We start from the raw sequence: 72,089 nt of genomic DNA on the forward strand, positions 1-72,089 counted from the left end.
GAGATCCATCATGGTTGGTGCTTGGAGAGATTATCCAAGCTTTGGACAAGGAAGGCTCTTGTGGAGAAGCTCCCTCTTTTGGATCGCCAAGGATCCTCCAAGTGTGGCTATTGGAGAGGCTAAGGTATGTAGAGCCTCCGGTTAATCCTTCTTCTTACTCCTTTCGTCACCTTACCATGAGGAAGAAGTTGTACCCGGATAGTTTTGCTTCCACCGAGGCCTATTGGGCCGCAAGATTGGCGGAGGAGGGTGGTCCTCATATCTGTTGGGTGGTGCCGTGGTGGCACTTGAGGTCCTTCACGGGGTTGCCCGCTTCGGGTGCTAGTCCTCGTTCTTTTATGGTGGTGGGTTTGAAGGTTGTTTCCTTCATTTATCCCGAAAGGCTCATGAGGCAAATGGGGCGTCAACAAAAGGTGCCCGCTCAAGATACTCTTGTCCAAGAGAATGTTTTTCGGAACTCCGAGCTTGTGGAATTCTTTGAAAGGTGGTGGGCCACTCGGCCGCTTTGGGAGGTGTCAAACCCCGCTGCCACGACATGGGTGACTCCCGCTTATGTCAAGTGGTCACGTGCTCCGTCCTTGGAAGAAAGATCCAAATTCCGTAAGGACGAGGTTGTCGACTTGAAGTACCGAGAGGTTGGCAAGGCCAACTGTGCCTTCTTTGAAGAGTATGTTGAGGGAGCTACTCCCGATTTGATGAGACCACCGAAGAGGAGGAACTCCGGCCCCAAGAGTATGGTGGGCCGTGCATTGGCTCGTCTTGGGTCAGACATGGGGTCTTATGCTAGACCGGAGGCCGTCGCCGTCTTAGATCCGTTTAGGATCCGTTCCGAGAAGGGAGTCCATGCTAGGCGGGCCAACAAGAAGAACAAGGGGAAGATGTACCCCGAAGGAAAAGGCAAGGGTAGAATGGAAGAGTGAAGACCTCCATTACCCGTTTTATTATTATGTTGTATTATTGTTGTGAGTTTGTATTATGTTGTACTAGCTAGTTATTGTGTGTTTTGCGCTAGTTTTACTATGTGAGGTGTGTTAGTGGACACCTTAGCTTCGACAAGTTGTAGACTTGTCGAGCTTTATTTGTTGTTGAAAATGTAATCCCTCCCATTATTAATTAAATAAGAGGATTGCCCGTGTCGAAAATTTGTGAACGCTTGTTTCTTCCATCCGTTTGGTAAAGGCAATTCGATTTGAACCATCCTAAACAATTGCACTTGGGAAAGTGGTATTTTGTGGGAAGGGAGAAAGGCTCATTTTTCGTATTTTTGTGGGGAAAAGGGAATGGTTTTCCCTTTTCTCTTTTTGATGGGGATGTTTTGCATGTGGGGATGGTTGTATCCTTCTTGTGTAAGAAAGTACTGCCTACGTATCCACCTGAAGAGGCGAAATCAAACCATGATCGTAGTTCGAAATGTTTTGTGAATTTGAATTGGGATTTGTGGTTGTATCCCCCAAGCATAAGAGGGACTGCCTACGTATTCACCTGAAGAGGTGAAATCAAACCATGCTCGTAGTTCAGGGGTTTGGTTTTTGTAGTGCAAATGGGCGTTGCCTTTGACGGATCAAAGGACATTTGAAACAGGCAAGGTGCCTCAGCTTAGACTCGATAAAACATGCAATTTCAAATCAGAACATATTGAGGAACTTGACTTGAAAAGGGTTGAGGTTGGTGCTAGTTGTAAAACTAGGCTAGTCTGTTTGTTGATAGGGTTCAAGGGTAATATTTCTTGAGTTGGTCTAGGTTGGTCGGGTTTCTAAAGTCCTCCCCATCTAGGTCACTCAGTCTCACTGCGCCCCCCGACAGTATTTTCTTGACCAGGTACGGCCCGACCCAGTTGGGTTTGAATTTTCCCCTCGGATCGACGGGTAATGGTGCCCGGACTGACTTGAGAACCAAGTCGCCCTCCCGGATGTTTCGGGGTTTGACCTTCTTGTTAAATGCCCGTTGTATACGTCGTTGGTATAGCTGGACGTTGTGCAGGGCGTTGAGTCGCCGTTCATCTAGAAGAGTGAGTTGTTCGTACCTTCGACGGGTCCATTCCGCCTCAGGGACTTGACTCTCCAATAGAATGCGTAGAGATGGGACCTCTAACTCCACCGGTTGAACCGCCTCCATACTGTATGCTAGGTAGAAGGGTGTGGCGCCTGTCGGTGTTCGAATGGAGGTTCGGTATCCCCAGAGTACAAATGGGAGTTTGCTCGGCCAATCACGGTAGTTGTCTTGCATTTTCTTGATAATGGTAACAAGAGTTTTATTCGCTGCCTCCACCGCTCCGTTGGTTTGGGGACGGTAGGGGGATGATCGATGTCGTTTGATCTTGTACTTGTCCAGCAAAGCTTGAGTTTCCGCCCGGAAGTGAGAGCCTTGATCGCTGATGATTTCATGGGGTACCCCATATCGGCAGATGATGTTGTTTCGAATGAACTTGGCCACTTGTTTGTGTTGGAATATGTGTCCTCCGACAATAATGCGATCACGACTGTTGATCATGATGATCACATGTTTAAGTCTCATTAAAATGAATACAATTGGGAAGTAATATTGTTACTGTCAACTGGTCAACATATATCGGTAATGATTGGTGACTAGAGTTTGACATTGCGTCGTGTGACGGTGGTGATCGATTGACCCCTAGGTCATACCTATAGGGCATCACTCTTAATTGATTATTTAATTAATCGTATAATGTTACGAGTTAATTAAATTACTTGAAAATTGACGGACGATTTTGGAAGTAAAATTTACGTATCATATTGAAATGTGATTAAATAAGGTACGGTCTGAGTAATTGAATTGTATCATTACTCGGATGAAATAATTGTTTAATGTAACAATTAAATTGAATGAATTGTTATAAATGCAATCAGTTGTGATTTATAATTGGTAAAATATTTTGGTACAAGTAATTATGATATTACTAAGTCGATTTTGTATGTGACGTATTTTTATTAATACGTTGATTTTTAATAAGTTAAAAATTACATAACAAATATATGTGACATGTGACATGTAACATATAGACAATTGACAAAAATAATATGGACACCATATTATGAAAAGTGCCGAAAATAAGAGGAGGAATAGACTTAATATTGTGTTTATATTTTAATAAGAAAACATAATGATTAAAAAGTAGTCTAGCCATGCAAGCCTATGAACATTGTTAAGAGCAACAATTTCATGCATTGGCTCCCCTAATTACTCCCTCCTACCCGGTTTTACCAAGGAAAGGCAAGGGTTTTTGCCTTAGATTTTTGCTTAACACTTCACTTCTAAGTGTAGAGTATTCATTCAATTATTCACTCATCCAAAAATATAGTTTTAGAGAGAATAAAATCCTCCTCTTTATCTCTCTAAAAACCGAAATATATAAGAGTTTATAAATATTTTGGTTCCATTTTTCTACCTTGATTAAAATTATAACTAGTATTTGTAATATTAATTATATTAAGAGGAGCCTTGGGTATAAAGCATAGGGAGAGATCTTACACTTAGATCTTTATTCTTCCATTGGAAAAGCTCAAGAACAAGAGAGATAGGTGATCTCTCTTGTGCCCTAATAGCCGAAATCCACAATGTAAGGACATGATTTCTCCTCTATTTATTTTATTGTTTGCATGCATAAGATCCGTTTTAATTTTATGACAAATTAGTTTAGACATATATGAGTATGTTAATATGTATATGAATCTACATTTCCTTCAATCGGTATCAAGAGCCACGGTTGTTTGCATGCAAATTGGTTAAAAGTTTTTCCGAGTTATATGAATAACAAATAAAACTTGTAAAATTTGTGTTATTATGATATATCACGAAATTATTACATGCATGTTAATATTTCTGGTCCTAAAGTGTTTTAGGATATTTTGGTTAATTTTTCGGATTTTTATTGTTCATATTTTATAATAATGACATTTAAATGTGATTTTATGAGTAAAAATGTCATTTTTGGTCTAAAAATAGCTATACTTCGAATTTTCACTTGGTTTTTGGATATGTTGTCACATATATTATTTTGAGATAACCTGTAAATTTTCATAATTTTTGGACTTGTTATGCTCGAAAAATGAATTTTTCATTATTAAATTCGGATTTAGGTGAAAAATAGGTTAATATGAGTTAAATTTCGAATCTGGTCATAGAAAATTAATATATTGTCACATGCAATTTTACAAGATGTGTGTAAAATAATTGGCTATAAAGAAGTCTTTTTGCATGATTTATGAATTTTTGAAGAAAAATAGCATAAATAGTGACATTATTAGTGGAAAATTAATAAAACATAATCTATGACTTAAGAAAAACGTCTAATGTTGCATTTTATTATCTTTTTCAGATCTAAAATTGAAAAGTTAATGAAAATTATTTTTCCATGTTTTTATGATTATTTTATTAAAAATCGATAAACCGCAACATTGTTTTTCCGGAAAAATTTCGAAATTTTTAACCTAAGATTTTGAACATTATGAGTGTCATGGAATTTTTCCAGAATGTTCATGAGTTTAAATTTCAAATTTTGAATTTAATTGAAATTTTTAGATTTATTTGAAGTTTAATAGCTTATTTTTGTAATTTTTGGTCCAATTATGAACAATTTTGTAAATAAAAGTTAATTATGGTCAAATTACTAGTGGAGACTATATTTTGAGTCCTAAGAGGTTAGGGTAATTAACTTATGCATAAATATGAGTTTATGCATTTTTGTGATTATAAAATGTTGAAATCACGCAAATCCGTAAAAATCGAGTAATATACGATATTGGCTAATTAAAAGGCGATTTAGCATAAAAATTGAGCATGTTCATACATATTATAATGCTGCATTTTTCTTTATGATTGTAATAATTTTAATTTATGTAATTTTGAATTATGTAATTTTACTTAGTATGGCCTTAGATTTTAATTGGTATTTCCCGAAATGTATGGGAATATCGATTCGGTTGTAATTTTTATTGTGATCTCGTATCACCGTTTTGTAATTTAATAGATTTATTTTATTTTAGTTACAAATGTATAATAGGAAATTATGTAATTTTATTCATTCCGGAGTTCCAAAAGACGGATTACTTCAAGAATGGCGATACATAAAGACGGTGTTACCTCGAGATGCGTGCCACAACCGAAGTTCAAGGGACCAATGGAGTTGGTTTCCGAATATGTAATAGATTAATAGTTTTTTTTTCTTTAGGAAGGCCATACTAGGATTTATTTACTTTTATGCTTGCATTTTATTTTATGTCACATGCATCGCTAAATCGCCATAACTAAACATGCATTGTTATTTTATCGAGTTTATCGACCGTGTCAATTCGAATTATCGTAGTTCACCGCTTTAGTTCACTTAAAACGTGATAGATAATAAATTGACATGACCTCTCGCTAAAACAACTAATTGAGATACAGCCTTACCAAATAGTAGAAACCATGAAAACCTATTTCGCGAGGGAGTGCACTCGGCTACCCCGGGGTACAAACCTTGTTACGTAGGGGAAGTGGGTGATAAATGTCTAATCCACCGAATTCATGTTGATGAGGGTTTCATCGGCTACCCCGTGCCTAAGTTAATGTGGGTTTGGACAATGGACACATTTATTCGAAATTTGGATTGAACTCAACAAAAGTAATTGATAAGGGTTTCATCGGCTACCCCGTGCCCTTATTGATGTGTTTTGGGCTATAGATAAATATTAGAGTAATTTTATCGACCAAGAGTTCTAAAAGTAGAATCGATTAAAAGGTTAATCCACCGAGTTATATTGATGAGGGTTTCATGCCACTACCCGTGCCTAAGTCGATATGAATTTGGGTCTTGGAATCATTTATTCTAGTTGGGTAGAGGTCACTAGAAAAATGCATAAAACTTGTTTAAATCATTCATTTTTACGAGTATAATTAAAACGACATTTGTTTTACTCCTTATATTTTGTTTTGTAGAACACTTCTTTTTCCATAACAAATGGCAACATCAACACCAACTCCTAATGCTACACCACTCGCTACTTCATCTTGGCTCCGATCCTTTATGGATCGATGTAAACTTGAAAAGAATGGGTCAAATTTCTCCGAATGGGATGCCCAACTCAAATTAGCCGCCGAAGGTGACGACAAGCTTCGTTACCTTACCGAGGCCTCTCCACCCGAACCCTCCACTAGGTCCACCGCGGCCACGAGGGAAGCCTATGAGACTTACCAAAAGGAGTCCGCCGCAATGAAAAATGTCTTAATATTTGCGATGGAGGCGGAACTCCAAAGGAGAGCCTTTAAAATGGGCAATGCTAATGAGATTTACTCCAAACTTGTGACCATGTTTTCACAAACTCCGCGGATCGTCCAATATGAGGCGGCCGCGGCATTCTTGATCTGGACTTCAAAGAGGGCCAAAAGGTTAGCCCTCATGTGCTCAAACTCATGGAGCTTGTCGAGACCTTGAAGATTCAAAAGGTTGAAATCCCCAAAGAACTCATCGTAGATAGGATTCTACACTCCTTGTCTAAGGTTAAGGCATATGTGCAATTCCGGGTGAATTTCAACATGCAAGACAAGGATGTGTCTCTTGAGGAGTTGCACAAGTTACTTGTGCAAGCCGAGAGGGACATGGGGTTAAATGTGAACCCTCCCAAGGATGTGCTTAACATAAGCACAAAGAGTAAGGGGAAGTTCAAGAAGAATGGGAGAAAGGGCAAGAAGCTAGCTCCCACATTCACCAAAGCTAAGTCTTGTGAAGCTAGCACATCCAAAGTCAAGAAGGGTCCTCTTGACAAATGCCATTATTGTAATGGCATGGGACATTGGAAAAGGAATTGTTCCAAATACCTTGGTGATATCAAAGCTGGAAAGATCACTCCAGTAGGTAAATGACTAACCTTCTTTTATGTTTCTAATTCAACTATAGTATTATGATGCAAAGTTGTGATAATGTATCTCCCTTTTTATTGTAAATAGGGCCTCCACCAAGCAAAGACAAAGGAAAAGAAAAACAAGCATGATAAACCATGGAGAAGCTAAGGATAGCTCTTGTGGAGCTTTGTTTTTCATTGTCTTATTTTAAGTTATGTTTTGAATTTTTAGAACTTTAAGTTTCCGTGTTCGACATGGAAAGGTATTTTGGATAATGGTTTGTATTTTGGATGATGGTGACTTGGTTTGCAACCCAAGTCACCCGTTTTATCATTTATCCTTTATGTTCTAAAATTTCATCTTTAAATGCTTGCGTTTTGAAACATAAGATTATTCACTTAAAGGTGATCTAATAGACAATTATAATGACGGGTTTCATTATATGTCCACATGCTTAAGGCGTGTGTATGATCATTCATAAAGTGATTTTGAGTCTATGAACTCTCTTAAAGGTATGTAAATCACCAAGAACAATTTTGAGTCTATCAATAACTATTAGTCTATCTATGAGATAGTTTTCCTTATACTTCAACATCATTAATTTGTATCTCATATGCTATCTTTGAATGTTTAGTGTATTCATTCTAAAGATAGAGTGGGAGAAAAATGAGGACACAAGGCAAAATGAAATTGTGTACTTGTGTATATGAAGATCTACGCAAGAGAGAATGATTTGAATGAAGGTATATCTATTTACATAGTATGCCGAATAGATGAGATCTATGGTCTCAAGTTAGTTCTATATGACTAAAGAGACCAAGTGTGGTAATCATAAGAGTATATTCTCAAGATAACTACACGAGGAGACCAAAAGAAATTTTGGATGAAAATGACTAATGTAAAGTCTTAACAAGTTTTGACTAAGTTCTATGTGATGAATTTTGACCAAATAGTTTCAATCATGAGTTTTACTTAAGAGCCTAAATGAATCAAAGTAACATACTAGTTATAATCAAGATTAAGTTGCAAAGATTTGATATACCGATATCCTCAATTGCTAAAAGTTAAACCATACAAATGTCATTGCTTAACCTCCCTATGAAATGGTTAAATTTCCTTCCAAAAGGGTATTTGTGAAGGACGTATTCTAGATATTGTTTATGTTTGAATAATGACATTGTTACACATCATTATGAAATGAGTGTGTTGGAGATTCAAAACCTCTTTCCGTAAGGTTAAGAAGAGACCACTTCAAAATAGGTATTTTGAAAAGATATGATGGGAACATATATGGTTTTATCCTAATAACTTGGCAGTGCAATTTATATTTCAATTCTCGACATATTCCGATTGAGAAGTCAATTTCGAAATATGTAGAATTGAGTGGGAGTTAGGAAATTCTCATGTGAAGACATGGAATTTAGTGGGAGTTATCATCTTTTGAATTTTACGACTCATCACTCATTAAAGAATGACGAGCTAATGCCTTCTTTCATAAAGAAGCCTTTGAGTTTTCAATTCTGGATGAAAATAGACAATGATGAATCCAATTACATCAGGGATGTTGGATTAGTATTAAGAGATACACATCACATCAACATACACATAGGTTATTCATATGAATGAAAATGGGATTACCATTAGCAGTCATGGTAGTTCATTGAACCTGAGAACGGTTGATCTCATGATTATTAGTAACTAATGTTTCCGCCATTAGAATAATCATGTACATGTCCAATTTTGAATCATATGCATAAGAGCATGATGATTGGTTGGTGAGCCATAATAGAAACATCATGAATTCTCGAGTAGAATCCGATGAGCGATTTCGGTGTTTGACGGAATACTCGATTATGTGACAATAGGTTGCACATATATATGAAATCCGAACACATGTAAGGATTTATGAGAATCCTAAAACTTTCGAGCTAGAAAGAGAAACAAGAAGTTGTGGGAAGACACTTAGTTGAACAAGAAGTTGCTTGAAACTAATTTTTCCCAATAAGCTAGGACTTGTTAGAAGTGCTAGGCTAATAACCTTGTCAATTGTTGTAAGATTCTACAAAACATATACCTAGTGCATTGTGTGTGGATGGAATACTTGATCGGTACAAGATTGTATCATTCATCACGAATTCATTCGTTATGTGATAGTCGATAAGAAAGTTCTTTCAAGTTAAAGAACCAAAACCAAGGTCGAGAACCTTGATGTGTACTTGGTAAGATTCATGCTATGAGTGAGAACATGAATGTGAAGGAAAATGCAAGTGTAAGAAGTTTGAACACGTGGACACATGGGATGTTAAACTTCTATTGCAATCAATAAGTGTTTACACTTATGATAAACATCACAAGGTTGTAATATGATATTGACTACCCGAGTGTGATGTCGACACTTGTCGTTTGAGTTATTATTAACTCACCTTGAACATTGTTATATCCAAACGGGTTGTAGAGACAATTGAACCCTGTTAAAGTGAACATGGATTAACATTGTTTTTGCCCATAGTTACTTATATGAGGTGACGTCTCGAAGTGACTAGAGTGTGAGGCGATTGATGGCAAGTTCAGTGCCATACGATCATGTGAGATGACTAGTCGATCACATAGGGCGACTGTTAGGAACATTTTGTCGGGCCTAATGACCGCTTATAGAGTTCTGGCAAATTTATATAGCCTGGTCGTGGCGAGAGCTACTATAGTATTCAAATGAGTCGATTCTTTTGACTAAAGACTATTCGCCTAAGATGGCACGATTTCAGATTAACTTTGATTTGTGTTACTACGACCTTCGTAAATGGGGTCAAATGGGCATATTTTGGGTTATGATGGTGTGGCTAGTCGAAGGGAATGAGTGCGATAGGAATTGTCCACCCCTAGTCAGGGTTATAACAATATCTCGTAACTCGAGGAGTAATGAAGCGGAAATGCGTGGCCACGCTCGGATGACATCCGAGTGGATAAATCCGGTCAATCGGTTATTCTCGGATCGAGGAAACCACTCTTGATATGATCACTTGCAAGTACGACTTGAAAGACACCTTGCATTGAGTGGGAGATAGTAATAGGACAAGAGAATTGGTGACGCACACTTGTCGAGGACAAGTGGGAGATTGTTGGAATATGTGTCCTCCGACAATAATGCGATCACGTCTGTTGATCATGATGATCACATGTTTAAGTCTCATTAAAATGAATACAATTGGGAAGTAATATTATTCTTGTCAATGGTCAACATATATCGGTAATGATTGGATGACTAGAGTTTGACATTCTTTGTCGTGTGACGGTGGTGATCGATTGACCCCCTAGGTCATACCTATAGGGCATCACTCTTAATTGATTATTTAATTAATCGTATAATGTTACGAGTTAATTAAATTACTTGAAAATTGACGGACGATTTTGGAAGTAAAATTTACGTATCATATTGAAATGTGATTAAATAAAGTACGGTCCGAGTAATTGAATTGTATCATTACTCGGATGAAATAATTGTTTAATGTAACAATTAAATTGAATGAATTGTTATAAATGCAATCGATTTGTGATTTATAATTGGTAAAATATTTTGGTACAAGTAATTATGATATTACTAAGTCGATTTTGTATGTGACGTATTTTTATTAATACGTTGATTTTTAATAAGTTAAAAATTACATAACAAATATATGTGACATGTGACATGTAACATATAGACAATTGACAAAAATAATATGGACACCATATTATGAAAAGTGCCGAAAATAAGAGGAGGAATAGACTTAATATTGTGTTTATATTTTAATAAGAAAACATAATGATTAAAAAGTAGTCTAGCCATGCAAGCCTATGAACATTGTTAAGAGCAACAATTTCATGCATTGGCTCCCCTAATTACTCCCTCCTACCCGGTTTTACCAAGGAAAGGCAAGGGTTTTTGCCTTAGATTTTTGCTTAACACTTCACTTCTAAGTGTAGAGTATTCATTCAATTATTCACTCATCCAAAAATATAGTTTTAGAGAGAATAAAATCCTCCTCTTTATCTCTCTAAAAACCGAAATATATAAGAGTTTATAAATATTTTGGTTCCATTTTTCTACCTTGATTAATATTATAACTAGTATTTGTAATATTAATTATATTAAGAGGAGCCTTGGGTATAAAGTATAGGGAGAGATCTTACACTTAGATCTTTATTCTTCCATTGGAAAAGCTCAAGAACAAGAGAGATAGGTGATCTCTCTTGTGCCCTAATAGCCGAAATCCACAATGTAAGGACATGATTTCTCCTCTATTTATTTTATTGTTTGCATGCATAAGATCCGTTTTAATTTTATGACAAATTAGTTTAGACATATATGAGTATGTTAATATGTATATGAATCTACATTTCCTTCAGTTTGGCAGTCAAGACTGCATATGACTGTGCTTCCACCCATTTGGTGAAGTAGTCGATGGCGACGAGGACGAAGCAATGCCCCTTGGTGCCTACCGGGTTGACTTTCCCGATGATGTCGATGCCCCAGGTTGAGAAAGGCCAGGGTGATGTCATGGTGTATAAAAGGGATGGTGGTATATGTTGTATGTTGGCGAAGATTTGGCAATTGTGGCAATGTTTGACGTAGTTACGGCAATCGACTTCCATGGTTGTCCAGTAGTAACCTAGCCGCATGATTTTCCGTGTAAGCATCATTGCACTCATGTGAGGGCCACATTCTTCATCGTGAACTTCTCCTATGACTTTCTTGGCTTTGTGATGGTCAACGCAAAGGAGGAGAATTCCTTGGGGTGTTCTTTTGTAGAGTTGATTTTGGTTTATCACGAATTGTGATGCAAGTAAACGGATGGCTCTTTGTCCTCTTTGATCAGAGTTGGGAGGGAATTCGTTTTTGGTTTTGTAATTGAGGATGGCTTGGTACCAAGGTTCATCATGGCTTTCCTCGTCGTCGATAATGGCACAAATGTGAGCTGGCTCGCTCCGTCTCTCGACATATAGGGGCATCGACGCCATGTCGTCAGGTATGTTGACGAGCGCGGCAAGTTTTGCCAAGGCATCAGCAAATTGATTTTCCTCTCGCGGCAAGTGGAAGTAGTCGATTTGGTCGAAGAACTCGGCCTCTTGACTGATCTTTGCTTGGTGGGGAGCTGAGCTGTCAGATCGGATTTTCCATGATCCGGATACCTGATTGATGATGAGTGAGGAATCGCCATGGACCCTCAGTCTCTTGATGCCAAGTGTGATGGCTGCTTGTAGGCCGATGAGACATGCTTCATATTCAGCGGCATTGTTGGTGACGGCGAAGTCTAGCTTGACCGAGATCGGTACGTGTTCTCCTTCCGGTGATATTAGAAGGATTCCTACCCCGAAACCTCTCAGATTAGATGCACCATTAAAGTATAGGTCCCATGCGTCGGAGTCGGCAAAAAGGATGTCTTCGTCAGGAAGTGACCATGTGTCGGTCGTTGGATCCTCGTTGAGCGGATTTTACGCCAGGAAATCGCGTAACGCTCTTCCCTTGATAACCTTGAGGGGTACAAACTTGAGATCAAATTCGGACAGCATGAGTGTCCACCTAGACAGCCTTCCGTTTAGTACGGGTTTTTCGAAGATGTATTTGACTGGGTCCATTTAAAGTAGATGTGGACCGAGTAGCTGAGCATGTAATGCCGCAGCTTCTTTGTTGACCATACTAGGGCAAGGCATGTCTTTTCCAGTTGGGTATACCTCGTCTCATACTCAATGAACTTTTTGTTGATGTAGTAGATGGCTCGCTCCTCGTTGCCAACTGTTTGTGCTAGCATCGCTCCCATGCATTTGTGTTGGTTACTGATCGGGTATATGGGACAGAGGAATCCCGGTTGAGGTGGCATGAGGACAGGAGGTTTGGATAGGATTTCCTTTATCCTGTCGAATGCCTTCGACGATCGTCGTCCCAATCGTTGTGATCGGAGGCGCGAAGCTTCTTGAATATCGGTTCACAAATCATAGTGAGCTTGGCGATGAACCGGGTGATGTCTCGGACCCGACCGAGAAATCCCCGAATCTCCTTCTCGTTCTTAGACCGAGGCATTTGTTGAAGGGCGTTGATTTTGGTTGGATCAATCTCAATGCCTCTCTTTGTCGACGACATGTCCCAAGAGTTTTCCGGAGGTGACCGAATGCACACTTCGAGGATTTAGTCTCATGTTATATTTCCGCATGACGAGCGAAGAATTTAGGAGGGCATTGATGTGGCCGTCCGTTCTTTTGATTTGACGATCATGTCATCGACATATACCTCTACTTCCTTGTGCATCATGTCGTGTAGGAGAGTGGTAGCGGTTCTTTGATAGGTTGCTCCGGCGTTGATGAGGCCGAAAGGCATGACCGTGTAGCAATATGTCCCCCATCGTGTAGTGAATTTGTTTTGTGCATGTCTTCCTCAGCCATTTTAATCTGGTTGTACCGGGCATACCCGTCCATGAATGATAGGAGAGCATGCTCGGCGGTGTTGTCCACCAGAATGTCAACATGCGGCAAAGGGATGTCGTCTTTTGGACTTGCCTTGTTCGGATCCACGAAGTCGACGCAAACCCGATTCGTCCGTCTTTCTTTGGTACCCGGCTCAATGTTGGCCACCCAATCGAGTATTCAGACACTTTGATGAATTGACCTTGAACGTTTGTCCACCTCTTCTTTGATTTTTAAGGCCCACTCGGGACGCATCCGACGTAGCCATTTCACGGAGTTTAGCCCCGGGTTTGATGGGTATCCGGTGCTCTGCGATTTCTCTGTCAATCCTGCATATCTCTGTAAGATCGGCGAACACGTCCTTGTATTCGTGGAGGAGGTCAATGAACTGTTGTCTTTCCGAGGGGTCCAGGGTTGTCCCTATCCTAAGTTCTTGAGGTGTATTGTCGGTTCCTACGTTAATAGGCTCGGTTTCCTCAATGATGGGGGTTCTGGTTTCCCGTTTGTCAAGTTCTTTGGCTAAGTGAGGTGGGTAGTCACTCAAGTCAAATTCCTCATAATCATTCAGAATTGCATTGCAGTTAAAATGAGACGAGTCATAAGCAAACTTAGCGTTCATTACGTTGACACGAGCGAAAAGCTCGGAAAGGACAGACATCTCGTGGTCGATCGGAGGCGACACGACAGAGGAAGTGGCCCTCGGAACGAGCTCCAGGTTGTCACCTTTCATTGGAGTGGGGGTGACCTTAGTAGACTCGGCCTACGAATCGGCCACGACTTTGTGATCAAACGGTGGGAAGGGGACCTTCGACGGGACTTCCGGAGTGTTAGGAGCTATAACGGAGACTCGACTCGACTCGGACTCGGACTCGATCCTTCAAAGACTTTCCTTCTTGAACATAGGGCCTTCTCCGTTGTGATCTTGAGAATGCGGCCTTGGCGATCGGTCCACTTGATGGTTTTCCTCCAGCCTTGGGTGGCTTTCTCCGGTCGAGATCGGAGATCAAGGCGGTTGGATCAAACCGATTGTCTTTCAGGGCGATGTTAATGATGTCCTCATAGTCGAGGCGTCTGATGTTATCTTCCCCAAAGAGTAGTGTGACAGCTTGTCCGTCGAGGCATGGTGACTGTTTAGACTCGGTTGGTGCAGCTTTGATGTTGTCGGGAATAAAGTAGCAGTCCTGGAAGACTTCCACTCCCGGGTATCTATCCTTCGCCACAGAGTCATAGATAGGCTCCGGAAAGCCGTGGTAGAGTTCAGACTCTCCCTCGGGGACAAAGTATCCGTTGAGAGTCTGGTGGTAGGGACGGAGGATGACTCCGTGCTTCTTGCGTTTTCGGATTAGGAGGTTCATCTCCTGGATGTCTTCATTGGTAGGTTCGTATCCCAGCCCAAAGGGAATTTTGGGGACCTTAGCCTGTTTCAAGGGAGGCAATGGGTCCTTTAGCGGATTGAGCGGCAAACCCGGGAAATAACCCTGGCGCATCATGATACGGTTGATCGGGAGGCTGGCAAACGGGTCACATTCAGAGGTTGTTAGCTCATCGGTTATGGCGTTCACGGCTTGGAAACCCCATATTTCATTGTCATCCTCCTCAATGGCTTGGGAGGCTACCCTCTTCTCATGACTGCTTTGATTGGGGAAGCGGGGATCGTGATCGTTTTCCCGTTGAAGGGGACCCTTATCTTTTGGTGAAGCATTGATGTGACTGCCTTGACGGTGTGAATCCAGGGACGTCCCAGGAGCATGTTGAAGAATGCGTCGATGTCGACCACTTGGAAACTGGTTTGTCTTTCTAGTGGCCCAGTTGCGACGGCTATAGTGATAAGCCCAGCGACCTTGCGACGAGTGACGTCGTAGGCGCGTACTCCTTGATTCGTTGGGATTAAATCAGATTCCTTGATACCTAGCCTGTGGGCAGTTTTGAGAGGAATGACATTCACGGCGGAACCGTCATCCACAAGGACCATTGGTATGTTCTTCTGGAGGCATTGCACAGTGATGTACAGGGCCAGGTTATGGTTGGCTCCGAACAGGGGGATATCCTCGTCGGAGAAGATGACCGGATTGCTCAGGTCAGGAGCGTCTCTTGTCATGTGTGCCACTATTTCTTCTGGGGAAGAGGTGGAGGGCACGGTTAATTTTCCCAAGGGCTGTAGCAAGGCTTGTCGATGCTCAAAAGACGTTGCGATCAGTTGCCAGATAGAGATCTCGGCTTTTGCTTTCTCTGGAGCTGTTTCAGGATTGAGTTCTCGGGAGCCTTTGGTTGAGTGTCCACCTCTGGGACGACCGCTGGGTTGCTCGGATTCTGATAGGGACGTCCGGACCGGGTGTGATGTCCGATTTCCTTCGTCCGCTTCTCCTTTCCTGGGACGACGTAGACATCCTCAATATCATCCCGCCATATGCCGTTAATTTCAGGGTCTCGAGGATACCTTGGAGGGGTATTCCTCGGTGGGTAGTTCTTGTGGGGAATATTTTTGTGAGGGCGATTTTTGTGAGGGTAATTATTTTGAGGGTAGTTATTTTGAGAGTAATTCTCATGAATGTGGTCATTTTGAAGGTGGTTTTCGTGGGGTCTATGCCAGAATGGTCGCGGGAGCAATCCATCCTGGGGTGGGTAGTTTTGAATGCTTGGGGAATTCTCCCGCGGACGTGATGCCGGGGGATTGAAGATGAGTCGACGGTAGGCGTCGTTGAGTCGGGTGATTCTCTCAGAAAGGCTGGCAATGGCCTCCTCAACTTGCCGAAACATAGTGAGCATAGTGGCAGCACTGAACACGAACACTCCGTCTGAAGGGTCCTTTTCCAGAGCATTTATCTCATCGTCAATTGGCAAGATGAGATGAGAGTAGTCTAGGGTCAGCTCATCGTCAGAGATGGCGTGAATTCCCAGAGGATTCGTCTTGTTGTTTGGCTTAGTTGGTGGGGGTATAGGCAAGTCTCCCTTCTCAATCATGTCTTGAATGAGATGCTTGAGTTTGAAGCAATTTTCTATATCATGCCCTTTCCCTCGATGATACTGGCAGTAGGCGTTGGGATTCCAAAATCGGGATTTCTTGGCGTCGGCCGGGTCCGGGGTGGGCCCGATCGGTTGTAGCTTCCCTTGGTCCATGAGCCTTTTCAAGGCACTTGCATAAGTTGACCCTATGTTGGTGAACACTCTCTGGGGCGTTCAATTTTCTAGGCAGATGGTTCGACGAGGTTGACCTCATCAATCTTGTTTGTCTGACCGTAAGGGCGAGATCCGGTTGAGGTGGATCCTTGATAACCCCTGCCTGTGGTCTTTGCTAAGACACCCTTTCGGAGGTCGTCCTCAATGCGTGTCCCCAAAATCTGCAGATCTTGAAAAGTTTTGATATTCTGATACCTCAGCAGGTTGGCATAAACCAGGCGGAGGTTGTTGACAAATTTTTCCACCTGAGTTGATTCATTCGGCTTACTAACCAACTGAGTACTCACCCTCCTCCAACGGGTTAGGACCTCAGTGAATCCTTCCTTGTCGTTTTGGGTTAACACCTCGAGAGTACGGGTGTTGGCCTGGATCTCGACATTGTCGGCATACTGTTTGGCAAACTCAACTGCGATCTCATCCCAAGTGGTAAGGTTTTTCGGGTCTAAGGAGTAGTACCATTGGTGAGGTATTGGCTCCAAAGAGAATGGGAAGATCCTGGTAAAAAGTTCCTGTTTAACCCCCTTAATGGCCATGTAGTCTTTGAAAGCACGGATGTGGTTGAGTGGGTCCTCCACTCCCTTGAACTTAGGTACATCAGTCAGGGTGAAGTTGTCGGGTAACTGGTCCCCAACAGGTTCGAACCTTCGGTTATTTTCAAGGTGGATGTTGTTACCCCGGGCTAGGAGTTGTTCTTCCAAGAGTTTTAGCCTCTTCTCAGTCTCGGTCAGAGGTGGGGTATTATGTTCCCAAATTTCCTTGTTCTCCAGGGCGTCGATACGGGTCTCGACGCGATCCAGGGTGACCTTAAGAGCGGTAAGTAAAGGGGCTAGCTAGGCGATCGGTTGTGACATCTCTGTTGTTATCATTGTTGTTGTTGGACGAAGTCGAAGACGGGGCCATGGCTCGAGGCGAAAAAACGGCTCACATTACAACTCAATCCGACACGGTTCCAAGGCGAATACGAACAACACGAGAGGGCGAGACCAAGATCGACTCAACAAGACGGGGTGACCGTGTGTGGTCCCTCGGTGCTGACTCGATTTATGACGTGACGGTGTTTGACCGAACCTTTGACACGGGTCCAACATGACGGCGTGACGCCATTGGACGGGTCTCGTGGTGAGACGATTCATAAGTAAAGAACCATAAGTCCGTTTGCTTTGACTCGATAGACACGAGGCGGAATTGGAATGGTGGACTGAAGTTTTCGAAAATAGAAATTTTCAAAAAGATTCATTTGTCGCTTTAGTGGGCGGCTTCCGAAGATAGAAATCTCCCCAAGTCGATCAGTTGAAAAGGGTTGTCTTAAGTTTATTTGCAAAAGACGGTTTGAGTTTGAGTCGGCTCGGAAAACGGTGTGTTGCTTCCCAAGACGGTTTTGAAATTCAAAATTGTATGTTTTGAAAATCGAGCTTGACATGTTTGAAGAGGTCTCGGGGACGATGCATGGTCCTCGGGATCCCGAAAGTGTCTCGAGAAAAAAGGGCGTGTGCTTTTCTCGGGTTTTGAAAGAGCCATTGTCGGCGCGAAACGGGTTAAAATCCGTGTCTAGACGCGAAGATTATAACGGCGTAAAAAGGTGATTTGAAATGGTTATATAAAACCGAGTTTGAAAATCGTCATTACGACGGCCTGGAATGGCATGTTGAAATGGTTATACAAAACCGGGTTTGAAAATCGTCATTATGACGGCCTAGAAGGGCGTGCAACGGTCGGCGAAAGACCGAGGTTTGAAACGGCCATTATAACGGCGCAAAAAGGTGTTTTGAAAGTTTGCAAAATGACATGGAAGGACTTATGATCAAGTAGCACATAAGCACTCACAAGTTCATTATATTATGCATCATGCTGACACGGGTTTTGGCTTAAAAGGGTGGGTTACACACCAAGCAATCAAACCCCGATTTGCGAGAGGGATACCAATCCAAACAAAATGTGTAAGGAAGGTGCCCTAGCCTCGTGCTCGAAAGTGATGAAAGCTCTTTGACGAAACAGAAATGTGTAACGTCAATGGTATGCTTGACTCAATCGGGATTCGAACCACGGGGATGAGAAAACTCACGCCGACGAGACGAGCCAATTGGTCGATAAAGGTTAGGTTGTGGGCCCGGACAAGGAACCCGACCGTGACCGTAATATCAATTAATGCATTCCAACCAAGACCTCGTTCGAGTCTCACCATCTAGGGATCACAAAGACGTAAGTGTCCTAGTTTTCCCAGTGAGTCGCCAATCGTGGACGTGGGCCCACCTGCGTATGCCCAGCCGATCTGTGGACAACGACAGCGGTCTTTTTGAAAGCCACGCTCGGCGGCGTAAAGGTGCTTTCGACCGGATCGTTTTAGATCGGTCGGTTTCGTCTCGGTAAGGGTCTCGAAACGATTAGAGATGTTCGGAGTCGCCACCAAGCATTTGTGGGATGCCTGGAACCCGTTCGAATTCCACTTTATACCTCGGTCAAATCGAAGCACAAAGCAGCGTTTTGACATAGGTACTAAAGATAAGGAAATCGTCCCTCTTTAGCATCATATCTCTAGAATGACTCTCGTACGCCCTGGATAAGGTCGTCCACTATCCAAAGTTTCTAAGTAAGAGGTGAAGGTACGTATTGGGAAGCCCTTTAATCAGACACCCAATCCCGCCCGCGTTTAGCGGCCTCTACTGATCGATCTTGGTTGGTTGAATGCAAAAGTTGATAAAACGGTTTAAATGCATGAATGCGCATCCAATGATTTAAACCTAACACGTGAGCTTTCTAAGTCGGTTGATTTAATCCAAGTATCAAGTATAAGATGTCGAGTTGGATTAATGATTGATTTGCATGCAAGACGGAAATTAAACATCCATTTACCGAATTAGGTTTAGGGTGCATAACATGATCCATTTGTCTTAGTAAGGCATTTGGCTAATATGGTTTGAATAATCATCTGATCCGTCCTATATCCGGGTTAACCGGAGTCGGGATCGTCCTGGACTAATGCTGGAAGGGAACAGGCCCTGTACCAGACGGCTATAAGAGGCGCGAGCCAGCCGGCGGTGTAAGGGGCCTCCCTCTGGTTTTGAAAATGAGACAGAAAAGGCCTGCTTGAGGCGCGGGTTAGCCAACGGCTGTATGCCGTGTTCTGACTGTTTAGAAAACGTTGTAAAACGTGTTGAAAGTGGGTATTTGAACCCGGTTTGATCTTGAAAGGGTCGTTTAGACCGCATTTGTTGATTTGAAGAACTAGACTCGAATAATCATCATTGTTTGATAATATTCGGTGTCGGGTTCGGTTTGACAAGCTTGACATGAATAGTTTTGAAAATGATTATGGACTAATTGTTTTAAGTCCGTTTTGAATGTAATTAGTCGTTACTCATCATCGCACCCGGGTTAAAATCCAGCATGGTATATGGAACCAAGGATGATTTCGTGTTGGTGACTAATATGCATGTTTTGCAAATGTAAAGAAATGAAATAAAAGGTTTTAAAATACCTCTTAAATGTCATTAACCAAATATTATCACCGAAACACGGATTTAACCGTCATGGTATGAAGAACCAAGGGTGAAGAATGCTTTATGGTTAAAACATGTAAAATGAGACAAAAGGGTTTCGAAAATACTTGAAATGGTAAAACCCGATTACAAATATGAAAAATGGATTAAGGGAAATGACGAGAACAAACACGGTTGATCTCTGGTCTGAGCACCCCATTTAGGCGCGAGCCTGTTGGCGACCTAAGGGGCTTCTACCTCAGACCAAAAATCAGTTTTGGCTCGTTTATTCCATGTTTTGGTTCATGTTATGCATGTTTTAGCATGTTAAAGTCATGAAACAAATGAAAACACAATAAAAGAGGATTTTTACACCCTCATACTTACATGTTTGGTTATGGCGAGTGACCGACGTAAGTGTGACAACTTGTTTGATCAGAAAAAACTCGGTTTAAAACCATTTTGGTAAGTAAAAGAGTGTTTTAAATGTATAGTAATGGTGTAGTGGTCAAAGTGGTCGGACAAGTAGTTTAATGCACGATGACGGTACCAAACAATGTGTAAGGCTTGTGTTTACGATCGGTAGGTCGTAAACACGCGTCGGGTTGTGACTTTAGAAGTCGAGTCAAGAATTTTAAGGGAGAAAAGAGGGGGCGGACACTCGCGTAAGTCTAAAATGGGTGGCATTTGAGGGGTATTTATAGGAGAATGAGTGGTTGTGTGAGTTTTGAGCGACGTGGCCACCTGGGCTGGTCAAAGAGGCGCGAGCCAAATCGCGGCACTTCGAGTTGTGTTGTCACTATCACAACAAACGCAATCATGATTTGTTCAATCCTAGATTTTGTAGTCACATGTTTGGTACTTGACCATTCATGAATCCGGGAAAACTTAGTATAGAAGGCTTGAAGATATTTTGTTTTTGTGGTTGACTCGGTTTGACTCGTTGTTGGAGTCGGGATTTTGAATTCTCGAGTCGGTTTTTTGGCTTGGTGTCGGTTTTGACTCTAGTTAGTGTCATCGCGACCCCGTCGTTGTGCATTAAACACTCCAGGTATTTTTGAAATGTTTTGAAATGTTTTGTTTTCGAAATCGTTTTAAGTTTTCCGATGTAAAGTTGTACACAAACTGTCGATCAAACGCTGCGATCCCAAAACATGTTGTAGTCCGATAATCATCGGGTGTTTGTTGGAGTCTCCGCAGATACTGGGTATCTACAACTTGATCATTCTTTGATTCGGTTTTACGAGTCAATTGCGTGACTCGTGCGTGTTTAGTGAATGTTCGTATTGCTTTGGTCTAAAATTGAGATATGATTTTCTTAATTGTGGTACTTACATGACGGCAAGATTTAGATTTTTATGAAGGCTTTGACTTTTTTATACTGATGAATTATAAAGTCCATTACATGGCTGCCATGCTCAGTCATATGGTATAAATTTATATATTTACATGTGGCCATGTGGGTATTGTGTGTTGTAATCAGGGTTGTTTAAGGTTTATGGATAATTAAGCATTGTGGTATTCTTGAATATTATGCATGTGCAGTGTCAGGTTTTGCTTGTCGCTTGAGATTGTTGGAGTTGTTTTTATAAACGAGTACTTGGTTTTATGGATTAATTGGTCAATTAAGATATTGAGTTTTTTGACATACTATATGAATCGAAATTGACTTCGATTTTGAGGCATAAAATTTGCTTTGGTAAGATAATGGTCCAAGTATATGATGTCTGCACATGACTTGCTGAAGTGAATTTGCTACATCTTTATGTAATGAGTTCATAAAGTATACTTTTTTTTTGACAATAATGAACTTTATATATATATGTAAACAACTAAACAAAGAGTTGAGATCAAGTACAACATCAGCCAGTAGCAAAGCTTACTGACCAATGGACATATCTACAAAGGAAACTACGAATTGTGCCCAACGAGTGACGCAATTCGATTGGTACTGGCGTTGTGGAGGCCAGAACAGAAGATAATTTTTTTGAAGTAACTTGGAATGAAACGGATGGTAGTGATGCAGAATGAGCTCGATACATATTGAGAAGTAGACCTTTCGTCGATGCAGCAAAAACAGAGGAAGCCCGGACATGTTGAATAACGGGGATGCTTGAGATCGAATCCGAAGAAGTTACCATAAACCGATCCCGAGGAGATGACCTACAGACCAGAGTAAAATAAGTGACTGTAAACAAAGACAAAGACGTAGTATTATCCAAAGGAAAGATAGAAATTTTGTTAGTGTTTTTCACAAAAGAAGGCCAAAGAACAGGCAACTGAGAGTGAGAGCCAAAAAGATAGTCAGCCATATGTAAAATCTGAAACGGATTAACCCTGCAGTTATCAAGAATAACTGAATTGCAACTCATCCAAATGGCCTTTATTATACAAAGAAACCGAAGAAGGCACTGATCTACTGCATCCGTGGCCCTGTGAAAATATCCAATAAAATCAGCAAGCCATCGTTGCAAGCAAACAGAAGGATTAGCTACAGAATTAATACCCAGAGCCGAAGAAAGCCAAACATGTCTGGCAACAGTACAAGTTCAAAACAAATGATTTAAAGACTCAGCATGTGAGTGACAAAAAACACATGAAGTACTTACCTGGATGCCTCTAGTAGATAGAATTTCTAAAGAGGGAAGGATATTGTGAACTATACGCCAAACAAGAAGCGAAAACTTAGGAGAGAAACGAAGACCCCAAAGAACTTTCCACGGAAAAGCAGAGTAAAAAGATGGAGAGCAGGAGAAGGATATTCGTGACAACAAGAAATCATACCCAGAGCGGACCGTGTAGACTCCATCTTCCGTGTATTTCCAATAAAGGAAATCGTCAATATCTATATGTGGAGGTTCCATGGCAAGAATAAAATTGGCACAAGGAGACTGAAACCAACAATAAACAGCTACTGGATTCCAGTCACCTGAAGGAGTGAGCAAACTAGAAAGCACAGGTGAGGCGCCACATCAAAAAGATCGCACCGAGGGAGAAGTCCCATTAACCCAAGGACTTGTAAGAAGATCTACAGAGGAACCATTACCGAGCTTCCAGGAGAAGCCAGGAGCAAAAGCAAAAGCTGTGCGACATAAGCCAGACCATAAAAAGGATGGATGAGAGACCTTAGATCTCGACGCAGGAACCGGTAGGTCCTTCCTATACTTGGGCAGCATAAATTTTGCTAATAAACTAGATGGCTGGTGATGAATACGCCAAAAATTCTTCATAAGGGAAGCCTGACTTAACATCGAGACAGATTTCAGACCAAGGCCTCCATCTTCCCGAGGACGCTGCAGAGAGTCGCTAGAGAGCCAATGAATAAATCTATGACGAACATCCTTGCGTCACCAAAAAGCCGCAATCAAAGAGTCAAGTTTCTTACAAATTCCGACCGGAAAAGGAATTGAAGACATCCAAAAACGTATCGAACCTAATATAATAGAGTTGATGATGAGGAATTTGCAAGGCTGGCTGAGGTGCAGCGAAGACCAAGCAATAATACGAGTTGTCCTCTTGTCCAACAAGGGTTGAAAAACCAAAGACTTCTTTGAAGAAAGATCAACAGGGACCCCCAAATAATTCCCAAAACTATCAGAAGTTTTCATCTTCAGAATAAATGACATATGAGACATAAAATCAGCTGGTGCATTTGGACTGAATTTAATAAAAGACTTATCTAGATTTATCATCTGTCCCGAGGCAAGCTCAAAGCACCGAAATAAGTCCCGTAGAGTCTCAAAAGAAGTTGGAGTAGCTTTACAACAAATAAACGCATCATCAGCATAAAAAAGATGTGTGATCGGAGGTGCATACCGAGAAATCTTAAGACCAGGTAAGGCGGTAGCCTTCTCCGCAGCACGCAACTCCCAAGATAAAATATCCATGCACATAATAAAAAAAATAAGGTGAAAGAGGATCACCTTGCCTCAGACCACACGATGGTCTAAAAGAACTAGAGGGCTCGCCGTTGATGATAATATTATAAGTTACAGTTGAGATGCATTCCCAGATAATATTTTGCCAGAATTGCGGGAACCCGAATTTCTTCATGATCGCAATGAGAAACGGCCAAGACACACGGTCAAACGCTTTATGCATATCTAGTTTCAGAGCCGCATAAGAAACCGTTCCTTTATTCGTTTTGTTAAGATAATGCATGATCTCATGAGTAATAAGACATCCATCTGAGATAAGCCGTGAGGGAACAAAAGCCTGCTGAGAATCCGAAACAATCGATGAAATGACAAGCTTGAGACGATTAGCAAGACATTTGGAAGCAAGGCGATAAATAACATTGCAGAGACTGATAGGACGATATTGAGAGATCAGTTCCGGCTTGTCGACCTTTGGGATAAGAATAATATGAGTATTATTCCACTCTTTCAACATCACCCCCGAATTAAGGAAATGAAGCAGAGCCATAGTAACCAAATACCCAACCTGGGGCCAGAACGTCTGGAAAAATTTCGGAGTTATGCCTGTTAGAAATCTAGATCTCTATACTCAACATATTCATATATGTTATAATTTTAATTTAGTCATAAAATTAAAAGGTGATCTTATGCATGCAAACTACAAAATAAATAAAGAAGAAATCATCATCTCACATTGATATTTCGGTTTACATGGGCACAAGAGAGTTCTCCTACTCTCTTGTTCTTGAGCTTTCCTTAGTGGATGAACAAGGATTCAAGAAGAGAATCCCTCCCAAAAGTATTATACCCAAGATAACAACTTAATAAAATTAATATTATTATTACTAGAATAATACTAATTTTGTATTAAAATTGACCCAAAAATATTATTGGACTCTCTATTATTTCGGTTTAGAGAGAAGGAAGAGAAGGAAGAATTTTATCTTTCTAAAACTCTAATTTTAGATGAATAATGAATGAGTAATCTAAAATGTTTTTGGTAGTGTATATTAGGTAAAAATGAGGAGAAAAACCCATGGTTTTCTCCTCTCAAAAACCGGGTGGAATGGGGAAGGGAAGAGGGCCAATGCATGAACAAAGTGTTCTTCACATGACCACTAGGTTTGCATGGCTAGTTTTTAGGTAAATCATTATGCTTACCACTAACATAATTAACCTAATATTTTCCTAATCCTCCCATTATTTCGGTTTACATGGATAAAATGGACTCCATTTTATCTTTGTCAATTTGTCATATGTCACATGTCATATGTCACATAAAATTGTTATGTATTTTTAACATATTAAAAATCAACGCATTAATAAAAATACGTCATATACAAAAATCGACTTAGTAATTCGTAATTACTTGTACCAAAATATTTTACCAAATATAAATCACAACATCTTGTATTTACAATAAATTATTCATTCAAATGCAATTGTTTCTTTAAACAATAATTTCATCCAAGTAATAAAACAATTCGATTACTTAGACCGTATCTTATTTAATCAAATTACAATGAGACACGTAAATATTACTTCGAAAATCGTCCGTCAATTTTAAGTAATTTAACTGACCCGTATCGTCATACGATCAATTAAATGATCAATTAAGAGTGTTACCCTTTAGGTATGACCTAAGAGGATCAACTGGTCACCACCGTCTCACGACAGTAATGTCAAACTCTAGTCAGCCAATCATTACCGATATGTGTGGACAGTTGTGAGTAAAATATTACTTCCCAATTGTATTCTTTAAAATGAGACTTAAACATGTGATCATTATGATCAACTTGATTACGATCGCATTATTGTCGGAGGACACATATTCCAACAATCTCCCACTTGTCCTCGACAAGTGTGCGTCACCAATTCTCTTGTCCTATTACTATCTCCCACTCAATGCAAGGTGTCTTTCAGGTCGTACTTGCAAGTGATCATATCGAGAGTGGTTCCTCGATCTGGAGAACAACTGATTGACCGGAGTTATCCACCATGGATACATTCCGAGCGTGGCCACGCATTTCTAGTTCATTACTCCTCGAGTGGCCCTGAGATGTTGTTATAACCCTGACTAGGGGTGGACAATTCCTATCGCACTCATTCCCTTCGACTAGCCACAGCCATCATAACCCAAAATATGCCCATTTGACCCCATTTACGAAGGTCGTAGTAACACAAATAAAAGTTAATCTGAAACTGTGCCATCTTAGGCGAATAGTCTTTAGTAAAAAGAATCGACTCATTCGAATACTATAGTAGCTCTCGCCACGATCAGGCTACATAAATTTGCCAGAACTCTATAAGCGGTCATAAGGCCCGACAAAATGTTCCTAACAGTCTGCCTATGTGATCGACTAGTCATTCTCATATGACTCTATGGCACTTGAACTTGCCATCAATCGCATCACACTCTAGTCACTTCGAGACGTCACCTCATGTAAGTAACTATGGGCTACAACCCGTTTGGATGTAACAAAGCATAAGGTGAGTTAATAATAACTCAAACGACAAATGTCGACATCACATTCCGGTAGTCAATACCATATTACAACCTTGTGATGCATATCGTAAGTGTGTAAACACTTGTTTGATTGCAATAGAAGTTTAACATACCACATGTCCATGAGTTCAAACTTCTTATAATCACATTTTCTTTACGTTCATGTTATCTTCTCATAGCATGAATCTTACCAAGTACACATCTAGGTTCCCAACCTCGGTTTTGGTTCTTTATCTTGAGAGAACTTCCTTGTCGATTATCACATAACAAACGAATTTGTGGTGAATGATATAACTTGTACTAATCAAGTACTCTACCCACACACAATGCACTAGGTATATGTTTTGTAGAATCTTGCAACAATTGTCAAGATGATTAGCCTAGCACTTCTCACAAGTCCCAGCATTATAGGAAAAACTAGTTTTGAGTAACTTCTTATTCAACTAAGTATCTTTCCAAACTTCCTATTTCTGCTTTTAGCTTAAGAGCTTAGGATTTTCATAAATCCTTACATGTGTTCGAAATGCAATATGTGCAACCTCTTGACACACAATAGAGTCTTCTTGTCAAACACTGAAATTGCTCATCAAATTCTCCTCGAGAATTCATGACGTTTCATGTATGGCTTTCCAACGATCCATCATGCTCTTATGCATATGATATATTTTGGATATGTGCATGATTATTCTAATGGCGGAAACATTAGTAACCTTTAATCATGTCATCAACTATTCTTAAGTTCAAGGAACGACCATGACTGCTAATGGCCTTTCCATTTTCATTTACATGAATAACCTACGTTACTTGTTGATTTGATGTGTATGTCTCTATACTTATCCAACATCTCATGATGTGATTGGATTCATCATAGTCCATTTTCATCCAGAATTGAAAACTCAAATACTCCTTTGTGAAGGAAGGTATTAGCTCTCATTCTTCAATGAGTGATGAGTTATAAATTTTACAAGATGATTGCTCCCACTAAATTCCATGTCTACACATGATAACTTCCAACTCCCACTTAATTCCACATAATTCGTAAATGCCTCCTCAATTGAGACATTTCAAGAATTGAAATATATATTGCTTTGTTTAAGTTATTTGAGATAAAACCATATATGTTCCCATCATATCCTTTCAAAATACTTATTTTGAAGTGGTCTCATCTTAACCTTATGGAAAGAGATTTTAATCTCTAACTCATTCATATCATAATGATGCGTAGCAATGTCATTGTTTAAATATAAATAATATCTAATACATGTCCTTCAAAATACCCTTTTCGGAAGGAGGTTTAACCATTTCATTTTCATAATGAGGTTACGTAATGACATTTGCGTGGTTAATAATTAACTTAGCTATTAAGGATATCGGTATATCAAACCTTGCAACCTCTAGTCATAAATCTCATTTATTTTCTAGGATGTAACTTTGATTCATTTAGGCTCTTAAGTAAATATCAATGTTGAAACTATTGGTCAAAATTTATCATAAACTAGTCAAAGCTCTTGTTAAGACTTTACATTAGTCATTTTCTTCCAAAACTTTCTTTTGGTCTCCTCATGTAGTTATCTTGAGAAAACATTCTCTTGATTACTTCACTTGGTCTCTTTTGTCATGTAGATCTATTCGAGACCATAGATCTCATCTATTGGGCATACTATATAAATAGATATACCTTTATTCAAATCATTCTCCCTTGCGTAGATCTCATTTACACAAGTACATAGATTTATCTTGGTGTTGTGTCCTCATTTTTCTCCCACTCTATCTTTAGAATAAATACACTAGAGATTCAAAGATAGTATATGAGACACAAATAATGATTTTTGAGGTATAAGGAGGACTATCTCATAGGTTGACTAAACTATCTCATAGGTTGACTAATTGTTTTAGATTTTGTAAGTGTACTTGGTGATTAACTTTCCTTTAAGAGAGTTCATTAACTCAATATCACTTTGTAAATGATCATACACAAGTCTTTAGCTTGTGGTTATATAATGAATCCCATCATTATAGTTGTTAATTAGATCCCTTTAAGTGAATAATCATATGTTTCTATGAGCAAGCATGTATAGACGAATTTTAGAACAAGGATAAAAATGATAAAACGGGTGACTTGGGTTGCAAACCAAGCCACCATTATCCAAAATACAACCAATTATCCAAAATACATTTCCATGTCAAACACGGAAATCAAAAGGTTCTAAAATCCAAAACATAATTAAAATAAAACAATAAAAAGCGAAGCTTCATGGAAGCTATTCCTAGCTTTTCGATGGTTTCTCAAGCTTGCTTTTCTTTTCCCTTGTCCTTGCTTGGTGGAGGCCCTATTTACAATAAAAAGGGGATACATTATCACAACTTTGTATCACAATGCCATAGTTGAATTAGAAACATAAAAGAAAGGATAGTCATTTACCTACTGGAGTGATCTTTCCAGCCTTAATATCACCAAGGTATTTGGAACAATTTCTTTTCCAATGTCCAACACCATTACAATAATGGCATTTATCAAGAGGACCCTTCTTGATCTTGGAGGTACTAGCTTCATAAGTCTTAGCTTTGGTGAAAGTGGGAGCTTGCTTCTTACCCTTCTTCCCATTCTTTTTGAACATCCCCTTGCTTTTGGTGCTTATGTTAAGCACATCTTTTGGTGGGTTCACATTTAACCCCATGTCCCTTTCGGCTTGCACAAGTAACTTGTGCAACTCTTCAAGAGACACGTCCTTGTCTTGCATGTTAAAATTCACCCGGAATTGAACATATGCCTTGACTTTGGATAAGGAGTGTAGAATCCTATCTACAATGAGTTCTTTGGGGATTTCAACCATTTGAATTTTCAAGGTCTCGACTAGCTCCATTAATTTGAGCACATGAGGGCTAACCTTTTGGCCCTCTTTGAAGTTGAGATCAAAGAATGCCGCAGCCGCCTCATATTGGACGATCCGCGGAGTTTGTGAAAATATTGTCACAAGCTTGGAGTAAATCTCATTAGCGGTGCCCATCTTAAAGGCTCTCCTTTGGAGATCCGCCTCCATCGCAAAGATCAACACGTTTTTCATTGCGGCGGACTCCTTATGGTAAGCCTCATATGCTTCCCTTGTGGCGGCGGTCGACCTAGTATTAGGTTCGGGTGGAGAGGCCTCGGTAAGGTAATGAAGCTTGTCGTCACCTTGGGCGGCTAGTTTGAGTTGGGCATCCCAATCGGAGAAATTTGACCCATTCTTTTCAAGTTTACATCGATCCATAAAGGATCGGAGCCATGAAGTATTAGTGAGAGGCGTGGCGTTGGTGTTTGGATTTGCCATTTGTTATGAGAAATAAGAGCGGTCTACAAAACAAAATAGAAGGAATAAAACATTTGTCGTTTTAATAATAATAATAATACTCGTAAAAATAAGTTTAAACAAGTTTTATTGCATTTATCTAGTGACCTCTACCCAACTTAGATAAATGATTCCAAGACCCAAATTCATATCGACTTAGGCACGGTAGGGCCGATTCATCCCTTATCAATATAACTCGGTGGATTAACGCTTAATCGATTCTACTTTTAGAACTCTTGGTCGATAAAATTACTCTAATGTTTATTTATAGCCCGGAACACATGCGACTACGGTCACGAATACTTCCGTTGAGCTCAATCCAAATTTCGAATAAATGTGTCCATGATCCAAATCCACATCAACTTGGGCACGGTAGGGCCGATTCATCCCTTATCAACATGAATTCGGTGGATAGACATTTATCACCCACTTCCCCTACGTAACAAGTTTTGTACCCGGTAGGGTCAGTGCACTCCTCGCGAAATAGGTTTTCATGGTTTCTACTATTTGGTAAGGTTATGTCTCAATTGATTGTTTTAGCGAGAGGTCATGTCAATTTATTATCTATCACATTTTAAGTGAACTAAAGCGGTGAACTACGATAATTCTAATTGATACGGTCGATAAACTCGATTAAAAGATGATGCATGTTTTAGTTATGGCGATTTAGCGATGCATGCGACATATAAATAAAATGCAAAGCATAAAAAAAATCCTAGTATGGCCTTCCTAAAAATAGAAAATCTAATTAACTATTACAAATTCGGAAACCAACTCCATTGGTCCCTTGAACTTCGGTTATGGCACGCATCTCGAGGGAACACCGTCTTTATGTATCGCCTTCTTGAATGACACCGTCTTGAAGGAAATCCGGAATAAATAAATTACATAACAAATTACATAATTTCCTATTATACATTTGTAATTAAAATAAAATAAATCTATTAAATTACAAAACGGTGATACGAGATCACAATAAATTACAACCGAATCGATATTTCCATACATTTCGGGTAATATCAATTAAAAACTAAGGCCATACTAAGTAAAATTACATAAAATAAAATTATGACAATCATAAATAAAATGCAGAATTATAATATGTATGAACATGCCCAATTTTATGCTAAATCGCCTTTAAGTAGCCAATATCGTATATTTAACGGTTTTTACGGATTTGCGTGATTCAACCTTTTAAAATCACAATAAAATACATAAATTCATATTTATGCATAAGTTAATTACCCTAACCTCTTAGGACTCAAAATTAGTCTCCACTAACTATTTGACCATAATTAACTCATATTTCTAAAATTGTTCATTAATGGACCAAAAATTATAATAAAAATGCCATAAACTTCAAATAAATCACAAAAAATCCAAATAAATTCAAAATTTGAAATTTAAACTTATGAACATTCTGTAAAAATACATGACACTCATAATGTTCAAAAACTTAGGTTAAAATTTCGTAAAATTATCGGAAAAACTATGTTGCGGTTTATTGGATTTATCAATAAAAATCATAAAAACATGAGAAAAATTATATTCATCAACTTTTCAATTTTAGATCTGAAAAAGATAATAAAATGCAACATGTGACGTTTTTCCTTAGTCATAGAGTATGTTTTAGCAATTATTCACTAATTAAGTCACTATTTATGCTATTTTTCATCAAAAATTCATAAATCATGCATGAAGACTTCAATATAGCCTATTACTTTACACACATCTTGTAAAATTGCATGTGACAACATACTAAATTTCTATGACCAGATTCGAAATTTATCTCATATTAACCTATTTTTCTTCTAAATCCGATTTTAAACATGAAAAATCCATATTTCGAGCATAAGAACTCCAAAAATTATGAACATTTACAGGTCATCTCAAAATAATATATGTGATAACATATCCAAAAATCACTGGAAAATTCGAAGTTTAGCTAATTTTAGTCCGAAAATGACATTTTAATCATAAAATCACATTTTTAATGCCATTATTTTATAAGATGAACAATAAAAATCCATAAATTAACCAAAATATCCTAAAAACATTTTAGGACCAGAAACTTTAACATGCATAATTTATTTCGTGATATATCTTAATAACACAAATTTACAAGTTTTATATGTTAATCGTATAACTCGGAAAAACTATAACCGATTTGCATGCAAACAACCTAGGCTCTTGATACCGCTTGTTAGAAATCTAGATATCTATACTCAACATATTCATATATGTTATAATTTTAATTTAGTCATAAAATTAAAAGGTGATCTTATGCATGCAAACTACAAAATAAATAAAGAAGAAATCATCATCTCGCATTGATATTTCGGTTTATATGAGCACAAGAGAGTTCTCCTACTCTCTTTTTCTTGAGCTTTCCTTAGTGGATGAACAAGGATTCAAGAAGAGAATCCCTCCCAAAAGTATTATACCCAAGATAACAACTTAATAAAATTAATATAATTATTACTAGAATAATACTAATTTTGTATTAAAATTGACCCAAAAATATTATTGGACTCTCTATTATTTCGGTTTAGAGAGTAGGAAGAGAAGGAAGAATTTTATCTTTCTAAAACTGTAATTTTAGATGAATAATGAATGAGTAATCTAAAATGTTTTTGGTAGTGTATATTAGGTAAAAATGAGGAGAAAAACCCATGGTTTTCTCCTCTCAAAAACCGGGTGGAATGGGGAAGGGAAGAGGGCCAATGCATGAACAAAGTGTTCTTCACAATGACCACTAGGTTTGCATGGCTAGTTTTTAGGTAAATCATTATGCTTACCACTAACATAATTAACCTAATATTTTCTTAATCCTCTCATTATTTCGGTTTACATGGATAAAATGGACTCCATTTTATCTTTGTCAAATTGTCAATTTGTCATATGTCACATGTCATATGTCACATAAAATTGTTATGTATTTTTAACATATTAAAAATCAACGCATTAATAAAAATACGTCATATACAAAAATCGACTTAGTAATTCGTAAATACTTGTACCAAAATATTTTACCAAATATAAATCACAACATCTTGTATTTACAATAAATTATTCATTCAAATGCAATTGTTTCTTTAAACAATAATTTCATCCAAGTAATAAAACAATTCGATTACTTAGACCGTATCTTATTTAATCAAATTACAATGAGACACGTAAATATTACTTCCAAAATCGTCCGTCAATTTTAAGTAATTTAACAGACCCGTATCGTCATACGATCAATTAAATGATCAATTAAGAGTGTTACCCTTTAGGTATGACCTAAGGGGATCAACTGGTCACCACCGTCTCACGACAGTAATGTCAAACTCTAGTCAGCCAATCATTACCAATATGTGTGGACCAGTTAACAGTAAAATATTACTTCCCAATTGTATTCTTTAAAATGAGACTTAAACATGTGATCATTATGATCAACAGTTGTGATCGCATTATTGTCGGAGGACACATATTCCAACAATGCCATCTGGCCCAGGTGATTTGGATCCATCCATACCATTGAGAGCATGTATAATATCAGTCGCAGTGAAAGGAGCTGAAAGCACCAAACAGTCTGCCGAACTTAGCTGCGGCAGATCAAGTGACTCAAGCAAAGGCTCAATAAAACCTCTCGGCGAGGCAGGATCTTGAGGAGGTGTAGAACACAAAAGTTCCTGAAAGAAAGAAGTAATCTCCAACGAAATCAGATCTGGCTCGAATAACCATTTTCCCGAGACCGAACGTAAAGCGAGGATACGTTGATGCGAAGATCGTTGTTTAACTCGGGAATATAAGAATCTCGATGGTAGACCATCCAAAATATCGCTTTTCAACTTTGCACGTTGCAGCCAGAACACATGCTGTGTCTGAAGAAGTTGAAGTTGTTCAGAATGAACTTGCTGAAAAGACGTTGCTGACTCAACATCCACAATCCGAGTACTAGAGGATTGAATTCTATGTTGAATCTCAGACCAATTAATACCATGGGATAGCCGATGATGAATCACCCATTGCATTATAGAAAAACGTACAGACGATAGACGGCGTGATAAAACATACATAGGAGAACCAGGAATAGAAAGCCGCCAGGCACAGTCAACAATGTTTGCAATTTCTGGAGAACTAAAACACCAGTTATCAAGGCGATAAGGGCGTCAGCCAGACTTTGAGATAGGGAGAAACTTGAGGATAATAGGTGCATTGTCCGAAATAAGAATAGGGAGATGCAAAATTGATGCAGCGGGGAAAAGGTGAAGCCAATCATGGTTAGCATATGCGCGGTCAAGCCGTTCCATAATCAGTTGATCATTAGAGCGATTATTGAACCAGGTAAAAGGGGGACCAAAGAAAGGAACGTCAAGCAATGAATTATCCAATCTCCAGGAGGTAAAATCCTGTTGGCCGCGTATGACATTGGAGCCACCTAATTTATCAGAATGCAGTTCAACTTGATTAAAATCACCAATAATAATAAAAGGAGACAGACCCGAAATTAAATCAGAAATTGCGTTCCATAAAGGTAGACGAAACTCAAAAGATGGTTCACCATATATAAACATCATATACATATCTTTCTTTGTACATACATGGGTAGGCCCTAAAGATACAATACACAATATAAAGTGAGGCTTAATAACTAAAGAGCTAAGTACAACAGAATCATCCCAACGCAAAACAAGACCCCCACTATGTCCAACAGAATCAACGCCGCAAAAATGAGGGAGTCCAAGGTGAGATGTCTTAGCAGCAGCAGATGATACCGATGTCTTAGTTTCTTGCAAAAACAAATTTGACGGATGATATTGATGGATACACCAAAATAGAAAAGGAATTGTAGGATCATCCGTCTCTCCTAATCCCCTACAATTCCAGGCAAAAGTTGTCATTTGAAAACGGGTGGCGAATTAAGGTCCGCCACCAGACCATCAGCTAGCAAGTCTTCAGCGCTGTAACATGGCAAAAAAGAAACAGATAAGGGATGGGAAACTAAATGAAAAAGAAAAAGCTCATCTGGACGAAGACGCTTGTTTGGTTGATGCTCAACAGTGTTATAACCAATGGAACTGAATAATCTCTTACCAGACGGCCTCAAACCATTAGCAAAAAAATTAGAAAACTTAGGAAAACAAAACGAAAAAGGAGGAATAGAAGATGAACCTAATATCAATTTAGGATCCATTGATGGTAGGATCCATTTAGGAATAGAAGACTCTGTTCGTTCGTTTAAAAGTCGCATGACTAGACGAACTAACACCGAAAGTTACCTTTCTTTTATAAACTAGGGTAAGTTCCCTAGAAACAGGTTCCACAGGCTCCATAGCAACATCAGAAGAAGAAGCGAGTGTGTCGCGAAAAAGGCATCCAATATCAATAACCTGGGTCGGGAGCGTGGGAGAACGAAGGCCCAACAACGTAGTATCATCCATAACATCTTCAGGAACATGCATACGGAAACCTGGTGATGGCGGATGAGCAGGGGCAGACTGTGGTACAAAACGAGATGATGAAGGCGGATCAAAAGTCGAGCTTCCATGCAAAACAGGGAACGATTCCAACAGAACTTCACGGGCATGATCCTCATGAACCTGGAACTTAGGTGGGGCCGAAGAAGACGGTCCTGTAATATCAGGCTCCTCTGAGTCCGAGGACGAGAAGGAAAAAACAGGGGAAGCACCCCCTGAATCCAACACAACCGTATCATTCTCATCAGTCAGATTGATATCCGAACTGAGATACCTATAACGTGGTGGGAGACCCATAATCTCCGTGGAGTAAAATGGAGAGCCAGCCGGACCATGAAGAACATCAAGACCCCGAGCAGAGAGAGCGTCCATTCGGGCTCGAATAGCACGAGATCAGACTTTTTACTTGGTAGGATGAAAGAAATCCGATGGCTAACCTGGCCGCAAGTCTTACAGAACCTGAAAACGCCTTCGTAAGAGAAAGCAATCCACTGATGTTCTCTTTCATTCAAGGCCAAGTAGCAACCTAGAATCAAGGGTTTGGAGAGGTCAATCCAAACCCTTACACGAACAAAATTTCGAGGAGGAAGAAGTGAAGGGTATGATTCCTCTTCACATATATCGCCCACATGGGACAACAAGAACGCAGCAACCGAAGTGTTCATCAAGTGAAACAGAAGATGTTTCACCCTGATCCAAATAGGAACAATTTGGAACAAGAGGTTATCAGCTGTCGATGTGGACGAAATTGGACGGAAAATAAGCAAGCCACCGTCCATGTTAACCGTCTGCCTATGTCGGAAGTAGTTGTAATCCTGATTGGACGAGAAAGAAAAGAAATAATACGGCTCAAAACGACGAACAGAGACCGTACCATTCAATTTCCACTTAGCTGTAACAATATCCAAGATACGAGCAATTGTCAGGTATCGCTGATCTTGAAACCTTGCCAAAAGAGTCCTTGACTCATCAATATCCGTGAAGTCTACGCATAGATGAGGAGGAAGTTGCAAACAGGCACTAGCTCGACAAGGAGCAGAGGAAGAAGCAGACGTAGACGCCATATATAGATATATAAACAGAAAACTATCGGTTTGATATCTTTTGTGTTTTTCTTTATACTTTTTATATCATAGAACTTAAACAGATGAAAAAAAAAGGTCCTGTAAACAGAGAAGGGAAGAAAGGAGAAAACAGGTTGGCGGAAATTTATAGGTTGGAAAAATAAACATGCGAGATGACACATGGAAGGCAAGATAACAGAAAGAAGACAGCTCAGATAGCAAGTAGGGTGTTAGGCAGGCGTTTTGGGGGAAAAATCAGGAAGTTTGGCGAGGTAGTGGGAGGGTTAGGCTGAGAAGGCGGTGGATAGGGTTAGGGAAACAGATAAGAACAAGGACTCCATAGGAGAACTCCAGAGGGAGAGATTTTTTGACCGGGGTTGGAAATTTTACAACAGATATAATATCCATAAAGTATACTTAGGATAAAGTAATTAGGACACTATTGATTTCATTACTGTTTTGAGTATCACACATCTTAGCCAACAACAACATAGATGGATTCTTTGCATTATGAATTCAGCACGACTACTAATAATTTTTAGGATTATTTCATAGGAATACTCCATCCTATGGGTGGCCTGCTTAAATTACTCCATCCTTTAAGTAATTCGAATTTAATCCGTCCTATCCCCCCTTCCTTCCCATAATACAATAGAGTGACCGGCAACCTAAACAGCAGGTTACCTTATGTTTTTAAGGGTTAATAAACACCTTAATTATTTTACAAAAATAATCCAAACTACGAGTGACCTTCATATAATACTCCCAACTATATTTAATCTCATCATAATCGGAACTCTTAACACTCCTCCTGCGGCCACTCCTCCGGCCGTCGATTCCCTCCATTCTCCTGTCCTCTTTTCTATTCCGCCATCGCCACCTCAACCGCCTAACATTTTCATCACGGTATTTGTCGTCTTCGTTCCCTAACTACTCATGGTTGGCGCGTAAAGATCACTCCATGTTTGGTGGTGTTGGTGAAGTAAGGGTGTGAGCGTGGTGGTCTTATGGTTATTTTGGTGTAGAATGTGACTGTGATTGGGAGGTAAAAAATGCATGATGGTGATAGGAGGGATTAAAGGATAGAGTAATTTAAGAAGATAACCCATATGATGGATTATTCCTATGAAATATTAGTTGCCACGTCATTTTTCACCTCTTATAGCAGGTCAAAAAAACAAGCAAGTTTGTTCTGGGAAGGAAGGGGGGATAGAAGGGATTAAATTCGGATTACTTAAAGGATAGAGTAATTTAAGCAGGTCACCCATAGGAGGGATTATTCCTATGAAATAACCCTAATTTTTATGTCTCATTCTAAGGTCAATAATTAGCTTAAGGCAGGCAGATGGGTATTAGTTTTTGTCGCCAAATTATTATGTTATCGTTTTTGGTTCTTATTCGGTATGGACATAAGGGATAAATTAGGGGCGATGATTTTTTATCATGCTAGTAAATTATAATGATCATGGTAGAATATTATAGTTATGGTTATGGTTGTGACAAATAAGGAATAACGATTTGTCAATTATGAACTTGTTTTCAGATTAACATTATTTGGCTATTAGTCTTATATAAAGTGTCTTATATTTTGAGTTATTTGATTGAAACACTAAGTCGTCAAAGTGACCTCTATTGTGTATATTAAATAATTTAAAATATCAAAATAATTGTGTGTGAGTGGATTTCCTGGGGGTAATGGTCAGCCCAAAGGAAGGCTATTACTTGGCCGAAATTCAATTACACGTGTGGTAATAAATATGTAACAGTTATTCGGTTTTTGGTGTGAGTGTCAAGTCGGCCCAAAGGAAGGCTTGATATTTGACACGATTTTACTGTTAGTATTTGATTACTACGCCAAGAGTACCACTTACAAGTCTAATTATTGTCCAAAGATGAGGTTAGATGTTGTGCTAGGTATCTTGTGATGATGGGGATTTCAATATTGAATCTGCAAATCAAGTTAAGGGAGTGTTATTATATTTATGACACTCATAAGGATTATGCCCTTAAAGGTTTTAATATGAATAAATTCAATTTTAAGGGTTAGTGTGTGTAGTTCATGCGATTAATTGTCGGTCCAAAGATAGACCATTATTTGGCCGAATTGCATATACACGTTGGGTAATAAATATGTGACGATTATTCGGATTTTCATGTGAATATTGACTCGGCCCAAAGGAAGGCTTAGTGTGTAACACCCCCATACTCCAAGTGCCTTACCAGGACCACTTAAGGCATGGAAATGCTACCATCTCGGTTACCCGAGGCAATGTATATCAAATAGACAATAAATAAACGTACTTTATTAAGTAAGTTTAAAGTGATACAAGTCCAAAACCAAAACTGTTAAACATAATACAACTGTTCCCAAAAAAGCTAAACCAAATAATGTATATAAGTGTTTAAGACACAGCGTAAGACTTCTAGACATCTCGTGGCAACTCAACCCAGCTATCCCATGCGCTTCATCTCATACCTGCTAAATAACTGCTCACCATCCCCGAATGGATCATCATATTTTTCAAAACATTTAAACGGGGTCAGTTACTGTTTACACAAAGCAATACAACAGAAACAATACAACAATCATCCAATCTCCATCATAACTCCATACACCTGACTACACACTAAAGTGTGTAGTCTTGCCAGAATACTCATCGCAACAAGTATTCCACGCCGCCAGTGGGGGACCGCAGCCGTTCCCACCTAAGTCCCGCTCATCTCATCCGAGCGATAACCCTTGTTCCTAAATGTGCACATCCCCTCTGTGGCAGGTTCAACAGAGTGCGAATCAAGGGCGTGAAGCCACTCCCGCAAGTGACTCCACTCAGCCGAGAACGCACCTCACAAACCACAGACAAGCAATTACAACCAACCATATTATACAATAACAATTACCAATTACCGATTCCAATATTATATAAATCAACAACAATGATCAACCATCAACAATACTATATAAACAATAACCGAGTAGGGAAACCCTACCTGGAATAAGCAACCACAAGAGCGTCACATCAGCTAATCAGTAATGCTCCTCTACGAAACCTCCTCCAATAACACATATACATACTATTACCACCTAATCAACATAATACACCCGAAACTCCTAATTCTACCCAATTAGGGTTTTAAACAAACTCAACGAAACATTATAAAAATTAGGGTAAATTGATAAATTATACCTTCTATAAGACACATTTTCAAATCTTATACCTAAGATAATTTTTTTTCAAAACTTATACCTAACATCTTTGTTTTTAACAAACTTAATACCTAGTCGAAATTCCGTAAAAAAAAAAAGTTAAATTGACCGTTTTGCCCTTACTCTTTAACCCATCAACTAATACCCATTTGCCCAGCAACTATTTCCCTATGACATTCACATAAACCAATCAACAACCACCACCACAAACACACCCCTTCCACCGCCAACGATATCCCTACCACGCCGTCACCGGTGCCCTCTTTCTCACGTGAAGACCGACCTCAACAACCCTAAGCGTAAGCTTACCATATCCCTTGCCCACTACAAGCAACACGCTAACCACCTAACCCTATTTTCATCCCCGAAAACATAACAACTCTAAGAACCACAAAGCACTTGATCTGCTCAAACAAACTTCTCCGGTGGCCTTAAGATACCGTTGCTTTTTCACGAAATCCAGATCTGTGCTATAGAAAGTTTGAGAAAAGGTGCGGTGCGTGCTTGGAAGAGGACGGGTTGCGCTCGAAGGCGACACAAGTAGAATGAATAGAAAAAGGTGAGAATTAGTCATAGGAGGTGGGGTCCAAGTGGCCAGAGGACGGCGGACAGTGGCGGAAGATTAGGATGAGGGAGGTTTGGGTTTGAGAGTGAATCTGTGTTGGGTGGCAGTTTGAGAAGGGAGGGTCTGGGAAAACTATTGTTGATCGAGATGGTGGCGAAGGAAGGTAGTCGGAGACGTCTGAGGTAGCCGGTGATATCGTTGATTGTGGGTGATGGTGGTGATTGTGGGGGGATTGGGATTATTGGTGGTAGCCGGTGGGTGATTACTGGGTTTATGTTAGGTAAAAAAAAGTAAGGGTAAAAATGTCAATTATGACATATTTTATTATTAAAAACTGAATTTAACCGGAATTCAGTCGTTTTTCTTGTCGGAATTGAGATTTGGTATTAAGTTTGTAAGAAACAAAGATGTTAGGTATAAGTTTTGAAAAAAAATTATCTTAGGTATAAGATTTGAAAATGTGTCTTATAGAAGGTATAAGTTATCAATTTACCCTAAAAATTATACAAGAATCTTACCCTTGATGCGAAGAACTCAACGGTGTAAAGAACACGACGATCCGACGATCCTAGCCCTTGGGATTTGCTAATAACGCGAAGAACAATGCAACGTAACTCTTTTCTTTCTTTGAAAGATTTTAGAAAAGTGAAAACTGATTAAGAAAGATGACGGAACCCTTAAATACTAATCACGCGTTATTAACTAAACCCGGCTAAAACAACCCGTAAGACCAACTTACTCGATCGAGTAAGTGACTTACTCGATCGAGTGACCCTTACTCGATCGAGTGTCACACTTTAATACTACGGTTTTATGAGTCTCTTAGTACTCTATCGAGTGGGCCTTACTCTGTCGAGTAAGGGTAGTTTGGATTTTAAAATAGTTTCTGTCTGTAGGGTACTCGATCGAGTAGCCTTGGTACTCGATCGAGTAGGGGGCACTCGATCGAGTATGTTGGGCACTTGATCGAGTGGCTCGGTTTACGGGTAATGTTTTGTCGGGTTTAGTTAATAATGCGAATTAATATATAAACCTTTTCGTCACTTTCATAATACACTTTTATCAAACCTAATCACTCCAAAAGAGATTTCAAACTACATTATTCGCATCGTTCGCATTATTGACAAATCCCGGTGCTTGAGAGGTCGGAATCTATCGTTCTTTAAATCCTTGTGATCCTTGCGTCGAGGGTAAGATCTACGTACCGATTTGATAGTATTTGATTAAAGTTGTTTAAACCCTAATTTGGGGATTTGGGGGTTTTGTTGGTTTTTGTGATTGTTAGTAATTATGTGATCATATGTTAGGAGGAGAATTCGTAAAGGAGGCTTTTTGATAACAGCTGTTGAGATCATCTGATTGTTTTGCATTCCAGGTAGGGTTTTCCTACTCAGTATTATTCACATATGTGTTGGTTGTGATCTTTGTTTGTTGAGTATTATCATACGAGTATTGTGACGGTTGTTGGAATTGTTTACTGCTGGTAGTTGTGTTTGATTGTATCTGTATGTGATCTTCGGGGTGCATCCCTGGCTGAGTGGGGTCACTTGCGGGAGTGGCTTCACGCCCATTATTTGCCTTCTGTGGAACCCGCCACAGAAGGGATGTGCACATTAATGGATTTGGGTTATTCGCTCTATGGTATGAGCGGGGCTTAGGTGGGAACGGCTGCGGTCCCCCACTGGCGGAGTGGAGTAACCTGTTGCGATGGGTGCTCTGGCAGGACTACACACTTTAGTGTGTAGTCGGTGATGAGGAGTTGATTGTGGAGTTTGGGTTATGTGACGGTTGAGATATGTTGGTTTTTGTCTGGTAGTAGTTGTATTTGTATGATTGTGTGAATAGTACTGACCCCGTTTTATTGTTTTAAAAACTGTGGTGATCTATTCGGGGATGGGGAGCAGTTGTTGAGCAAGTATGAGTCGAGACATATGGGCTAGCTGGGATGTGTCACCTTCAGATGATAGAGTCTTCCGTTGTAGCTTGAGTAGTTTACCAGAGTTTTGATTAGTTGATTAGACAGTTGGTTTATGGAGATGTAATCCGTATTTTGGCAGTTTAGTTTTCGGATTGTATTCACTTTAAACTTTATGCTATTTAAACGTTGTTTCTTTATTGTCTTTTGATTATCATTGCCTCGGGAAACCGAGATGGTAGCACTTCCATGCCTTAAGTGGTCCTGGTAAGGCACTTGGAGTATGGGGTGTTACAAAATGGTATCAGAGAGACGATCCTGAAACTGTAACTAATGAATCTAATGAAAATAGGGAGTCAAATAAAATGAACCCGGGGTAAAAGTTGTAGGAGCTAATGCAAAGGCTTGGGAGACGTCCTAAAGTCGCGAACTCGCCCTGCAATTTTGAACCGGTCACATGGGGGGGGGTATGTGTCGGAGTCGTGTGTGCTATCTTTTGGTTTGTGTGTGTACGTAATGATATATGTTGAGAATCATTGGATGTTGGAAATGGAGGATTGGGTGTGTGGTTAAAAGTTGAAGAGGTGTGTTTTATATGTGGAATCGAATGAAAGGCATGTTATCTGTTTATAATGTGGCACTTGATAACGTGAAGTAGATTAATGTTGTTGATTGTATGAGGAATTGCGTAGATTTGCATGCGTAGTTGTTGTTATAATGTCAAGATAATAATGAATGCATAGTACGTTGGGGTATGTGAGATAACATGCGGGTAGTATTCACGAGTCTGCATGACTCGATCGAGTGGGGGGCACTCGATCGAGTGGGTGAGGTACTCGACCGAGTGGGTCTGACTCGATCAAGTGGGTATTTGACGTTTCCATGATCAGAACCGTGTTTTTGGGTACTCGATCGAGTACATAGGGGCACTCGATCGAGTGGCCTGTCAGCTCGATCGAGTGGGTTAGAGATCAGAAGGTTTGTTTGGGGTCTGGAGTCGGGGTACTCGATCGAGTACGTGGGGCACTCGATCGAGTAGCCTCCACTCGATCGAGTAGGTTTGGGCACTCGATCGTGTGGGTTCTGGGTAGCCTGTTTTCGTGTTTTGAGTTATAGTACGTATGTTTATATCTACCTTTTCTTATATAGTTTCAAGATGCCGCCAAAGAAAACCGCTTTGTATGCGAGAACAGAGAGCATGAACGTGGATGACATAGTTAAGATGTTGGAGCATCAAGATGCTCTTACGGAGGCCCTTAAGAGAGTGGGGAAGGATAAGGAGGTTGATCACTCTAAGATCAGCCTGTACATAACAAGGTTTAACCCAAAAGAGTATAAGGGGACCGAGGAGCCACTTCTTCTTGACAATTGGCATAGGGAGATAGAGAACATTCTGGATTTAGTGCATTGTCCGGATGAGATGAGGGTAGAACAAGTTGCGTTCTACTTGAGGGAGGCAGCAGGAGAGTGGTGGGACAAGGTGAAAGTGAGTGCTAGAGAGATGTATGAGAAGTAGGGGTTGCCTGCTATTCCTTGGGAAGAGTTTAGGAAAGCTATGAAGAGAGAGTTCGTGCCGGAACATGTGAGGAGTAAGCCCTGAGATGTCAGTGGCTGAGTACTATAAGAAGTTTAATGAGAAGTCTAGATATGCTGAGGATATGGGTCTGAGTGAGGAGAACCTAGCTCTGAGGTTCGAGAAGTGGTTGACCCCCAAGATAATGGATAAGTTACCCGTGGGAGTCCTTACTGATGTTAAGGAAGCTTATGAGAGGGCTGGGAGAGCTGAGAGGTTGGTAGAGATGGCCCGGGAGAGAGGTGCTGAGAAAAGAAAGGCTGAGAGCGAGGGTGGTGGCCAATCTAACTACAAGAAAGGCAACCACAGTCAGGCTATAGCGTACTCTTCTGGTTCAGGGTTTAGTGCTGGGGCTTCACACGGGCGTGGCCGTGGTAGTAGTGGTGGTAGTTGGGGTATGACCTCCTTTAACTGTTGCGGTGTAGGCAACAAGAGACATGAGTGCACCAGTGCGGCGAACGGGGGTTACCAGAGGTCGGGACAGGGGAGTTTTTCTCAGGGACCGGCACAGAGTTTTGCGAGTAACAGACCAGCTGGGTCATGGGACAACCGGGGAGGTCAGAGTAACAACGGTGGAGGTAACCGCAATGGCGGTAATTATTATCAGAAACCAGTTACCAACACCAACAACAACCAAGGGTCGGGTGCTAAGCCGACTACTTCAGCCAGTACTGTCCAGGGAGGTGGGCAGAAGACCAGTGGAAAGCTGTTCATGATGGACAAACAAGCAGCTGAGGACGACGCACATGTTATCACTGGTACCTTTCTTGTTAATGGTGTTCACACCTTTGTTTTGTTTGATTTAGGGGCGTCTCAGTCGTTTGTATCTTTGAGTCATGTTAAACAGTTGGGCTTGAGAGAGTATGAGTCTGTAAGTGAGAAAGTTTTTATACCTTCGGGAGAGTCTGTAACATGTGGGAGGTTGTTTAGGGATGTATCTTTGATAGTTGGGCAAGTTGATCTACTTGTAGATTTGCTTGAGTTTACTTTAAACGGTTTTGAGATGATAGTCGGGATGGATTGGTTAGGAAAGTATAAAGCAAAGATAGACTGTCATCAAAAGAAAGTATCTTTGAGAGGTCCTAAGGGCATTAGTGTGTCTTATCGTGGGTTTGTTGTCAAACCCAAAGTTAAGTTGATTGCAGTTGTGACCTTGAAGTCCTATCTGAGGAAGGGGTGCCCGTTGATCTTGTACCATGTGAGAGATGACCGGATAGAGAGTCCGACAGATTGATCGATACCGGTGGTGGGGAGTTTTGAGATGTCTTTCCGGAGGAGATTAAAGGGGTTGCCGCCGAAGAGGGAGATAGATTTCACGGTTGAGTTGAAACCGGGGACGGGGCCAATCTCTAAGGCACCGTACCGGATGGGTCCTAAGGAGTTGGAGGAGCTCAAGAAGCAGTTGAACGATCTGATAGAGAAGGGATACATTAGACCAAGTGTATCACCGTGGGGAGCACCAGTTCTTTTTGTGAAAAAAAGATGGGAGTTTGAGGTTGTGCATAGATTATCGAGAGTTGAACCGAGTGATGGTGAAGAACAAGTATCCTTTGCCAAGGATAGATGACCTGTTTGATTAGTTGAGTGGTGCAGTAGTCTTTTCTAAGATTGATTTTAGGTCGAGGTACCATCAGGTGAAGATTAGGGAGGTGGACATACCGAAGACAGCTATCACGTCGAGTTATGGCCATTATGAGTATCTGGTGATGCCTTTTGGGTTATCTAATGCACCGGCTGTGTTTATGGATTTGATGAACAGAGTTTTCAGTCAGTTTCTGGACAAGTTTGTGGTGGTTTTCATCGATGACATCTTAGTCTATTCCAAGACTAAGGAGGAGCATGAGGAACACCTGAGGATTGTGTTGCAGACCTTGAGGGAGCACGAGTTATATGCTAAGTTGTCCAAGTGTGAGTTCTGGTTAGAGAGAGTGGCTTTTATGGGGCATGTGATCTCTAAGGATGGGGTAGCTGTGGATCCGACAAAGATTGAGGCAGTGACCAAGTGGGAAGAACCAAAGAATGTAGCTGAGATTCGGAGTTTCTTGGGTTTAGCTAGATACTACAGACGATTCGTAAAGGATTTCTCCAAGATTGCTAGACCTATGACAGCTTTGATGAGGAAAGAGAACAGGTTTCGTTGGGATGAGAGTTGTGAGACGGCGTTCCAGCGTTCCAAACATTAAAGGAGCGTTTGACCACGGCTCCAATCTTAGCATTGACTGAAGGGAGTGAGAACTTTGAGGTTTATACAGATGCCTCGAAGAACGGGTTGGGATGTGTGTTGATGCAGGACGGTAAAGTAATTGCCTACGCTTCTAGGCAATTAAAGCCTTGTGGAGAGCATTATCCTACACACGACCTAGAGTTAGGTGAAGTAGTGTTTGCTCTCAAGATTTGGAGACATTACCTTTATGGGGCGACCTTTAAGGTATTTTCAGATCATAAGAGTCTCAAGTACATCTTCACTCAAAAGGAGTTGAACATGAGACAGAGGAGGTGGATGGAGTTGATTGGCGATTATGACATGGATATTATCTACCATGAAGGGAAAGCCAATGTTGTTGTTGATGCTTTGAGCAGGAAGAGTGTACATTCTTTATGTACAGCTATATCCTTGATGAGGTTGAGAGATGAGGTGGGGAAGTTTGGGATACATATGATGCAAAGAGGGGATGCCATGGGAGATTTGACAGTGCAGCCTGATCTTTATGATGATATACGAGGTAAACAGGCTTTGGATCCTAAGATGGTAGAGTGGAGAGCTGGAGTAGAGAAAGGGACAGTGTCTAGATTCTCTATTCATTCAGATGGTAGTTTGAGGTTTGATGGGAGGTGGTGTGTCCCTAATGATGAGGAGCTGAAAAAGACAATCATGACAAAGGCACATTGTACACCATATTCGGTACATCCAGGTGGTGACAAGCTGTACAAAGATTTAAAGAACATGTTCTGGTGGCCTGGGATGAAGAAAGAAACAGCTGAGTTTGTGGCCCGTTGTTTGACATGCCAGAGAGTTAAAGGGGAACAGCGACGACCACAAGGTAAGATTCAGTCTCTTGAGTTACCTGAGTGGAAGTGGGAATCCATTTCTATGGATTTTATCGTGGGTTTGCCAAAGAGTCAACAGGGTAACAACATGATATGGATTATAGTGGATCGACTGACCAAGTCAGCTCATTTTGTGCCAATGAAAGATACATGGACTAAAGCACAATTAGCCATGGCTTATCGGAAGAATGTGCTAATGTTACATGGGGTGCCTAAAGACATAGTATCTGACAGAGATGCGAGGTTTATCTCCAAGTTTTGGAAAGAGTTACATGAATCTTTGGGAACGACATTGAAGATGAGTACAGCATTTCCTCCTGCAACAGATGGTCAGACAGAGAGAACAATCAAGACTCTTGAGGATATGTTACGAGCTTGTGTGATGGACTTTGGTGGTAGCTGGGAACAGAGATTGGATTTGATAGAGTTTTCTTACAACAATAGCTATCACACTAGTATTGGCATGGCACCGTTTGAGGCCTTATATGGGAGGAGATGTAGAAGTCTGATCTGTTGGGACGACAGTGCTGAGGCAGTGGTTTTAGGACCAGCAATGGTACATGACATGGTTGAGCAGATTAGGATGATCAGGGATAGGATGAGAGCAGCTCAGGATAGACAGAAGAGTTATGCGGATCTTCATCGCCGGGATATCGAGTTTCAGGTTGGGGACAAGGTTCTTCTGAAAGTGTCTCCTATGTGTGGGGTTATGAGATTTGGGAAGAAAGGCAAGCTGAGTCAGAAGTTCATAGGGCCATATGAGATCCTAGACAGGGTTGGAGAGGTTGCTTACCGTTTGGCTTTACCGTCTTCTTTGGATAGGGTGCATAATGTGTTTCATGTATCTCAGTTGCGAAAGTATGTGAGTGATCTGTCACATGTGTTAGAGGCAGAGAGCATAGAGCTAGATGAGTCCTTGTCTTATCTTGAGGTGCCTATGTTGGGGCTGGTGTCCTCCACAGTTAGTGCAATGACATATAAATCTCTAAAAGGATCAAAGGGTATACTTTTGTAATATTATCAGTTGGTCCACGTTTATCAATAACGGTTGGCTTGCTAGATAAGTTTGACGTTATTGTCATACAGATGGCGGTGATCAACTGGTCCCTAAAAGTCACACCTATAGGATACGTTTGAGAGATGTGACGGTATGAAAATACAGTCATGTTGATGCCTAATATGACTAAGCGGTTAGTCGGAGTTATTGACTAATAATTAGTCAAACGCGATGTTGAGATATTTATTTAATACGGATTAAATAATATTGGCTAAGGTGAATTAAGCGGTTAATTCGTAAATTGAATATAAACGGTTATATTTAATTAATGTATACTGAATTGATTAATTATACAATATTGTCATTGTCGGACAAGTATTAACATGTCGACTGATTCATGTTATTAGTCGATATTTTAATATCCGATAACGGATAACGATTTATGATTAAAACCCGTCATATACATTTAGCAAAACGAGTCGGACCACGAGTTAAATAAGGAGAAAGTGGAAAGCCCACTCCCTCCCTTAGCATTCGGTCGACCGAATAGAACAAAAGGAGAGTCCTTCTCTCCTTTTGACCGAATCCTTCTCATTTGAAGAAAAATTAGGGTTTTGGAGTCTTTTTCTCTGAAATTCTAGATCTCACATCAAAAACCTCACAAAAGCTCTCTCAATATTGCAAGGCAATCAGAGAGCAATTTCTAGCACAAGGGGCATAGTCTCAGACGATCTTGGGTGCAACGATTAGGAGGAAATCTGCGTTGATTTCTGTTCTTAGGCCGTTTTGCACAGGACCCGAGGTTGATTCTTATTCTTTTATCGTTTCTCTTGTTTTTCGTTTATGACCATTAATCACATGATAAATTACGTTATAGTCCTTCATTTTAAGGGGTTTTATACGGATATAACCCTACAAGCGGTACCAGAGCGAGGCCACGTAAATTTTTCATCGTGATTTTCATAAAACGATTTGAATCGATATTTTTTTGCCTTGAAAACCGTGACATGTGAGTCACGTTTGATCAGTCGATCGAGGACTGTAGTGTCTCGATCGATTGGTTTTGTTTTCGATTTGTTTTTTTAATATTGTTATCATAAACGGTCTTTATAGCAATATGTTAAGGTTTTGTCAATTGTAGATTTAATTTTATACGAATTAGGTCAAAATTGCAATTGGTTTTGTTTTGTCAAATCGATTTCACGAGGGTTTTTTTTTACCCGATTGAGTACTCGCAGTCCTTGATCGTTTTTTAAAAAAAAAAAAAAAAAAAAAAAAAAAAAAAAACCTAACTGTTCGATCGGGTGAAAAGTGTTTTGGCAGCGCAGAAAAATTATTTTTTTTCGAGTTTTAATTTTTCCTTTTTGGCCATAAAATGTACATTATACGGATTATGTACACTCGCTTGATTGTGAAACGGTTCACACACGTACCATTTAGTTATTTTAAAGTGGTTTAAAGTAACGGATTGTAATGGATTAAAATTAAGTTGATAAAAGCGGTTTTGTCATATAATTTTAAGCGTTAAAAGGTGGTTTGGATAAATTTAACATAATTACGGTATTATGTCACGAATAAATTTTGTTTTAGTTGATGCAACTTTTATTTATCGTTACTTTTGAATGCCATGAATGTTTTTATTACGTATTTAATTTTACAAAAGGTTGTAACTTAGTGTGGCCTTAGTAGAACGTGTTACCGTAATGATGGAACACGGTCTTGGTTGTATTTTGAGATCTCGCATCTCCGTTTTGGATTTTTCCTTGTAATTACAGTTTTAATTTAGAATGTAAATAGGTTTATATTTTGTAAATTTTAAATTGTAATTTTGAGAAGACCAAAGATGGAGATCGGATGCTCACTCCCATTGCGTGGATCAAGGTGGAACATCAAGACAAGCTTCTCGGGTCCAACGGTGGATTCCAAAGTTGTATTATGTTTATCTTGCTAGGATAGGCCATACTAGGACTTTTATTTACGTTTTGTTTTTTTTATGTTTTTCATCGTAACGATAGTTTGCATCATATTCCGCCTAAAACCAAACCACCTAATATTTGCATGAAAACTGACTCATATAGAGGTTGCGCGTTAGTTTTCTATGATATACAGATGTCACACGGACTTAATGAGCCATCATCTAAGTTAATTCATTCACGTAATGCTAGATTTTCGTTCACTTTAAATGAATTAAAACTAAGTTGATGGGATCTTCCTCGTATAACCAAAAATTGAGAATAGTCTTTATAGGTCAAACTCCAATGAATCCCTTCTTCGTCGGTAGGCATAATATGACCCCTTCTACGTCGGGTAAGTTGGAACTGATTGACCTATTTTATCTCAACGCTATGGTCACTCGTACGATCCTGTGATTATGGTGGACTAAAGATAGGATTTACGGAAATCTATCGACCAAGAGTTCTAACGGTAGAACTAGCCAAACAGTTGGCTTATCAATTTACGGAAATTGAGTCTTGGGATCATTTGTATAATTCTTGAGGTAGATCGATTATACAAGTGCAATGAGTCTACACGTTAAAATGAATTTTAAATAGACTTATATCACCTCGATGAGTTGCTTATTTCGTTTTGTTTTTCTTTCTTTTTCAGTGTAGAACACGATCATTTAAACTGCTAATAACAAAATGGCTGGCCGTACGGACGACCCAATGCCAAGTACCACATTGGACCGTGAGTCCGGCCGGATCTTCATGAATCGGTTGAATCGGTCTACTGATCGAAGAATGATGGATCAAACTTCGCGGACTGGGAGGCGGCATTACGAAATGCTGCCATTGCTGACGGGAAGCTCAAATATCTGATAGAGCCCATCCCGCCAAACCCAGGCCCCACGGCTGGAGCTAACGAGATCGCCACGTATAGCGATTTCGTCATGGAAGCGGGTGCGATAAAGAACGTACTCATTTTTGCAATGGAATCCAATTTGCAGAAACGCTTCATAGCCCAAGGTGCAAACAAGATTTTCACCACGCTCACTAAGGAATTCTCGAAAGCACCGAGAATCGTGACCTATGAGCATACTTGTCGCTTCTTTGAGGCGAAACTCCAGAAGGGCCAACCGGTTAGCCCACACATTCTCAGCATGATTGAGAATGTCGAGAAACTGGAGGCACTTGATTGTAAGATCAGCGAGAACATCGTGATCGACCGTATGCTTCATTCACTCCACGATGGTTTTGCGCTCTTTAGAGCCAATTACTATATGAATGATTTGAAAAAAAGTCCGCATGCACTACACTCCCTTCTCGTACAGACCGAGAAGGACATAAAGTTTAGTGGGAGCCTGAAACAGGATGTTCTTGTTGTGTCAAACAAGGGCAAGGGTAAGGGCAAAGCTCGGCGGAGACCTAGCAGAGGTGTCGAAGTTTAAGAAGTCGGGATCAGGTAAGAGTGGGCCTGGTGAGCCGAGCACCTGACTAGGCGCGACAAAGAGCAAGGACGGTAACATGGAATGCCATCACTGCCACAAGACTGGGCATTGGAGGCGTACATGTCTTGTATACCGTGAGGACATAAAAGCAGTCGCGTTACTCTGTTGGTATGTCTACTTCTTCTTCTTTTATTCATATGATTGAGATTAACCACGCAAGTTACGGAACTTGGGTACTAGATCTTTGGTTGTGGTTCTCATCTGTGCAGTCATGTGCGGGGCCTCCGAAACATCGAACCCCTCGTAAAGGGTGAGGTGGACTGCGTGTCGGGAATGGAGCACGAGTGGCTGCCGTCTCGAGGGGAACATATGTGATCCACTTCCTAGCGGATTTGAGTTATTTTTATATAATCGCTATTATGTACCCGATTTATCTAAAAACATTATTTCGTTCCGCACTTGACAAACTTGGTTTTTCATTTGTAATAGAGAATAATATTTGTGTTTTTCGTTACACAATATGATTTATGGCAAGGCAGTCTCCATGAATGGAATTTATGTTTTAGATCAGACCACCGAAATATTGCACGTAATGAATAAGAAGTTAAAAGTTGGTGACAAAGATCAAACTTATCTATGGCACTGCCGTATGGGACACATTAATGAGAAACGCGTTAAATGCTCATACTGAGAATGGAGCTATCTCGGCCTTTGATTTTGAATCATTTGGCACGTGTGAATCGTGTCTTATTGGTAAGATGACTCGAATTTCCTTCAAAGGTGTTGGAATGCGCGCTGCTGACCTATTAGGACTCATACATACGGATGTGTGTGGACCTATGTCAATCACCGCACGAGAAGGCTATAGGTATTTCATCACTTTCACGGACGATTTAAGTAGATATGGCTATGTCTACTTAATGAAGCATAAAAGTGAGTCCTTTGAGAAATTCAAAGAATACCATAATCGGGTACAGAACCAACTGGGTAGAAAGATTAAAACACTACGATCAGATCGTGGTGGCGAGTATCTTTCACACGAGTTTGATCAATACCTTAAGGACTGTGGGATTGTCTTACGATTAACTCCACCGGAACACCTCGGTTGAATGGTGTGTCCGAACGGAGAAATCGAACACTACTTGATATGGTTCGATCCATGATGAATCACACCGTATTGCCTGATTCATTGTGGGGTTATGCTCTTCTGTCAGCTGCTCTAATACTTAACCGAAGTCCGTGTAGAGCTGTTGACAAGACTCCATATGAACTATGGAAGGGAACGGTCCCTAACTTGTCCTTTATACGGGTTTGGGGCTGCGAGGCTTATGTCAAGTGGAGACACGAGGATAAGCTCGGCCCACGATTGGTCAAGACGTACTTTATAGGTTATCCTAAAGGAACATTTGGTCATTACTTCTATTCGCCAACCGAACAACGTGTATTTGTTGCGGCTAGTGCGACATTCTTAGAGAAGGAGTTTCTCGAGAACGCGAGGAGTAATAGAACCTTCGAATCGGAGATTCCGAACCAAATGCCGAGCAACCATTGGAGGAACCAGTTCCTTCAATCCCGGCTGCGGTTAGTATTCCTGAGGAACCTAGGAGGTCGGGTAGAGTCTCTATTCCTCCGGACAGATACATTGGTATGGTCGAGGAACATGACATAGATGACATTCTGCTCTTAACGAGTAGTGAACCCGCAACCTATAAAGGTGCCATGACTAGTTCCGACTCAAAGCTATGGCTTGAGGCCATGCAATCCGAGATGGACTCCATGTATGAGAACAACGTATGGGATCTTGTTGACTTGCCTGCTAAGGTTCGTCCCCTTCAATGCAAATGGCTTTACAAGATAAAGCATTCTGTGGAAGGTCAACAAGATATCTATAAAGCACTACTAGTTGCTAAAGGTTTCACCCAAGTGCCAGGTTTGCACTACGATGAAATTTTTGCACCCGTAGTCATGTGGCGTTCCATTCGGATTATCTTAGCGATTGCTGCTTTTCATGACTATGAAATTTGGCAGATGGATGTGAAAACCGCCTTCTTAAACGGTTATTTGGAGGAAGAGTTGTACATGGTACAACCCGAAGGTTTCATCGATCCTGAACATCCTAAGAAAGTGTGCAAGCTTAAGCGTTCCATTTATGGACTTAAGCAAGCTTCTCGGAGTTGGAATCATCGTTTCGACCAAGTGATAAAAGAAAATGGATTTACTCGATCGGTCGAGGAACAATGTCTATATATCAAGTCGAGTGGGAGCAAGATTGTCTTCCTAATATTGTATGTTGATGATATACTCCTGATTGGGAATGACATACCTCTCTTAACTTCGGTAAAAGTATGGTTGAAGAACCATTTCCAGATGAAAGATCTGGGTGAGGCACAAAGAATTTTGGGCATCCGTATCTATCGAGATAGATCACGTCGTTATGTTATCTCTCAGTCAGGAGTCTTATATAGACAAGATTCTATAGAGATTCAGCATGACTAACTCCAAAAAGGGGTTTCTTCCTATGGCTCCAGGGGTGCATTTGAGCAAGTCTCAGGCACCAAAGACACCGGAAGAGATAGAGCGCATGACCCGGATTCCTTATGCTTCGGCTATAGGATCAATAATGTATGCCATGATATGCACACGTCCGGACGTGGCATATGCATTGAGTATGACAAGTCGATTCCAACAGCATCCAGGTGAATCACATTGGATGGCTGTCAAGAACATTCTTAAGTACCTACGGAGGACTAAAGATTGGGCATTGACTTATGGAGGCGATCAAAAGCTATGCGCAACCGATTCTGTGAGATGCTAGCTTCCAAACGGATCGAGATGACTCGAAATCTCGGTCTGGATTCGTTTTTACTCTTAATGGCGCTGATCATTTGGAAGAGTTCCAAACAAAGTGTTACAAAGCAGATTCTACGTCGAGTCCGAGTACTATGCCGCGTCTGAAGCGCAAAGGAAGCGATATGGATGCGTCAATTCTTACAAGGACTATCCGCAGTGCCTTGTTCGAATGATCCGATCACCATCTATTGCGACAATAGAGGTGCCATCTTCCAGGCTAAGGAGCCTAAGTCTAGCAACAAGTCTAGACATGTACAACGGAAAGCTCATCTAATCCGAGATTACGTGGAGCAAAAGGAGGTAGTGATAGAAAAGATTGCTACTGATGATGATAATATAGATCCTCTCACTAAACCATTACGACAAGATAAGCATGAAGGGCATGTTATTTCCATGGGAATTAAACGTGTTCCAGAGTTGTAGTACTCTTTTATGGATTAGATTCATTTTCTCGTGTACTCTATACGACATCATCGTTTTGATATTTATATATTTTGTTTTTCATGTGGAGTTGTACGACAATCTTGAACACCACAAAGTGAACTGAAAAAACATTATATTTTTGGTCCTTAATTGCCCAAGTGAGCGATAACTCGCAATTATTTTGTGACGTTGGTTGATGGTGGGTTCAACGAGCCATAAGTCAAACGGTTGGTGACCAATCACGGAGGCGAGTTATACGGATATCTCGTAGGACACAATTGTGACAACGACGTGGAGTCCTAAATGTTTTATAACATTCGGTGCCAGGTCGTGGATAGGACCTCCATGGTGATCCTAAGAGTCGATTCTTTTGACTATCGTTGTCTCTTGCGATTAAAAGCGATTTTGGGTGACTTTGGTTTCTTTCTCACGGTCATCCGTAACAGGGGGCCAAGTAGATTTTTTTTAGGTCATTTCATCTGTGCTTAGATCGGCAGGAGTCGAGTTGAAGGAAATATTCAGCCTTTATCGGGTACTCGATATTTCTCGGGGCCACTCAAGGAGTCAGAATCGAAATGCATGGCCATGCTCGAATACGGATTCGTTTTATCAATTAAGTTACTCTCTAGTCGGGGAAACCACTCTTGATACAGATCGATTGTAAAATACGACCTTGTGGATACGGATCTGCAAATTGTTTTACATTGAGTGGGAGAAATTTTAAATGGATATGAGAATCGGTTATCGCACATACACTTGTACGGACAAGTGGGAGTTTGTTGGAGCGGTGTCCTCCGGTCGGTGCGGATAACGTTATTGCACGTACACTTGTACGGACAAGTGGGAGCTTGTTGGGGCTGGTGTCCTCCACGGTTAGTGCAATGACATATAAATCTCTAAAAGGATCAAAGGGTATACTTTTGTAATATTATCAGTTGGTCCACGTTTATCAATAACGGTTGGCTTGCTAGATAAGTTTGACGTTATTGTCATACAGATGGCGGTGATCAACTGGTCCCTAAAAGTCACAATTATAGGATACGTTTGAGAGATGTGACGGTATGAAAATACAGTCATGTTGATGCCTAATATGACTAAGCGGTTAGTCGGAGTTATTGACTAATAATTAGTCAAAGGCGATGTTGAGATATTTATTTAATACGGATTAAATAATACTGGCTAAGGTGAATTAAGCGGTTAATTCGTAAATTGAATATAAACGGTTATATTTAATTAATGTATATTGAATTGATTAATTATACAATATTGTCATTGTCGGACAAGTATTAACATGTCGACTGATTCATGTTATTAGTCGATATTTTAATATCCGATAACGGATAACGATTTATGATTAAAACCCGTCATATACATTTAGCAAAACGAGTCGGACCACGAGTTAAATAAGGAGAAAGTGGAAAGCCCACTCCCTCCCTTAGCATTCGGTCGACCGAATAGAACAAAAGGAGAGTCCTTCTCTCCTTTTGACCGAATCCTTCTCATTTGAAGAAAAATTAGGGTTTTGGAGTCTTTTTCTCTGAAATTCTAGATCTCACATCAAAAACCTCACAAAAGCTCTCTCAATATTACAAGGCAATCAGAGAGCAATTTCTAGCACAAGGGGCATAGTCTCAGACGATCTTGGGTGCAACGATTAGGAGGAAATCTGCGTTGATTTCTGTTCTTAGGCCGTTTTGCACAGGACCCGAGGTTGATTCTTATTCTTTTATCGTTTCTCTTGTTTTTCGTTTATGACCATTAATCACATGATAAATTACGTTATAGTCCTTAATTTTAAGGGGTTTTATACGGATATTACCCTACAGCCTAAGCAGATTCTTGACCGGAAGGTTAGGAAGACCAGGAGTGGTGAGACAGTTTTGCTTAAGATCATTTGGTCTAATCATGAGGTAGAGGAAGCTACATGGGAGGCAGAGGAGGCTATGAGAGAGCGTTACCCTTTCCTTTTTGATCAGGTATGTATGGTTACGGGGACGTAACCTTGTTTCTTTTAGGGGGGTAGGAGATGATCACAAAGAGTTTTACACCCTTTTTGTGTTGTGTCGGTTTGTTTTGTAGTGGTTTGTGTCGGGTTGAGTTTGGTTAGTAACATGTTTTATGTTAAGTTTTATGTAGTGTGGTAGTATGTTTTTGTTTTGTTGTGGTTTGAACTTCGAGGACGAAGTTCTTTTTAAGGAGGGAAGACTGTAATACTACGGTTTTATGAGTCTTGAGTACGCTATCGAGTGGTTCTTAGTCGGTCAAGTAAGGGTATTTTGGATTTTAAAATAGTTTATGTTTGTAGGGTACTCGATCGAGTAGCCTTGGTACTCGATCGAGTAGGGGGCACTCGATCGAGTATGTTGGGCACTTGATCGAGTGGCTCGGTTTACGGGTAATGTTTTGTCGGGTTTTTTTAATAATGCGAATTAATATATAAACCTTTTCGTCACTTTCATAATACACTTTTATCAAACCTAATCACTCCAAAAGAGATTTCAAACTACATTATTCGCATCGTTCGCATTATTGACAAATCCCGGTGCTTGAGAGGTCGGAATCTATCGTTCTTTAAATCCTTGTGATCCTTGCGTCGAGGGTAAGATCTACGTACCGATTTGATAGTATTTGATTAAAGTTGTTTAAACCCTAATTTGGGGATTTGGGGGTTTTGTTGGTTTTTGTGATTGTTAGTAATTATGTGATCATATGTTAGGAGGAGAATTCGTAGAGGAGGCTTTTTGATAACAGCTATTGAGATCATCCGATTGTTTTGCATTCCGGGTAGGGTTTTCCTACTCGTATTATTCACATATGTGTTGGTTGTGATCTTTGTTTGTTGAGTATTATCATACGAGTATTGTGACGGTTGTTGGAATTGTTTCCTTTGGTAGTTGTGTTTGATTGTGTCTCGTATGTGATCTTGGGTGCATCCCTGGTGAGTGGGGTCACTTGCGGGAGTGGCTTCACGCCCATTATTTGCCTTCTGTGGAACCCGCCACGGAAGGGATGTGCACATTAATGGATTTGGGTTATTCGCTCTATGGTATGAGCGGGGCTTAGGTGGGAACGGTTGCGGTCCCCCACCGGGCGGAGTGGAGTAACTGTTGCGACGGGTGCTCAGCAGGACTACACACTTTAGTGTGTAGTCGGTGATGAGGAGTTGATTGTGGAGTTTGGGTTATGTGACGGTTGAGATATGTTGGTTTTTGTCTGGTAGTAGTTGTATTTGTATGATTGTGTGAATAATACTGACCCCGTTTTATTGTTTTAAAAACTGTGGTGATCCATTCGGGGATTGTGAGCAGTTGTTGATCAGGTATGAGTCGAGACATATGGGCTAGATGGGATGTGTCACCTTCTGATGATAGAGTCTTCCGCTGTAGCTTGAGTAGTTTATCAGACTTTTGATTAGTTGATTAGACAGTTGCTTTATGGACATGTAATCCGTATTTTGGCAGTTTGGTTTTTGGATTGTATTTCACTTTAAACTTTATGCTATTTAAACGTTGTTTCTTTATTGTCTTTTGATTATCATTGCCTCGGGAAACTGACATGTATGTCGCGTACCTGTCAAAAATACCAACTGGCTCTAACTAATATAGCTAGGGAAGTCGGGTCGAATCCACAGAGAGGTAGGAAATCGTAGCTTAATCTAAGTTCGTTAGGGTAACCAAATGGGGGGTTTTTAAATATGATATTCTAAACTAATAAGAATAAGGTAGAGGAAATTAAAAGGAAGGAATCAAGCAGATAAGGAGAAACAACTAAGACAGACGGTTCACCATAATCATTTAGTCAAGTAATCTAGGTCTCAGGTCAATGCAAATACGGTCTAAGGGGTAGCGAACGTCACCTTTCGGTCCTTAATTCACCCTAAAGCGTAAAACGACTTAACTTTCGCCCTCACCGCAATACCCTATTGTTCGCTACTAGTCTCGCCTTTTCCAACCTTTCGGTCTAGGTCAAGGATCACTAGGAATTAAAGGTCTAATTGCGTCGACTCAATTAGACAGATCTGATTAATTGTAGCATTTAACCAACAAAGACTATACCAGCATTAACCCAATAAATCGATTACTCTCCCTTCATAATTATGGATCCCCTATAGTCTTAGCATAACGGAAATTAGCTACTCATAATCAATGAATAACGATAATAACAAATTGATAATTAAGACTTAACATAATGATAAAACTAAAGGATTAAAGTAGAGCGATTATGATAACAATAAGGGAAGAAGGAATTCGAGCAATGATTAAGAATTAAGAGATTAAAATAGAATGATAATACCAATCGTATCCCAAATCCGAGTAGCAAAGAGTAAAAGAAGCAAAAATCCAAAGAACAGTAGTAAGAACTAGAGTAAAAACGGGCGTGGTGAGAGAGAGGTAACGTAGTTCACTCCTCTAGTCTTATACTAAAAATCCATCCTATAACCTAATCTGTGGACTAATTACAAAAGCCCATAAATTAATTAGGCGGAAAAAGGCTGTAGAAGGGTAAACCACTCGATCGAGTGGAAATAACTCACTCGATCGAGCAATGCAGCATCAATCTCCTCGATCGAGTAGAAATAAACTACTCGATCGAGTATTCCTTGCTTTGCTTCCTCTTGTGTGTACTCGAAGGTGGTCGATCGAGTAACTTAGGCAAATAAAAGCATTCGATCGAGCAATAAATCACTCGATCGAGCTGTTTAAGCTCGTTAAGCCTTGAACTACTTCCCGAACTCAGCTCACGCGTCTTCCAAGTGTTAGATTTCCAAGCTCCGGCTCCTTATTCTCCATGAATGCATACAATTGGGACAAATTAGGCTCGATTTAGCTCCTCTTCGGTTAATTCCTGCAAATTACATAAAACGAACCAAAGTAGAATATTCGGGGGTATTTGTAGCCGATGCTACATAAAAAAATGTACAGAAATGCGTGTAAAAATGAGGTAGAAACCTTATATAAAATACACGCATCAAATCTCCCCAAACCAAACCGTTGCTTGTCCCCAAGCAAATATGAATGCAACTAAGAATAAACAATGGAACGGGACCAACGCATCAGCTACAAATCATCCACTAGAACCAATTTAATGCGACAAAATGACAAAATGGCAACCGAGAAGTGCAAACGAGTTAAATCAATGTTTCAAACTTACTGAACCGTCGACCTTGCAAGACTCAAAAGATGTCGGACTCTCACGGGCCGCTCGTCACTCAAAATTAGGCACAAGGTAAGTATATATGTGAAAGATAGAAAGAAGTAGAGACACTCACCTAACTCGATCTATAAGAACATGCATGCAGTTAACATGAATAAAGTCTCTACAACCGTACATATGCATTCCAACCATACCAGTGACCAAGACACATGCCGAGGACTTACATTTAGGTAAGTGAGGTAATGGGTAAGAAGGGGCTAAAATGAATTTGGATATGTGGGGTTATTAGCCAGGCTAGCAACAACGGATCCAAATATAGACTTCATCCCAACTTCGTACTCAATATAGTAAGATGAAATGGTGCAAAAATTATGCACTAAACTCACTAAACACCAATACTTGTCAACTCCCCATAAAGTATAGATAGAACATGGGAGTGAAAATCATTATCCAATTTTTTTAACATGATTTTTCTTTTCTTATTCTTTTCGCTTTTTTTTTCGTTCTCATTTTTTTTTTCTTTTTCGTTTCATTTTTTTCAACAATTCAACATTCTTCTTTTTTTTTTCTTCTTTTCCTTCAATTCTTCCACCATCTTCTGAAATCAGATAAAAATAACCATATTGCAATGAAACATTCCAAGAACTACTCGTCACTAGCTCAGCTAGGGTAGGAAGTATTATAGAAAGTAGTTAATAGGACAAAAAAGGCAATTTGGCTATGTGGGGCTCATGGGTAGAATGAAATAAAGGGGACTTCCTCTCCTAACATGTGTCACCATCCACAGACCGAATGCATACAGGTATTAAGAAGACTAGACTCATGCTTATGCAAATTGATGTTACATGCCTTAAAGAGAGTACTACTCACATCCTAAATGAAATCGGTCATGAATGTCACCAGTTTAAAAGAGCTCTAACCTCATAATGTAATGTAGCTTGCCGACATAATGAATCAAGTCTATTTGTTCAGATAAGAGGGAAACAAAAACTCGTGGATTATGCACATAATCATGCCAACTAAATGTCAAGAATATGCAAGGTTCAAGTAAGGATTCAAAGCAGCGTCAATGTTCAAACGTTCCGACTCAATTTAAACGTGAAATTTTTTTGAAATTTTATGGTTTTTATACGATTTTTTTTTTTTGAATTAATTAAAACAACAATGCATGCGGAAATAAGTAAACGTGAAAGCAAAGATGCAAGAAAACATGCAGACACAGATATGGATGCATACCTCCCCAAACCAAACCGTACAATGCCCTCATTGTACCAAAAATAGGGAAAGAAATGCAAACTGAAGAGAAAATGAGGAGTGGAGTCGGAAAACTTACAAAACGTCATAAGGAGGGACCTCCCCAAACCGACCATGAACATGAGAGGTCAAAGAAAGTCAAGCAGTAGCTCCATAGACGAAAAACATCAGCTGGGAGTCAAAACTACTCGATCGAGCACTTAGAAACGGCTCGATCGAGTGAATCGAGGGAAGGACTCGATCGAGTGAAAAAACCACTCGATCGAATGAACGTGATTTTGGAAATGGTCGATCGAGGACAATTATCACTCGATCGAGTGAAATCTTCCCCAAAAAGTACTCGATCGAGCTGGAAACCACTCGATCGAGTGCTTGGACCTGCAAAACACGCAATTAAAGCAAGGAAATACATAGGGAGTTCGTAAACAGCGTATAAAGTTCAACAAAAGCTAAGGAAAATTAAAAATGTTTAACAAAAGTACAATAAAACAGTCCGGGCTGCCTCCCGGAGAGCGCTGGTTTAAGATGTCCTGCACGACCTTTCTGGCATCAATTAACTGGCGCGTCAAGCTCGTCGAAGCGCAAGACTTCAACGCGATTGTCTGCTTCATTCGCCTCGTGGTAATGTTTCACATATTGGCCATTCACCTTGAATCTATGACCCTCAGAATCTTCCAGCTCCACGGATCCAAATTTGGTAACCGCTGTCACCGTATAAGGACCACTCCACCTGGACTTCAGCTTGCCAGGAAATAATCTCAATCGGGCATTAAACAACAGCACCTTTTGCCCAACATGAAATTCGCGAGGTAGGATTCTCTTGTCATGCCACCTCTTCGTCTTTTCTTTGTAAATGTACGAGCTGTCATAGGCATTAAGCCTAAACTCTTCTAACTCATCTAGCTGCAAAAGACGATTCTGTTACCTTTACTGGATGGGAACGGTCCTTGGAAATCAATGCCCCAGACATCGAAGACCTCAACCTCTAAGATGTCGTTTTGTGGCATCTCATGTCTCTTTGAGATGTTCCCTGATCGTTGGCACGCATCACAAGCTGAAACAAAAGACCTAGCGTCAGCAAACAAAGAAGGCCAGTAAAAACCAGACTGAAGTACCTTAGCCACGGTGCGCGATGGACCGTGGTGACCACCATATGAAGAGGAGTGACAGCCTTCCACGACTATTTTGGTCTCCCACTGCGGAATACATCGTCTGTAGAGACCGTCTGCACATTCCTTAAACAAGTAAGGATCATCCCGGAAAATCGCTTAGCGTTATACGTAAAACGCTTCCTCTGGCGATGAGAAAGATCGGCGACAGACTTGCCCACCGACAACGAAGTTAGCTATATCTGCATACCAAGGTTCTTGGTTAACAATAGACGATATAACAGCAAATAAAGTATCGTCAGGAAAAGAATCATCTATAGGTAGAGAATCTTCCCCTTCTTGTCGCATCAGTCGTGACAAGTGATCAGCTACAACGTTCTCAGCTCCTTTCTTATCCTTAATCTGCAAATCAAACTCCTGAAGAAGGAGTATCCATCTCAATAGCCGTGGTTTAGCCTCCTTCTTAGCAAGGAGATGCCTCAAAGCTGCATGGTCAGTAAAAACAGTGACTTCTGACCCAACTAAATAAGTACGAAACTTCTCTAAGGCATAAACTACAGCTAGCAGCTCTTTCTCAGTGGTAGTGTACTTCACTTGAGCCTCATCCAGAGTTCGGCTCGCATAGTAAATAGCACTCAAAGCCTTGTCTTTCCTTTGGCCTAGCACCGCTCTTAGTGCGTAGTCACTCGCATCACACATAATTTCAAACGGCCGGTCCCAATCGGGAGGCTGTATGATCGGCGCAGAGACTAAAGCCTGCTTTACCCTGTTAAAAGCAGAAAGACAATCATCAATAAACACAAAAGGGGCATCCTTAAGTAGCAACTGTGTAAGTGGTTTAGCAATCTTCGAGAAATCCTTGATAAACCGGCGATAAAAGCCAGCGTGACCAAGGAAACTCCTCACCCCCTTAACATTAACAGAAGGTGGTAATTGCTGAATCACTTCCACCTTTGCTTTATCAACTTCTATTCCCCGTCGAAACTAAGTGCCCTAGAACAACTCCCTCGTTGACCATGAAGTGGCACTTCTCCCGATTCAAAGACAAGATTAACCTCAATGCGTGACTGCAACACTTTCTCAAGGTTAGACAGACGTTAGAAAAATCACTTCCATATACACCGAAATCGTCCATAAAAACTTCCATGATAGACTCAATATACTCGAAAATATCCCCATCATACACCTTTGAAAGGTGGCGGGCGTTACACAAACCAAAGGCATCCTGCGATAAGCAAAAACGCCCTGAGGACAAGTAAATGTAGTCTTAGCCTGATCGTCTGGGTGGATGGGGATCTGAAAGAACCCTGAGTACCCGTCTAAATAGCAGAAAAATTTATGAGAAGCTAACCTTTCTATCATTTGATCAATAAAAGAAAGGGGAAAGTGATCTTTCTTGATGGCGGCATTGAGCTGTCTGTAATCTATGCACATCCGCCAACCAGTCACTACTCGAGTAGGTATTAATTCATTCTTTTCATTCTTAACAACAGTTGTCCCTCCTTTCTTCGGGACCACCTGTACTGGACTCACCCATCCAGAATTACCGATAGAATAAATAATACCTGCGTCTAGCAGCTTCATTACCTCAGCCATCACAACATCCTGCGCATGTTCGGTTGTTCACCGTGACCACCGTCTCGCAAGGTTTGTGATTTTCCTCCAGCTCTACCCTGTGCATGCAAATATCAGGACTAATCCCCTTGATATGGTCCAGTGAATAACCCAGTGCTTTCCTGTTTCTCTTAAGTACAGCTAACAAAGAGGTCAGCTGATCATCATTAAGCTTAGCACTAACAATGACTGGATATTGCTTTGTATCGTCTAAGAAAACATATTTAAGATGAGAAAGAAGAGGCTTACGTTCCGGTACCTTTACCTCAATGGAGCAAAGAGTGCTAATCATTTGTTCCACTTGCTCTCCCTCAGCTTCATCGAAATCCTCAACTAGCAATTCCAATGCAGCGTCATCGTCGTCTGGGCTATCTGCACACCATCAAAAAGCATAAGAGCTTCCAGTGGGTCCTTCATAAAAGAACCCGACCAGAAGTCATAAATAGACTCGTCAATAATATCAACCGAATAGCAAGTATCCTCTATCATTGGGCGAGCCAAAGTACCAGGCAAACTGAAAGTGATCGCGTCATCCCCTACTGCAAGAGTCAAACGCCCATTTCTAACATCAATAACAGCCCCAGCTGTACAAAGGAATGGTCTTCCTAAGATAATTTGGGTCCGAGTGTCCTCAGCTATATCTAAAACAATGAAATCTACTGGGATAAAGAGCTTGCCTATTTTCACAGGCACGTCCTCTAAGACACCTAAGGGCTTCCTAACAGATCTATCAGCCATCTGTAGGGTAATGTTAGTCACTTTAAAATGACTCATGTTCAGTTTCTTGCAGACAGGAATGGGCATGACACTGACACTGGCACCTAAATCGCAAAGGGCCTTATCAATAACCATGTTGCCTATAACATAGGTAATAGAAAAGCTGCCCGGGTCTTTCATTTTGGGCGGACTCTTATTCAAAAGCAAATTACTTGACTCTTCCATAAATGAAATTGTCTCAAATTCACTCAAATTTCTCTTACGCGTCACAATATCTTTCATAAACTTGGCGTAAGTGGGTACCTGAGTAACAAGTTCAACAAAAGGGACAGTTACCTGGAGGTTCTTCACAACGTCCACAAACTTACCGTACTGTCGCTCGATCTTTGCGTCCTTCAGACGGCCTGGAAAGGGTACCCTAGTGGCAACAAGTGGACCCGCAACTTTTCCCTTACCTTTATCAATGCGTGATGTCTCCACAGCAGGGGAAGATGACACGGTAGCGGCATTAGATAGTAAAATAGGATCTCCGCCACTTGAAGTACTCGATCGAGTGCTTTTATCACTCGATCGACCATCCTCTTCTTCTGTTTCACTCGATCGACCAGTTTTGTCACTCGATCGAGTGATTCCTACAGCAAACTCATTCGATCGAGTGCTTTTATCGCTCGATCGACCAACAGCAGATGGTGCACAACTCGATCGACCAGTAATTTCACTCGATCGAGTGATAGGGTGAATTAATTCACTCGATCGAGTAGAGAAATCACTCGATCGAGTATCTTGATTACACGCTGCAAGTATTTCGATTAAGAATTCATCTAGATCGTCGTCCTGGGTATCTTCAGCTATCAAAACCTCGTCTTCTTCATGAGTAAGGTCATTTTGAAAATTCATTGACCGATCGATGGATCGCATATTGGAAAAAGCTTGGTTTGGTCTTTCGCGAGTGTTAATCGCGCGACTTGTTCTTTCGGTTCGATATGACCGTTTGATTGCCGTGATATACTCATCATAATAGATTTTAATTCGGCAATTTCTTCACTTGCGAGGAAGGAGAGAGACCACGCGATCTGGCGTAGAAGGGGTAGAGACATTCTTTATTTCTTCATACAACTGAGAAAAAGGAACTCCTTGCTTATAATTCCGATAAGCAAGGGCACGCTCTACACTTGCCATGCATTCAATAGGACTATGCCCTTCCTCGCCACATCCACCACAAGGCTCTATATGCTCAGTAATTGTAGGCATCCTGGCAAATAAACTTTCAAAGCAACAACTAACCTGCAAAACTAATCAAAACTTTGCAGAAATGAGATCAGCCTCAAGGAATAAATTCCTTGAGACAAGGGACAAACTTAACTTAAGCAACAAAATTACGCCACCTCCCCGGCAACGGCGCCAAAATTTGACATGTCTGTCGCGTACCTGTCAAAAATACCAACTGGCTCTAACTAATATAGCTAGGGAAGTCGGGTCGAATCCACAGAGAGGTAGGAAATCGTAGCTTAATCTAAGTTCGTCAGGGTAACCAAATAGGGGGTTTTTAAATATGATATTCTAAACTAATAAGAATAAGGTAGAGGAAATTAAAAGGAAGGAATCAAGCAGATAAGGAGAAACAGCTAAGACAGACGAAGTTCTTTTTAAGGAGGGAAGACTGTAATACTACGGTTTTATGAGTCTTGAGTACGCTATCGAGTGGTTCTTAGTCGGTCAAGTAAGGGTATTTTGGATTTTAAAATAGTTTATGTTTGTAGGGTACTCGATCGAGTAGCCTTGGTACTCGATCGAGTAGGGGGCACTCGATCGAGTATGTTGGGCACTTGATCGAGTGGCTCGGTTTACGGGTAATGTTTTGTCGGGTTTTTTTAATAATGCGAATTAATATATAAACCTTTTCGTCACTTTCATAATACACTTTTATCAAACCTAATCACTCCAAAAGAGATTTCAAACTACATTATTCGCATCGTTCGCATTATTGACAAATCCCGGTGCTTGAGAGGTCGGAATCTATCGTTCTTTAAATCCTTGTGATCCTTGCGTCGAGGGTAAGATCTACGTACCGATTTGATAGTATTTGATTAAAGTTGTTTAAACCCTAATTTGGGGATTTGGGGGTTTTGTTGGTTTTTGTGATTGTTAGTAATTATGTGATCATATGTTAGGAGGAGAATTCGTAGAGGAGGCTTTTTGATAACAGCTATTGAGATCATCTGATTGTTTTGCATTCCAGGTAGGGTTTTCCTACTCAGTATTATTCACATATGTGTTGGTTGTGATCTTTGTTTGTTGAGTATTATCATACGAGTATTGTGACGGTTGTTGGAATTGTTTACTGCTGGTAGTTGTGTTTGATTGTATCTGTATGTGATCTTCGGGGTGCATCCCTGGCTGAGTGGGGTCACTTGCGGGAGTGGCTTCACGCCCATTATTTGCCTTCTGTGGAACCCGCCACAGAAGGGATGTGCACATTAATGGATTTGGGTTATTCGCTCTATGGTATGAGCGGGGCTTAGGTGGGAACGGCTGCGGTCCCCCACTGGCGGAGTGGAGTAACCTGTTGCGACGGGTGCTCTGGCAGGACTACACACTTTAGTGTGTAGTCGGTGATGAGGAGTTGATTGTGGAGTTTGGGTTATGTGACGGTTGAGATATGTTGGTTTTTGTCTGGTAGTAGTTGTATTTGTATGATTGTGTGAATAATACTGACCCCGTTTTATTGTTTTAAAAACTGTGGTGATCCATTCGGGGATTGTGAGCAGTTGTTGATCAGGTATGAGTCGAGACATATGGGCTAGATGGGATGTGTCACCTTCTGATGATAGAGTCTTCCGCTGTAGCTTGAGTAGTTTATCAGACTTTTGATTAGTTGATTAGACAGTTGCTTTATGGACATGTAATCCGTATTTTGGCAGTTTGGTTTTTGGATTGTATTTCACTTTAAACTTTATGCTATTTAAACGTTGTTTCTTTATTGTCTTTTGATTATCATTGCCTCGGGAAACTGACATGTATGTCGCGTACCTGTCAAAAATACCAACTGGCTCTAACTAATATAGCTAGGGAAGTCGGGTCGAATCCACAGAGAGGTAGGAAATCGTAGCTTAATCTAAGTTCGTTAGGGTAACCAAATGGGGGGTTTTTAAATATGATATTCTAAACTAATAAGAATAAGGTAGAGGAAATTAAAAGGAAGGAATCAAGCAGATAAGGAGAAACAACTAAGACAGACGGTTCACCATAATCATTTAGTCAAGTAATCTAGGTCTCAGGTCAATGCAAATACGGTCTAAGGGGTAGCGAACGTCACCTTTCGGTCCTTAATTCACCCTAAAGCGTAAACAGCTTAACTTTCGCCCTCACTGCAATACCCTATTGTTCGCTACTAGTCTCGCCTTTTCCAACCTTTCGGTCTAGGTCAAGGATCACTAGGAATTAAAGGTCTAATTGCGTCGACTCAATTAGACAGATACAGTTAATTGTAGCATTTAACCAACAAAGACTATACCAGCATTAACCCAATAAATCGATTACTCTCCCTTCATAATTATGGATCCCCTATAGTCTTAGCATAACGGAAATTAGCTACTCATAATCAATGAATAACGATAATAACAAATTGATAATTAAGACTTAACATAATGATAAAACTAAAGGATTAAAGTAGAGCGATTATGATAACAATAAGGGAAGAAGGAATTCGAGCAATGATTAAGAATTAAGAGATTAAAATAGAATGATAATACCAATCGTATCCCAAATCCGAGTAGCAAAGAGTAAAAGAAGCAAAAATCCAAAGAACAGTAGTAAGAACTAGAGTAAAAACGGGCGTGGTGAGAGAGAGGTAACGTAGTTCACTCCTCTAGTCTTATACTAAAAATCCATCCTATAACCTAATCTGTGGACTAATTACAAAAGCCCATAAATTAATTAGGCGGAAAAAGGCTGTAGAAGGGTAAACCACTCGATCGAGTGGAAATAACTCACTCGATCGAGCAACTGTGCATCAATCTCCTCGATCGAGTAGAAATAAACTACTCGATCGAGTATTCCTTGCTTTGCTTCCTCTTGTGTGTACTCGAAGGTGGTCGATCGAGTAACTTAGGCAAATAAAAGCATTCGATCGAGCAATAAATCACTCGATCGAGCTGTTTAAGCTCGTTAAGCCTTGAACTACTTCCCGAACTCAGCTCACGCGTCTTCCAAGTGTTAGATTTCCAAGCTCCGGCTCCTTATTCTCCATGAATGCATACAATTGGGACAAATTAGGCTCGATTTAGCTCCTCTTCGGTTAATTCCTGCAAATTACATAAAACGAACCAAAGTAGAATATTCGGGGGTATTTGTAGCCAGATGCTACATAAAAAGTACAGAAATGCGTGTAAAAATGAGGTAGAAACCTTATATAAAAGACACGCATCAGAAACCGAGATGGTAGCACTTGTTGGAATAAGTGTCCTCCGACAATAATGCGATCACAACTGTCGATCATGATGATCACATGTTTAAATCTCGTTTTCAGAATACATATGGGATGTAATATTTTACAGTCAACTGGTCCACACATATCGGTAATGATTGGCTGACTAGAGTTTGACATTACTGTCGTGCGACGGTGGTGATCAGTTGATCCCCTTAGGTCATACCTAAAGGGTGACACTCTTAATTGATTATTTAATTGATCGTATGTCGATACGGGTTAATTAAATTGCTTAAAATTGACGGACGATTTTGTGGGTATTATTGACGTGTTTTATTGTAATTCGATTAAATAAGATACGGTCTAAGTAATCAAATTGTTTTATTACTTAGATAAAATTATTGTTTACGAAACAATTGAAACTGAATGAATAATTTATTATAAATACTAGACGTTGTGATTTATAATTGATAAACCGTTTTGGTACAAGTAATTATGAATTACTAAGTCGATTTTTTACATGACGTATTTTTATTAATACGTTGATTTTTAATATGTTAAAAATACATTACAATTTCACATGACTAGTAACATGTGACAATTGACAAATGACAAATATAAAATGGACCTCCCATTTTATGTAAGTGCCGAAAAATGGAAGGAGTATTAGGTTTAAATTGTGTTAATTATTTTTAAGTGGAAAGCATGATGATTGCAACCTAATATAGTCATGCATACCTATGATTTCTTGGGTAGAAAAACTTGCCCATGCATTGGCTCTCCTCCTCCCTCCCCATCGGTTTTCAAAGGGAATTATAGAGGGTTTTTCTCTCTAATTTTTCATTCACAACTTTAACTATTTTTCTAGTGTAAGAAAATAGAAATTCTCTCTATAATTTGTGAAAGCTTAGAGAAATAAAATCTCTCAATTTCTTCCTCTCTTGGCCGAAATTACAAGAGAACAAACAAATATTTTGGGTCAATTTTAGTAAGATTAATATTGTTCTAGTTCTAATAATATTAGTCTTATAAGAGGTTACCTTGGGTATATACTTTTGGGAGTGATTCTTCTTTGGATCCTTTGTTCATCCATATAAGGATAGCTCAAGAACAAGTGAGAAGGAGAACTCATTTGTGCCCAAAATCCGAAACTCCCATAGTAAGAAAGACGATTTCTTCTCTATTCTTATTCAAGTTTGCATGCATAAGATCTAGTTTTAATTTTATGACTAAATTAAAATGTCACATATATGAATATGTTAAATAATGAGATTAATAATTCTAACAAGCGGTATCAAGAGCCTTAGGTTGTTTGCATGCAAATCGGTTTATAGTTTTTCCGAGTTATATGATTAACATACAAAACTTATTAATTTGGTTTTATGAAGATAAACCTTAAAATAAATTTGCATGTTAAAAATTTCTGGTCCTAAGTGATTTTTAGGACATTTTGGTTTATTTATGGATTTTATTGTTCATTTTATATAATATTGGCATTAAAATGTGATTTTTATGATAAAAATGTCATTTTTGGACGAAAAATAGCTAAACTTAGATTTTTTCAGTGGTTTTTGGATATGTTTTCACATATATTATCTAATAATGGCCTGTAAATTTTCATAATAAAATGAGTTGTATTGCTCGAAATATGGATTTTTCAAGTTAAAATCATATTTAAATGGGTAAATAGGTTAATATGAGTTATATTTCGAATCTAGTCATGGAAATTTAGTATGTTATCACATGCAATTTTACAAGATGTGTGTAAAATATTTGGCTATAATGAAGTCTTTATGCATGATTTATGAATTTTTGATGAAAAATCACATAAATAGTGACTTTAATTAGTAAAAATGCTAAATCATACTTCATGACTAAGGAAAAATGTCACATGTTGCATTTTATCTTATATTTCAGATCTAAAAGTGAAAAGTTGATGAATATAATTTTTCTCATATTTTTAGGATCATAATTGTTAAATCCGATAAACCGCAACATTGTTTTTCTCGATAAATTTTCGAAATTTTTATCCTAAGTTTTGAATATTATGAGTGTCGTGGTATTTTTCCAGAATGTTCATGAGTTTAAATTTCAAATTTTGAAATTATTTGAAATTTTTATGATTTAATTTGAAGTTTATGACATAATTTTGTATTTTAGGTCCATTTATGAACAATATTAAGACATCTAGGTTAATTATTGTCAAATGTTAGTGGAGACTAATTTTGAGTCCTAAGATGGTTAGGGTAATTAACTTGTACATAAATATGATTTTATGTAATTATTGTGATTTTAAAAGGTTAAATCACGCAAATCCGTAAAAACCGATTAATATACGATATTGGCTCTTTAAAGGCGATTTAGCATAAAATTTAGCATGTTCATACATATTATAATGCTGCATTTTATTTATGATTGTCATATTTTAATTTTATGTAATTTTTGAATTATGTAGTTTTACTTAGTATGGCCTTAGTTTTAATTGATATTACTCGAAATGTATGGGAATATCGATTCGGTTGTAATTATTGTGATCTCGTATCACCGTTTTGTAATTTAATAGATTTTTTTTTTTTAATTACAAATGTATAATAGGAAATTATGTAATTCATTATGTAATTTATTTATTCTGGAGAACCTTGAAGACGGTGCCATTTGAGAAGGCGATCCATCAAAGAAAATATTGCCTTGAAGTGCGTGCCAAGACCGAAGTTCAAGGGACCAAAGGAGTTGGTTTCCGAATTTGTAATAGTTTATTAGATTTACTATTTTAGGAAGGCCATACTAGGATTTTATTTATGCTTTGCATTTTATTTATATGTTGCATGCATAGCTAAATCGCCATAATTAAACATGCATTTTTAAATCGAGTTTATCGACCGTGTCAATTACAATTATCGTAGTTCACCGCTTTAGTTCACTTAAAACGTGATAGATAATAAATTGACATGACTTCTCGCTAAAATAAACAATTGAGACTTAGCCTTACCAAAAAGTAGAAACCATGAAAACCTATTTCATGAGGGAGTGCACTCGGCTCTACCGGGGTACAAACCTTGTGACGTAGGGGAAGTGGGTGATAAATGTCTATCCACCGAATTCATGTTGATAAGGGATGAATCGGCCCTACCGTGCCCAAGTTGATGTGGATTTGGATCATGGACACATTTATTCGAAATTTGGATTGAGCTCAACGGAAGTATTCGTGACCATAGTCGCATGTGTTCCGGGCTAAAGATAAATATTAACGTAATTTTATCGACCAAGAGTTCTAAAAGTGGAATTGATTAAAGCGTTAATCCACCGAGTTATATTGATAGGGGATGAATCGGCCCTACCGTGCCCAAGTTAAAATAAATTTGGATCTTGGAATCATTTATCAAGTTGGGTAGAGGTCACTAGAAAAACTTGTTTAAATTAAAATTTACGAGTATTATTATTTTTTTGAAAACGACAAATGTTATATTCCTTCTATTTTGTTTTGTAGACCACTTTTATTTCTCATAACAAATGGCCGCACCAAACACCAACGCCGCACCTCTCACTAATGTTTCATGGCTCCGATCCTTCATGGATCGTTGTAAACTTGAAAAGAATGGGTCAAATTTCTCCGATTGGGATGTCCAACTCAAATTAGCCGCCCAA

General features: G+C 39.9%; 1 protein-coding gene across 1 annotated transcript; it reads right to left on the reverse strand.

Annotated features, from left to right (window-relative positions):
• Positions 1-21,787: 21,787 nt before the first annotated feature.
• LOC141618237 (uncharacterized) lies at positions 21,788-33,696 on the reverse strand. Its single transcript, XM_074435340.1, has 7 exons — positions 33,160-33,696; positions 23,919-24,383; positions 23,465-23,791; positions 22,913-23,218; positions 22,535-22,816; positions 22,346-22,416; positions 21,788-22,262 (listed from the first exon to the last, which is right to left on the reverse strand). Exons 1-7 carry the CDS (start codon positions 33,694-33,696, stop codon positions 21,788-21,790), a joined length of 2,463 nt encoding a protein of 820 aa, XP_074291441.1.
• Positions 33,697-72,089: the final 38,393 nt, after the last annotated feature.

The sequence above is a fragment of the Silene latifolia genome, chromosome X, assembly GCF_048544455.1.
Source record: "Silene latifolia isolate original U9 population chromosome X, ASM4854445v1, whole genome shotgun sequence".
Classification (NCBI taxonomy): domain Eukaryota; kingdom Viridiplantae; phylum Streptophyta; class Magnoliopsida; order Caryophyllales; family Caryophyllaceae; genus Silene; species Silene latifolia.

Excerpts from the sequence above, each read along its gene's own strand:
- LOC141618237 (XM_074435340.1), bottom strand. The coding sequence starts at position 33,696 with ATGCAATGGGTGATTCATCATCGGCTATCCCATGGTATTAATTGGTCT. Across the intron at positions 24,384-33,159 it reads CACCTGGGCCAGATGGCATT|ACGTTCTGGCCCCAGGTTGG; the intron begins GTTGGAATATGT and ends AAATTTTTCCAG. Across the intron at positions 22,263-22,345 it reads TTCACAGGGCCACGGATGCA|GGTTAATCCGTTTCAGATTT; the intron begins GTAGATCAGTGC and ends TGATAACTGCAG.